This window comes from Pezoporus wallicus, unplaced genomic scaffold (genome assembly GCF_028554395.1).
Source record: "Pezoporus wallicus isolate ANWC-B61680 ecotype Strahan unplaced genomic scaffold, APGP_CSIRO_Pwel_v1 contig_9449, whole genome shotgun sequence".
In the NCBI taxonomy this organism is placed as follows: domain Eukaryota; kingdom Metazoa; phylum Chordata; class Aves; order Psittaciformes; family Psittacidae; genus Pezoporus; species Pezoporus wallicus.
In genome coordinates, this window is record NW_026641531.1 from 701,604 (window position 1) to 763,052 (window position 61,449).

At 42.1% G+C, this 61,449-nt stretch overlaps 4 protein-coding genes and 1 long non-coding RNA gene across 7 annotated transcripts; all 5 read right to left on the minus strand.

Moving 5' to 3' along the window:
• Positions 1 to 330: 330 nt before the first annotated feature.
• On the minus strand, positions 331 to 17,845 carry CHRNA5 (cholinergic receptor nicotinic alpha 5 subunit). Of its 2 annotated transcripts, none has more exons than XM_057424154.1 (6): positions 17,655 to 17,845; positions 7,889 to 8,040; positions 6,975 to 7,019; positions 5,441 to 5,550; positions 3,716 to 4,547; positions 331 to 1,801 (listed from the first exon to the last, which is right to left on the minus strand). In XM_057424154.1, the coding sequence occupies exons 1-6, from the start codon at positions 17,770 to 17,772 to the stop codon at positions 1,640 to 1,642; spliced, it is 1,419 nt and encodes a 472-aa protein (XP_057280137.1). In that variant the 5' UTR covers positions 17,773 to 17,845; the 3' UTR covers positions 331 to 1,639. The 2 variants fall into 2 exon arrangements, with proteins under 2 accessions (XP_057280137.1, XP_057280138.1); XM_057424155.1 differs by lacking the exon at positions 17,655 to 17,845 and adding an exon at positions 15,940 to 16,929.
• Positions 17,846 to 23,479: 5,634 nt separating this feature from the next.
• Positions 23,480 to 28,436, minus strand: PSMA4 (proteasome 20S subunit alpha 4). Its single transcript, XM_057424158.1, has 8 exons — positions 28,334 to 28,436; positions 28,040 to 28,082; positions 27,171 to 27,333; positions 25,803 to 25,880; positions 25,497 to 25,585; positions 24,506 to 24,636; positions 24,173 to 24,296; positions 23,480 to 23,882 (listed from the first exon to the last, which is right to left on the minus strand). The coding sequence occupies exons 1-8, from the start codon at positions 28,334 to 28,336 to the stop codon at positions 23,728 to 23,730; spliced, it is 786 nt and encodes a 261-aa protein (XP_057280141.1). The 5' UTR covers positions 28,337 to 28,436; the 3' UTR covers positions 23,480 to 23,727.
• A 562-nt stretch (positions 28,437 to 28,998) lies between these two features.
• Positions 28,999 to 33,894, minus strand: HYKK (hydroxylysine kinase). The gene is made up of 4 exons (XM_057424146.1): positions 33,552 to 33,894; positions 32,667 to 32,809; positions 30,197 to 30,380; positions 28,999 to 29,501 (listed from the first exon to the last, which is right to left on the minus strand). Exons 1-4 carry the CDS (start codon positions 33,892 to 33,894, stop codon positions 29,014 to 29,016), a joined length of 1,158 nt encoding a protein of 385 aa, XP_057280129.1. The 3' UTR covers positions 28,999 to 29,013.
• Positions 33,895 to 37,052: 3,158 nt separating this feature from the next.
• Positions 37,053 to 38,151, minus strand: LOC130607215 (uncharacterized). Its single transcript, XR_008974184.1, has 2 exons — positions 37,840 to 38,151; positions 37,053 to 37,177 (listed from the first exon to the last, which is right to left on the minus strand). It is a non-coding gene; the product is annotated as an uncharacterized LOC130607215 (long non-coding RNA).
• Positions 38,152 to 38,714: 563 nt separating this feature from the next.
• IREB2 (iron responsive element binding protein 2) lies at positions 38,715 to 54,020 on the minus strand. 2 transcript variants are annotated; one of them, XM_057424141.1, is made up of 17 exons: positions 53,997 to 54,020; positions 50,943 to 51,126; positions 50,246 to 50,385; positions 48,720 to 48,891; positions 47,296 to 47,396; positions 46,707 to 46,823; positions 45,298 to 45,457; positions 44,425 to 44,560; positions 43,644 to 43,728; positions 42,931 to 43,087; positions 42,516 to 42,640; positions 42,135 to 42,239; positions 41,711 to 41,853; positions 40,722 to 40,869; positions 40,511 to 40,633; positions 39,733 to 39,918; positions 38,715 to 39,128 (listed from the first exon to the last, which is right to left on the minus strand). In XM_057424141.1, the coding sequence occupies exons 2-17, from the start codon at positions 51,073 to 51,075 to the stop codon at positions 39,018 to 39,020; spliced, it is 2,142 nt and encodes a 713-aa protein (XP_057280124.1). In that variant the 5' UTR covers positions 51,076 to 51,126; positions 53,997 to 54,020; the 3' UTR covers positions 38,715 to 39,017. The 2 variants fall into 2 exon arrangements, with proteins under 2 accessions (XP_057280124.1, XP_057280125.1); XM_057424142.1 differs by lacking the exon at positions 53,997 to 54,020 and having other exon boundaries at positions 50,971 to 51,102.
• Positions 54,021 to 61,449: the final 7,429 nt, after the last annotated feature.

Consider the following 61,449-nt stretch of genomic DNA (forward strand, 5'->3'; position numbering starts at 1 on the left):
CAATGCTAGATGTAATTGTATAACTGAAGAGGAAGGAGGGACTCTTTATCATCAGAATTAATTATAAACTGGCATATTTTAAGAGCCTTTAAAAGCTACACAAACCCAAGAATGTCCTACACACAAAAAAACATTTGAAATAAATATTCAATAATCTATAAGTTATGACATAAGCAATCAGCATTATGATCAGTACAGTGCCAAATGGCACTATTCTTAAAGAGATGGGGGGAAATACTTATGCATTTTCCATATTCATAACTTAAATTATCCAAGATACCACAATTTACATTACATTTCTAATCTAAGCATGTTAATGTAGAAATCTAAGTAAACAAAAATAAAGACCTCCCAAGACTTGCTCCACCCTGGCATTACTGCACTAGCCCTGCAGGATGCAACACTACGAAGTGCACTGACAAAACTTTGGTGGTGGAGAACCCCCATCAATTTTAGTGTCTCTTCCAGAAATAAAGCTTTTAAGAAAGGTGGCATCATACTACATTTAAAATCAGTATTTAAAGAATGTATCTTAATGGATTAAAAATTACAAGTTAGTTTTCAGCACTTTCAGAAAAAAAGCATGGGAAGACACAAGTCCTCATTGTTTAGAGTTACATGTGGTTCTATAATGGAGAGAACCGATTAAAAGGTAAATTTCTAAGTCCAGTTTAACAACTGTGTGAAATATCAATCATTTCAATTTGGTTACACAGCATAGTAGTTTTCAACCCATTTCCTTCAGAAAGGCATTCCCCATATTCCTTCTAATTGTGCTTAAAAACTTAATTCTGAGAAACACACAAAGGCAGGAAATGATTAACCTGTTTTCAACTAACAGACTGTATCAAATCCTTCATCAAGAATAAATATATCTGAATGTTCTGGTCCATTAGAATACCTGTGCAACTTGGGAACTCATTTGTGTCTGTCTTCTTCTCCATAACTGACACAGAGATATCGATATACCTGTATCCTGCAGGCATTTTAATAAAGTTTACTCTATTAAATGTTTGTGTTAGTATAATAAAACTAAAAGGATTGAAATTTAGCTGCAAATTCCATTGAATTAATACAGGCAAAACACAGCCAGATTGCTACTTTTACTGATATGTTGGATATACAGGAATTTTTATTGGTATTATTATTATTTTGAATTTACTTCGTATAAACCTTATACTTTTACAACACATTCAAGAGAGCCACTAAAAGTTCTCTTTTGTGTACTATAGGAAATTGAAATAAGCAACTCTACTGTGTTAATATCTGCAAGTATTTAATATTCAATATAACAATTCCTACAATAATTTAACAATTGGACTCTAGCAATCATCACAAAAACATTCTAAATTCTTCGACCTTGCAGCAAGTGCCTGTGTATGGTTTTCAGACATATCATACATGCAAGGGCTTGAGAAGATCCTTCTAATTCTGACCTGATTTAAAGGTAACTTAGACTGGCAATAAGCAAATTGACTTCTATGTGTCCTAGGGATGCCATGCTTTAAATTAAACATAATTTTCTGGGTTTCGATTTCTTGTTACTCTATCAGAAACATGCCTACAAAGAACATACATGGAAATAGAGCTACTGCAAAACTCCTGAGCCATATTAGCAGGACCCAGATCCAAAACTATTTTATGCATTTGTACTGCCTATATTTGTAGGTACTATTATACTTGCCCATTTATGAATAACAGGAATAAATAACACAAGTGATCCAACTATTGAAACCAAAAGAAAAGTCCATAAGAACATTTGATCAAGCACCTGAGCAATAAATTTCCAGTCTTCAACAACCTAAAAAACAAAGAATATGAGAGTTGGGTCAGTATGTGCAAGTAAAAGATACAGTACCAAACCCTGCAATTCTTAATCACATTTTTCCAATCATGTTCATCGGTAACACATATTAATAACTTTTTATAACAACTCTATGGGCTAGAACAGGACCAAACTTCCATCTATGAAAATGGGTAAGCTATACAGACCACCACTAGATTTTAATGCAGAAACTGACCCTGACAAGCACTGAACATTCTCAGTTACAGAGAGATGAAACCAGTATGCAATTTTCTAGCATACTGCAGGATTTAGGATTCATGCCACAGCCTCATCATAAAGCAGAATTGCCAGGCAGGAGCTAGAAGCAAAAGTTGTATAAAAATACATAACCAACCAAACAAAACACACACACACACACACACAAAGCACACCTCCCAGACTTTCTGTACTCACTGTACTCTCAATTGTATTATTCATACCCATACACAGTTTTGCAAGTACAGCAGATACAATTGTGCAAGCAAATTTCAACCCTGCCAAACAATTGTATTTGACTTGAACTGGAGCTATCCGCATTTCCTAAGACTTCTGCTTCCCAAGAAGCAAGGCTACAACAGCACGAGACATGCAGGTTTTATTAACAACTTTTTCAATTAAGTCCTGCATTCTCTGGAGCCCAAATAATAAATTACAAGTGTATCCCCAGTTAGCTGTATATTAATTTTTGAGGTTTAGAGTCACAACATTTCACCTGAAAAACAAAACCACTTACCACCTCTTTGTCACTCACAAATAGTGTGAGTTCAGTAAGAAAAAGGAAACCCACTCTTACTTTACATTAAATTATATATTTAATATCAAACTATTCTATTTGCGTTGTTTATGCAATGCAGGGGTATTAAATGCTGTTTCAGCAGTACAGTAGATAGATTTATTCAAAATCTAGGCTGAATACCTTGTGATAATGTCAGAATTGAGTCCTGATAGGGTACATTAGAGGAGTTAGCTTATTATTAGGCTAGCATGTAAGAACATGTTCCTGGCAGCCAGCAATTTTGAAGACTGTCACTTCCATATAGATCGCAAGAATCTTCAGAAACAGATAGCATTATCATGAGACCACACAACAAATGTCTCTATTTCTACACAAGCCTGAAAATACCATTTGTCTCTGAGGTACCAACACTGCTAGCTTAAAAAACTCAGTACGAAAACAGATTTATAATGCTCTTACCCAAATGGTGTAAACATCCATTAAGGAGAGGTCAGAGTGCAAATGTACAGACTGAAAAAAAGCCTTTGACACCTTTTGATTTAATGTAGGGACAAATAATAAGGCTAGAAGAGAACACTCAAGAATTCATCTAGTCCATGTGTGATCTCAGCACAAAATGATCAATGTACAGTTGCAGCTTGTATTTAAACTGATACAAGCTAGGGCATTAAAAATTGGTTTTATCTGGAATTGAAAGCTGCCAAATAATGCTTTGCAATCTTTTAAAGCAAATACATTTTCAGATAGCCTTCAGGTACAACAGTACAATGGAAAATACCTACTTCTCTCATCACAAAAATATCCCGCAGCACCGCAGGTAACAGTTACGGTACCTGCTCTTGTAACAGACAGGTATCTCTGACAATGTGCAACTAACAACAAGAACTGCACAAGAAAGCAAAAAACCCTAAAGAACCCAAGGACTGTATTGTATCAGCCCAGTACCTATAAGAATTCTCAGGATTATACCATACTTCTACTTTTTGTACTTCCACACTTGCACTGTGTGGAAATAATTACACAACTTCCAGCGAAATACAAACACTGGGAATCCCGTAGCACACATTTAATATGCAACTTCATAGTAAACCATTACTTGCTTTTCTAATTTCCAGTTTAAAAAAAAAATGGAGTAATGTGACTAAAACACCCACCTCACGAACTTCATTCTCCTTCATAACATGTCTTCTAATATAGCGGATAGAATCTAGAGCTGCTTCCAAGGTGTTCCTAGATGGTTCTGATCCATTCATATTTCCTGTTTCCTCCTTCTGAGGAAAGTATCTATCCACATGACTTCTCATGCAAAGCAGCTTGGGAAGTCTGTGAAGAAATATCTTGCGAACCCAAGGTGCCATAGCGTTGTGTGTAGATGAAGAACGATGATGGATATTGATAGCAAATACAGTTATCACAATGGACAACGTCACAAATATCATCGTAAACACCAAGTATTCTCCTATAAGTGGAATAACTTTAGAAGATGACGGAATAATCTCTTCAATAACAAGAAGAAACACAGTTAAAGATACCAGTACTGAAGTGCAAAGTGAAATTTTTTCACCTTCATTTGAAGGAAGATAGAAGACAAGGACAGTCAGAAATGAAAGGCCAATACAAGGAATAATGAGAAACAATGTGTAAAAAAGTGGCAAACGTCTAATTATGAACGAATATGTAACAAAAGGATACCAGCAGCATCCATCAGTCCTATTTCCTTTGCTCCCTGTTGCAGTCACTATTTCCCATTCTCCGTTATCAAAAAAGTCTCTTTTGTCAACGTCATAATCTTCAAGAATTAGGTCAACTTGTGAACCATCGTAAGTCCAGGAGCCAAACTTCATAGAGCAGTTCTGGAGGTCGAAGGGGAAGAAGGTTACATCGATAGTACAAGAACTTTTGTAGTTTGCTGGTGGAGTCCAAGCAATGGTGCCATCATATTTCACCACCGTTTTTGTAGATGTTCCCTCAAAACGTCCATCTGCACTGAAAGAAGAGAGATAGATGCATGAAATTAGTGTGGGGAGGGTGTGTGGGGGGGGTGGTTTTAAATAAGAAAATATGTTTTGTTATTGTCATCTCAGCTGTTTCTCCCTTCTCCCTCTCCATAGCCAGCATTCTGTATGTGTAAATAGTTTACAAACAACCAACTTCAGGAGGGTGAAAAATGTTTTCAAGTCATGAAAAGATCTGTGCAACTTTCTGGGGTCCCAATGACTTATGAAAGGATTGTAAAAATCCTGATCTCTAATAGCATGACCAAACTCTGGTCTCTACTGGGAATACGGCACAAAGACTTCTCAATTTGGCCAAATGATAATTATTGAACAACAAAAAGTTCCCAGAACAGGCAAAATAACACGTGTGCCACCTCCAACTTGAATTTACAGCAACACAATCTCTGCAACAGCGTTTCCTCCTGCCTCACCAATCACGAAATATAAAAGCACAAAGATTCTAAAAATCTGTTAAGTCTCAAAGAAAAAAAAATAAACCCAAACCATTACAGCTGAGTGTACTTCATTCTAAATCCATCCTAAATATGACTTACAACAGCAGGAATTAGTTGCTTCCCTCCCACCACTCTACACTATTAGTTTGTACCCAGCACTGTGCAAGACATGGCTTTTCAATTAAAAAAAGAGTTTGCATGAAGAAATAGAAATAAACTTTTCAGAGAGACTAGATATTCCATACAGAAGCAAAGCAAAACATTTAACATTTAACATGACAATCAAATACATTTGCAGAGGCAAATTCTTCCACAGCTCTACTGAATACTTAGCTCTACCCTTATCTACCCAATGAACCTCCTAGAAGCAGCTTGGACAGTAAAGTTAGAAGAAAATGTATTTTATATGAAAAGATAAAAATCCTACTTGTCATACAACACAATATCTGGAATCCAAATAGAATCTGATGGGACACGAATAGACGTTATTCCAGCATAGTCTTCAGGATTCCACCTTAATCTTACATCTATCCATTCCTGTGGGTATAAGAGACATAACAATTATTATTTTGGGAAAGTTGGTTTAAGCAGGGCAGGACTGGATGAAGATACATACAAATGCAATTAAAACCAGATCAAACAGGCTTCTAAAATTTGCATAGCACAGTGAATTTGCTGAACAGACAGCTTTTTACTTCATCCACTGTCTTCTGTTGCAAGAGCCACTTGACAGTATTTCTGTACCAAACTGAGGAAATTAAAATCTTTATTTAAAGCATGTATACATAAATAAGAGCTATTATAATGCATAGACAATTAAATGTTGTCTATACAATATTTATAGACATAAATTCTGAATGAATAGCAGTGACTTTGGAAGCTGATCGGAAGTAACAAACATTTTCATCACAAAAAAAATCATGCTGCAACTCTCACATGACAGTTGTTCCTATTTCTACCAACAACACTGAAAATAGCCCCACTAAAAGCATAGTGGTACTTTGGGAATTTTATATTTGAACTAAAAGCTCAAGAGGAAAAATTCACATTGCTAAGAATTTACCATCGCATAGAATTTTAAATACATATTTAGGTCAGTTCTCCTCTTATTTGGACTGATTCAACTGCAATAAGTTCTGCAGAAACTCTTAAGAGGGCACAATGCGCTTTCGTTGACATGTTGCCATCTCATACTTGCTGAGCAGTCTCAAAGCTTTCCGGAAAAGAAAAACTTGCCCTAAAATTACGCTTACTTGTAAAGAAGGGAATGGGAAGCAACAGGGAGGAAAAAACCAAAGAAATAGCCCAACAAAAGTAATTCAGGAAGCCAGTAAGTATAATCAGGGTGTGCAGACATTCTTCTAAGTTAAATCAAGAATGATCTGTGGGCAGCATTTCCCAGGTTAAAGTGGCCGCTTAGTTTATCACTGGATTCTGACTAGTATAAAACCTGAGGCCTTTTCCTGCCCACACTTAAGAGGAAAAGGTAGTTCTATATAGCAAACATATAAAACTTTGAAAGTGAAATTCTTCAGTGATGTTTATCTGATCATCTCAAACACCACATACGAGAGAGATATTAAAAAACTGTTATACAAAAGACTACACAAACCCATCCTTTTTTAATAAAGAAAGAAAACTTATGTACTGAAGCAGTAACTTTCATGGTTGGATATACACACCTTGGAATATTAAATAGCCATGCGATGCCGTTATCAGATTTCTTCACATTGTAATTTTTTCTATATGTATCTTTTTTGTTTGGTTGGGTTTTTAAGAGTTTTTCTAACAAATAATCCTTTAAAGCATTTCTAGGGATTGTTTTTAAAGTAACTATGTAAAATAAAAATTCATGCTACAGATAAGGCTTTTCAAATATACAATGAATTAGAAAAGTTTCCTCCAACTTTTGACCTACACTTACAAAGCTTCACAATTTTCCATCTCTATTTGACACATACCTGCTTCAACCAGACATTTGTTGTCATCAATTGATTTTTCTCATCCTAGAAAAATAAAGTATATTTGATGTCAAAAATTTGCACAGTACATTCATAGTAACTAGTGCTAGCTCAGAGGTCTGTAACTTCAAATGCAAACCACACTTCTAAAAGCATTCCAGTCACTAGAATTATGACATTTGATTATTCAGCTGTTAACAGTGAGATATTTCCCCTTCTATGTCTCTTTCCTTCCTTCCATTTTTTTTCTTGGAGTGTATTTTATGCAGTCTTACTGGTTTTCTATGGAAACATAAAGGAACAGCCACCATGTGGAAGAAAAACTCCTCTTACAGTTATAAGTACTGAATTCAGTTTGTACAAAATATTCTGAAGTGGAAAAATAATCTGGTTGATCTCTTCTCCATCACAGGCTACATGTGATACATATCACATGTGTATCAATATCTACATCCAAGAGATAGTATTCCTTATTATGGAAGTGGTACATTTGAGGGATTAAGGGGTTTTTGCTGCTTAAAGGGGGAAAAAAAACAAGCAGTGTTTGCAAGTGTTCCTGAATTTTACAGACATTAGACTGATAAAAGGTTAAAATTATGAAGTTTTCCCACTGAATAAATAAATTAAAACACAACTAAATCCCTGGGCTTAAGAATTTCACTGACATTCTCCCCATCCAAAAAAACCAAACCACTAAACCTAAGAGCCGTTTGCCTTCCCAACCTCTGCCGTCACTTCTTTGTGCCCCATCTACAACGCATTTTTTATTATGCTGATAATAATTCTAGAGGTTTCATCTATTGTGTTTAAGCTAAAATATGCACAGTTACTTCATATGACATTATCTTGCAGGATTTTAAGAATGGGGAGAACAAACAAGCAATCAAAACTCCCAAATAATATACTAGACATACCACATCTACTAGCTGGGAGATTGCAAGGCCAAACTTGATTTTTATTGTGTCGTTCAAGCGTTCCACTGGACGAACCCATCTTTGATAGTCTTCAAATAAATGTTTAAACAAGCGATCTTCACTTTTAGCAATAAAAGAAGGTTCAGATATACCTATATAAAAAAATAAGAATTAATTAACCCTGCTTTAAATGAAGAGTGTGTATCTGCATTCCTGTGTTCAAAGACCTACAGCTATGTTTATGCAGAGTTAAATTTCTCATTCTAGCCCCATTCCTCTGGAAGCATGACACAGATGTTGGAAGTAGAATTTTATAGAATTATAGATACAAATCTGTATTATATATAGGTTTATATATAACACACACATACAGGTTTTATTAGCATCTTCATATCATTATCTCTTAAAACCAGTATCTCTTAAGTACACTAAGATAATTTTAGTAACAAAGGCAAAATGCACTTGTATCATTTACCCGGTGCTTCTATGGAACTTCACTAAAACTGAAAGCTTATCTATGAGGGAATGAAGTTCTATCATTGTACAACAAGGTGGTACTTTTTAAAGCTTCCATCCATACTCTACAGGTCTCTAGCATGTTGTTTAACTCTCACTCCAGCTTGAAACATCAGTCTCTTCATGTTTTGTACATTATTTCTTCAAAGTTTCGTCACATCTATGATGTATAAGCTTTGTAGTAGTTGCAGAACATTTCTCCCTACACTGGTGTCTTAAATACATGTGCCAACCCATTTACCAGTTTATCCTCCACCTATTCTAATGTTATATTGACTGTAAGGCACCTTTCTAGTTAAGTAAATGTATACATTCCGTTAATTCTTTTTCACTGTCCTCAAGGAGTCATTTCAGTGCCTGGAGGCTGCTGATGGAATGGAATGGTAAAAAAAAATCTTTGTATAGCTTACGAAGAAGTGGAAACCAAAGGTCTTCTTTTGTTTCCTGCAGGAATGGAATACAGGGCAGAGCTTTGGGGGGTGGAAGGGAAATGTACAAACTGCAGGCAGAGAGCAGCCCGGAGCCTATAAAAGAGATGCAAGTTGTCCTAAAGCACCCCAGTGAAGCAACCACTGGCCTTTATCTTGGAAATCCACAAAAAATGAGGGGTTTACCAATGTGGTTTCAGTGAAGTGCAACAGTAGATACCCTGCTACCCCCAAAAAAGGCAAAGCTTAAGAGAAACCATGGGAGAAAAAACACGAAAAACATATATATCCTAATACATAATCCTAAATAACAAAAGAAGGACAAACTTGGGGAAGATATGAAGAGGGGAGGCAAAAAAAAGCAAAACCAGTGTCTAGCTAGGTAACTTGAACAGCTTTCAAAGGCAGTGTGAAAGACCTGAAGAAGACCACTGCCTCAAGAAGCAGCACGAGCAACACACATTTGGCCTTTTGAAGGGCAAAGCTCCAAAAGGGTCTCCAGTCGCCAGACAGAAGTCAGAGCAACCACCAGAAGACATGAACATTTGCCCTGGACAAAAATTTTTGCTACTCACCAATGAAATTTAAACTGACTGAAAATACTGCTGAGAAAAGACCTAACTAGTTAGTTTTGGGAACAAAGTAAACCAAAGAAAGATACTCACAACCATCTCTTTTTAATGCAGATTTAAAATACTATACCATTACATAAATGTATGGCGTGACCTCTCTAGAAACAATGTGCTCACTAACAGCATCCATCTAAAAAAAGATATATCAGAAGCAGAAAAGCACTGGAGAATGTCATAAACAGATTAAAACCAGGGACAGTCATCCATGCAAGGAGAGATTTAAAAGATTAACATTATTTTGTTTGGAAAAGAGGTGAATTTACTGGACATAACAGAAGTAGATAAAGTGCTGAAAAATATACGCAGAAAACCCCCTGATGGCATTTAACCTTGCTCATAAAATAAGGTAAAGGAAACAAGAGCATCAATCAAAGGCAGTCTGAACAATTTCTATTTGGAGTTGTACCATTAACATTCAGCAAATCAGAGATTATTAGATACTGCAGAGGGCTAAAATTTCAGAGTTGCCTGGGATTACTAAACTGTCAGTTGTACCTGGGAGCATCATCACTGCACAGGGTACCAGTGCATGTTCCAACACAGCCTCCAGAATCCACCTCTGAATTGGATCAGGGGGTTGCTGCCTTGCATTTGGTGCAGAGGCTTGGCTAACACCATTTAAACCATTAATTTAGATGGACCTACTCCTGTGTGACTCCGACCACTGCAGCCCAGACAACTGAGACAGGCAGCTGAAGTCTTAAGTTCCCTCCCATTCTTCAAAGTGCTTTAGTGACAGCAGCCACTTTCTGCTGCGCTGCAAAGATCAGCAGATCCTTTGGGCAGAACATCCAAAGTGCTGCAAAGCCCAATCACAGGAGAATTCCCTGCCTTCTGCACTGCAGGTCTGGGGAAGTTAGTGTTACTTATTGTGAATACTAACTGGATTTTCTCTGAAATTTCATAGTAGGAACAAAAGCAAAATGTAGCTTCGGGAATAGAATCAGCAAAGTGGGAGCAACAAGACACCTTCTCCCTCCAAATCTTACCATACTGCTACTGAATGGTTGCTGTTGCAGGCCAGATCTACATTTGGATTTTAAGACAGTTCACCCTTCTGTTTCAAAACACAAATCTACACCTGTTTACAGTGTATTTCATTAATTCACAATCCTAGTGTTATTCAAGATGCATTATTTGTACATGCTCAACAACTTAACATCTTTCCTTTTTGAGGTTCTTGACAGGTGGGTTGTGTAACAGCAGAAAACTAATGAGCAACTTGCATTGTACAATTGGGCACACCTTAGATGGATACATGAAAACACACAGGACAGAAGAATTACTGCCAAAATGGAACCAGTAACAAGACGTTACACACACACACACATTACCTTCACAGTTATTAGGTTAAAATACGTTTATTTTTATTGATACCTTAGGTTCAGTGTATCCTTACTAGCCAAGGAATCTTTCTTACCTGTAACTATACATAGATTTGCCAAGTCCTACTTCTTACAGACATCCAAAACAACGTTTCCTGAAGACGCAACTTAATTTCTCTATTTCTATATCCCTATTTCCTGAATTATGGATGTTTTGTGAATATTTCAGCCTAATGTTTCAAAAATACTCGATTTTCGTATTAGCATTAATTACATTTCCCTTTTACGGTTACAATCTCAGCTGAGTTTTTTGTGCAATCTGAGCATGACTCTGCAGCTGGGTATTCTCTCGCCACTAATTGACCTTGAAGCAATGCAGAGGCAAAGTTGCACTTTCCCCAGTCCTGTGTTCCTGTAAGATGACCTTCTGTACAGAAACACAGCACCTTCAGGGTAGATGCTATTTCCAGATTAAGCTTCTCTTAAAACACAGCATCTTCCTAGTTACGTTGAATGGGAATATGTTCCTTTACCACTTTCAGATACTTATGGGAGGGGTTTCAAATATTCCATGCTTGCACCTACAGTATACTCACTGAGTAACAATACAGTTAAACTGTTTTGGTGGGTTTTTTTCTATCACAGAAATAGCCACACTTCTTCATATTTCTAATTTATTTTGTTATTTAATAAGCTGGGGCATAGTTGTCTATAAAAGGCAGCTTGTACAAAGGAATGCCCCATGAGGAGGCTGCAGTAACCAGGTATTAACAGTTGACAAAAGTAAAATCAATAACCACCCCTACATTTCCATATTTTATTCAGTAGGACCACTCAGCTCACTTGTTACACAGACCATATATCTTTGATTTCACTTGTCTGTGTGCTTTTAAGATTTTAATACTGGGGTATCAATCCCAACAAAAAAAAAGAAGAACTGGTGGTAAGCACAAAAACAAACAGAAGAGAGGAAAAGAGGTAAAATGCAGCTAGTGCCTAAAGGCTGCAGACTAGCTATGCTGGTTGGAGGAAATTAGAAAGTGGTTAGAACCTGTGACTAGCAAGATTAGCAACGAACTAACCTGCAGTACAAATCTCATACTAAATCAGAAGGTAAGGGATTATGGAAGCACTTCTCCCTGCTACTACCTCACTGTACTGAATAAAAATTAGATCTGTAGCAATTCTATGCATGCCTGTATTTGTGTGGCTTTATTTCTGTTGAGGTCAGGTAACTTCTCTAGTCTAAATCAAAGGTAGCTGTCTATATCGTTCAGTGATAAATTCTAACAATGTTTACTTTATAACTGACACCTGAAACTCTTCTCCGTTCACTCCCTCTCAGCATGATTCCATCAGCAGCAAAACCCCCTCAATCACATAAGAAAACATTGGATGGCAGAATTCTGAAAAAGGAGACAAACATCTATGCACAAAGCACACCAATGATTCAAATCCTTTCAACTTTGAACTAGTTGGAACACACTTCTGACAAATATTAAGTAGAAATTCTAATTACACAGCTGACCTCAGCACAATAGTATTTAAAAAACCAAATCTAACATTTCCTCCCAAAACATTTAATCAAAGTACTTTGAAAGAGCTACTTAGAAAAGAGAAGGAAGCATTACATGGGTTTCAGATGCATGACAGAACATGCACATGTCTATTCCTTTGGTTAACATCCTCAAGTAAAGGTTCCACCATTGCTGCTAATGGCAGGCTTTTCTGAATGCTTCAGTTAAATTACAGAAGTGCTATTCTTTTGTAAAATCCATCTTTTTACATTATTTCTTACTGTACCAATTACAGGATGAAATTTATTAGGATCTTCATATAATTTAGCAGCAGTATTCTTTTCATAGAATTGTCAGTGGAACTTTTACTGTTACAGCTATGCCTCATATCTTTTCATGTCATTTTGTTTGTTTGTTTTTTAATGAGAGTACATCACAGTCCATGTTTCTCAAAATAAACTTCCTTTGAACGCTATATCTCTCTGTGCTTCCTTATATAAAGGGTCTAAGAGCCACATCGGCATCGCACGTGCATCACTGGTCCTCTCACTTTAAATAGTTTGCTCAAAGCATTTTCTAATTGCTATAATTGAGTGTTACTGATTTCAGGTTTTTCTTTGGATCACTTCTGCCTGCATTTTCAAGAGCGATCACAGGAGCAGGGAAATGGTCACTTTTAGAAGCTGAATGTCCTAATGTTAAGATGTGGACTCAGAAGGAACGTATTTTTCTAATGCAGATTGATAATCGTATCCTAGTGTAATGAAAGAGAACACTATAAGGACAGTAAGCTTAGAAAAATATCCATACTTTGTAGTTAACATTCAATTTTTAACAGTGTGCTATCGTAACATATAAACTGTTATCCACAAATCTAACTATGACAAACTACAAGACAACTAATAGTTTGCCTACAAACTAGGAAGGTGAATGGATATATACAGTACACCTGCCTGCAGTACACACTAGTGTATTTGTTCAGATGATGCTGTGATTTATTTGTTTTTAAACTAACACATTTTACATGATTTATAACAATAGAAGCACTTTGAAGCCTAGAAGCACAATGGTAACTGTTTAAACCTGACTCTCAAACTGTTCAGTGGTCATTTTGAGAGGAAAGAAGAGTTTTCCACCTTTCTTACAAACTTGTCCTACAGCGGACATCAGAGCTTTTCCTCCTTTCAGTTTACAGCTGTTCCCCCAAAAATCTATTCACATCACAGTATTTGGTAGCTGGTGACAATTCTAACTACAAGTCACCTTTATATTGCAGCAGACAGGAAAAAGAACAAGATCATGCTGAGTATTAACAACACAGACCTCTCTGTCTGAGCCTCCCTTTACATTTTAAAGAATCTCCCACAACTACTTCATTAAGCAGAAAAGATATGTAACATATCAAATTAAGTATAGAATGGAAGTTCTATTTCTGTACTGATTCCCCGCTTCCTTTAAAAGGATGGTGAGTCATGCTTTCTACTTCTCCTTCTATGCTTTAGCAATTGCCAAGAATTCAACCGCTAAGAGTCAAACATTTGGTTAACAGTAATCATTTAGAGACATCGAAATCACTTTTACTAGAATGTCTGTGAGTCTAAGCAGGATTACAAACTCTGTTCAATTTACTGAACAAGAGTCAGAAAAGCCAGCTATTAAATTCTGTACTTCCTAGAAGTACCTTTTCTCCCCTGTTCAAACGTAAGGCCAAAGCCCATCACTACACCTACAAGCAGGAAAAGGTGGCTATTCTTGACCATTTCTTGGGTGGATTTTCTGCAAATCTGGGTTTAGTTCAGATTTGTCAGAGCTTGTCTTGTGATTTCTAAAGACAAATATTAAGTAGTCAGATTTAGTTCAGATTTAGTTCAGAGCTTGTCTTGTGATTTCTAAAGTTGAGAGTACAAAAGTGACAGCCTTGTATTTCAACCCCTGATGCCTGGCAGCTGCTAGCTGCTTCAGGGATTTTAAGGATTGTTCCATGGCTTTCAAGTTACTGGGAGGATTTCTGCCTTCTCTCTTACCCAGCACATCAGTCTCCTGCTGATCGGTAGCAAAATCAAATGGTGTACTGTGGACATGAACCTATCAAGGATAGGTTCTTGCAATACTGCTTAGCACTTACCAATACAAACAGAGGTACAAGAACTGCACATTGAAAGCAGGAAAGATGTTTCTTACACTCAAATTTAAAAGATTAAAATTTCTGGCTTGATAATGTCAAAGAATTAACTATTAACTATTCCCTAATAGCTGAATATCAAGGGATAATTATGGCCCATAATAATTAATGCATTTACAAGTTTGATTAATAATGGCATAATATACTGCCGTGTAGTTTGTAGCTAATCAAGAAATAGATACTATCAATTACACCGTTTAGATTAAGATCTAACTGGAGCACAAACCATTCCTTTTCAAATACCCGTGCTATGGAATCTACTGTAAACCACACTGCATGCCGAACAGCTTCCTGAACTCTACACTGAGGCTATTGCCACCAGCAGTATCCTGATTAACAGCCACCTACAGCACTAACATTACAGGCCCGTGGCATGGCACAGCATTTCCTCCTCAGTTCATCAACACTAACATGTTCCACTCAGCTTTGAGCAGACAGAACTGTAATCCCTTCCCACTGCCCAACAGCCAGAGCTCATGAAAAGGCTGCCTCACTTCAGGATGTCTCAGGGTAAAAATCCTGCTCGCTCTGAAGCCAGGGGGACTTTTATTGTAACAGATCCAGGATTTTGCCATCTCTCTTTAGACCGCTTTTAAGAATTGCATGGTTTTCACTGACTGTTGACCAGTCAATAGGGACTGAAGATGGACTATGAAGACTACATTGACGTATGCTGAATGCAAGCAGCAAAAGCATGCTTACAAGTGTGGAAAGCACAAGGAGTAAAAGGAAGAACAAGCACGTAGATTCTTAAAATTAGAACCATCGATTCATACTGATTTAGACGGGATGCATCATCAAAGTAAACACAAATCCAAAATTTATGTAAGCCAATGAGCTTCAGGCTTTGGGCTTCTCCCAAGTTGCCAGTGCAGTCCTGGGTGCTGCAGATGTTCTTCACTTGGCAGTAACTTCTGCCACAGAAGCATTTTGCTTGTACAGCTCAATTCCAGTCTTGGATACACTGGAACATACAAGCCTATGGCTAACAGAAATAAGATACCCTGTTCAGGAATCAGATGCAGAGTAGATGTCAGAATATACACTATCATACAAAAATCAGGTTTCACCATTCTGAAAAGTGGGAAACTGAGTACTTCCTTCTGCAGCTCCTACAAAATCAGCACAGGCATTTCTCCTCAAATCAATGCTCACATTTCTCTTACTAAGAATCTCTAAAGAAAGCCCAAAATATTTTAAAAGGAAAATCACAAGAAACCCCTACAAGAGGGAAGGTTTGCAGGCTCCTGTTTGCCAGGGAGAAGGATCCAATCTATTAAACTGAGTGGAGAAAGCTTGGGTGTATGAACTCTCAAGAAAACACTACCACAGGTCTGCAGCACAGCACAGCGGTACCGTATAGGTGCACACAGTATAGGTGGTGCTTCAACCAATTCAATTTGTGCATTTAAGTCTTGCCTATTAGATTAAGAGCAAAGAACAAAACTTACAACTTGTTTGTATTTTAAATGAGCATGAATTCTGTCTGGTCAAATCAGAGTTACCCAGGATAAAGGATTAGTTCACCTCTGGACTACTAACTGAAAGAAAAAACAAATTCATTTACAAGTACTCTTAAAGTATCAAAACCCAAGTCATGTCCACAAACCACGTTCACTCATTAAAATGATTACTGTACCACATGCAAACCAACACCTCTAAAATAATGGTAACCGTATGTACATGATAGTCTGATCTAGATTATTTCCATTGGCCCTGTATTTTAATAATAGAAAGTTGTAACATTTTGCATCTTCTTAACAGCAGATTTCATTTGATTTTAGACCAAGCAAAATGTGAAAAGAAAATCTGATCCTGTGACCAGTTCTCAATGAAATCAAAACTGTTGGCTAGTGCCAAAAGGCAAAATTTGGCTTAACCTGACTGCAGTTAACTCTAAACAGTCATACATACATCATACAATGCAATCATCTCCTACAGGACTACCTTCTCTCATGAGGAGAAACACCACTTCTCCAAATACCGAGACAAAGAATAATCTCTTAAACCACATTTAGCAAAACCAGGCTGCGGTTCCGTATGTGGAATTAAACCCAAGATGTCGATACAATTTGCTCTCTATAAACCATACTTACAATCTTTTTTTTTTTTTTCCCGGTTTTGAGCTAATATTAAAAAGGTCGGTTTTATTCTTCATTCATTTCCTTTCTGCTTGTGAGCACTGCAGTTATGACTCCGAGACATTCTGCAGAACTCCTCACAAAGTACCCGTAAATTACACAAAAGCAATGCTTTAAAGTAACTATTTCTAAATAGTTCTTTGAAAGAGCATCGATTTTGCTCCTTTAATCTCGGTGTAATTTTATAAGCACTTCAGCCTCATGTGCTACTTTACATCCTTCAACTCTGAAAGCAGCATCCTGACGGAAGAGGGGACCGGCTCTTCTGAAGTTAAAGAAACGATGCATAAGCAAACTAAAACCAATTCTGTTGTAAGTCATTCAGAGGAACATTGTGCAGCCCGATCCACAGGCGACGTTGCAATCGTTCCCATACATCGCGTCAATTTACCCCCAGCAGGGGCTAACACAAGTGCACGCACCACCAACCTGCACCTGCCGCTCTCCCGAGCGGGCGGGCAGCGCAAACGCCGACAGCCTCGGCACCCGCAGATCGCTATATACTCGTTTAGGAAGCGTTAACACCCGGGCGATGAAACGTGGCGCACCCCAAAAGCCGCCCCGTGGCACCGCGGCCTCCGCAGGGTCACGTCAGTGTTTGTAAACGCTCACCCGTCCCTCAGCACCCCTCGGGCACCGCCGCAACCCCGCTCCACCGGCCACCAGCCCCGGCAGCGGCCTCGCCTCCTCCTCCTCCGCCCAAAAGTTGCCCTCGCGGTGCGCGGCCGCCTCAGCCCCGGCAGCGCTCTCCCCTCACGCAGAGCCCGCCACGCTCCCCTCAGGGCACGCGCCCTCCTCCCGCCGCTGCCCACCGCGCTGCGGACCCAGGACCGGCACAGGCGGGGAGGCGGCGGCGGCGGCTCGGCAGACCCCTGGTCTCTGGCAGGCTTACGCGGACCCGGGGCTCAGAGGTGCCCTCCGACTCCGTCCCGGCTCCCCGCCGAAGCAGCCGCCCTCTCCTCCCTCCTCCCTGGCGGCCCCATCCCGGCGCCCCGCTGCCCTTCACCCGCCCTGAAGCGCCTTACCCGTGTGCGGGGCGCGAGCGGCGGGGCCGGCTCCGGGCTGGCCGAGAAAGGGCGCGAAGAAGCAGGTGAGGAGGAGCAGGGGGCGGCCGCAGCGCAGCCGGGCCCCGCACTCGGCCATGGCTGGGGCACGGCCCCCGCTGCTTCCCGGCCCCGCGCCGAGCACCGGGCGCAGCGGTGGGGGCAGCCGCGCCCCCGGTGCAGGGTTGGCCACGCCCCGCCGCGGAGCCGTGAGGGGGGGGCGGCGGCCTCGGCAAGGCCCCTTGGGGTGCTGTGGGGACGGCCCCGCTTCGGGCGGGAAGCGGCCCCCGCGGGGCAGGTACGGGCGGGGGGAGCCGCAGCGGTGCCCGGGGCGCCGCGCCCCCGCCAGTGCCACCGTTACTCACGCAGCTCCTCCCGCAGGTGCCTCAGCCAACCGCGGCGGCAGCGGTGTCCAGCGGGGCCGGCAGCCCTAAATCCACCCGGGGACAGGGGGCAGCCGCTGCCCCCTTTGAACCGTGGACCGGGAGGGTGCCACTGCGGGTGACAGCGAGGAGAAAAGCACGGCACCAAGGAACTTCAGACTTCCGCTGCACAGGAAACACCCCGCGGTTGGGTTTTTAAGTTTCTAAACCAGAATGTTTTGGAACTTCTAATCAAAAATAGATGAGCTGATGCAAGCTAAAAAGTACCCAGGATAGTTCCGTTTCTACGTACGTTATAGATACATAACATAAAATGGATGCTCTGTACAAAAACACACCTTTTTTTCTCTCTCAGCGAAACAAAACGCTGTTACGAAAGACGGCTTTAAATCCACCAACCGTGCAATGCAGCGAATTGTTTTCCCCTAAATCATCCCAATGGAAACACTCAGTGGATGTGTTGCCACACAGAACAGCAGCATCTGCCATTAATGAATTCTTTACATTTAAGGATCTTTACAGAGAGCACAGCTGTGGAAAGAAGGGCTAAATGGGTCTGCAGGGTGTTAATCAGCTGCTACGTGATAAATACGATTCCTCAGAAATAAAATGGACCCTGTTCAGCTCAAATAATTTTAGCAACTTTGAATTTTCTTACCATGAACATTACCCAAAGCAGCAATTTCAGAAAGAGCGTTGCCAGTTCTCAGAATGCTTTGATATCAAGTGCTCATTATATACAAGAACAGTGCATCTGTTTGTGTAAATCGTGAACCTTACAGATGACCAAAACAGAGCACTTGAGCATTTCAATCCCTTTCTTCATTTCAAACTTGTGGTGTTCTGTGTTACCTTACCCTGCACCCCATTTAGGATGTGAATGTCTGCGCAGTCTGCCCAAGCCCTCCAAAAAAAGGCTGCTTACACAGTGGTTTCTTCCAGCACACTTCCAGTGACATGCTGTATTGATCTGAATGCTCTGCAGTAAATATGGTCATTTTCTATATTGAGGATCCTTTTGTATCCTGCATGTCCTCCACATTCAAAGTATGGATGTGTTAAAGGCTGCAGCAGGACTGAAATGCTCTGTATATATGCAGTGTCAACCCAAAATTCTGGAGTAAATCAAAATCTATTTCAGCCCAAAGCATGGAACGAAGTCCCCCGTTTGATCCCTTTGTGTTACAGTGAAGTTGTGATGTTGCACATCTGAAACTGCAGATCCACAGTTTCTGGTGACGACTGGTCCACCACTGCACTGCACCTGAGGTAAGGTTATCACCTCCAAATTGGTACTTCTGTTAGCAGCCGATGTGCATTGCAGTAGATGCATTTTAGAGCCGTCATGTCTGGTTAACAGCGTTAAATATAGTTGCCACTGGAATATGCAGGGCACAGCAAACTGGTTTTATTACATAACTATGAATTTGTTTACAGCTGGGTCCTAGCTGGGCAAAACAGATGCTGTAATCCTGTAAAAGGATTAAACTGTCTGGGTTACATGGCCAACATTGTGCTAAATATTTGATGTAGCATCATCTGGCACACGTTATGTGGTATTATTATTGATAAAAAACAGTAGTTATAAATAAGAAGCTATTTTTTCTTGCTTCTTTGAACTTGGAGCAAAACATTCATAGTAACAGCAGCATGTTAAGCTTAATATTTATCATTAAGTGAAAGCCTAAAGAATTACCTGAGTAATGCCTGCTATCCTTCCTGGAGGGTCCCTCTCAGCAGGAGCTGACATTTGAAGGTCCCCACTAATGCATGTTCTGAGAATCTGCAGTGACTTGGCTGATGGCAGATTTTCCTGTGCACTGAGGAGTACTTGAACTGGAAAGCCAAACGCCAGATTAATCACAGATAAAAATAGAAAGCTGCTCACTTCTCTTCGCAAAAACCAGGAATACTCTAATTCGGTTTTTGTGTGTGAAGCGGAGTTTTGTCCAGATTAAAGCCAGGAGTTATGTAACCCACTAAGGGGACTCTCAGATCAAGTTATTTTAGTGGGTTTTCATACTGTAATAGAAAGAACTGCAATTAAAACTTGAAAATGAGGACAGATCTTACTACAGAAAATCTGTAATGGGAAATATTCCTTAAATAAACTGGGACACTTAAATATGTCCTAGAACCTCATCTAGTCTGCAACTACATCATTTCTCTCATGTATGAAGTACCTGAGTGCATTCACTTCTTAGACTCAGATGTCATCAGTTATGTTATCTATGTATCACATACAGTCCTGCGGCTTCTAAAACCATTAATTTGAATATCTTGTAATCATTAATACATTCGTTCTCCCAAAACAGTGGAGAAGCACTGTCCCTAATTTTAAGATTCTGAACAGAATGAATACAGAATTGCCTTGGGAATCTATTACAGAATAGAAGCAGCCAGCAAACTGAACATAAGAAGTACTTCGTTTATCATCTTATTTTGAGTGCTGACAATTAAAAGTATTTGGATGAATAGGGAGACATACCTAAAAGAATATTCTGCCTATGCACAACGTAGTAAGTGAGAGAAGAAGCAGTCTTGGAAGTTAACGTGCCTTTATTTGAACAGGATACAATCATCTAGAAAACAAGCTAACTCTTTATCTAAGCAAGAAACAGCACAGGTATTACTGGAGAAGCAGTAGTTCCATTATCTCTTAAAATTCCTTAGAATAACAAAACACATTACAGTTTATTAGGACACTCTATTAGTGAATACTTGCCCTAGCAAGCTTTGTCATGCACTCAAATGAGATATAAGCTACCCAATCTTTAAGTTTACTAACATCCTATTACGCAAACAGTTTCAATTAAGTACTTGTACCTAATGTGAAAAATCTGCCGCCTTCCACAGCACCACATGAAGTTCTGGTGTTGAACTAACAATCCACATCAATAGCTAGTTAGTTGAAATACTTGTGTAATACATTCTAAAGTCTACATAAACACCACATGCACAAAAAAAAAGTCCATACAAAGAACAGGAAGATCATTTTTCTGTTCTTTACTACTTATCCCCAAACCACTCCCAGTAAAGGCACAAAGCCAGAACCACACAAGAGGCCTTTGCAGGCAACTGCTGCTCTATTTCTAGGAAAAACAGGGTAAGAATATCTCCAGAAGACTCCTATCAGTAAAATATCCCCAGTATCTGCTTAATGTGCTAGGTTCACATGCAGAAAAGAATGAGAACTTAAATTTAGTGTAGCAGAACTTTGCTGTACGTCTTGGCTACAAGTGCCAGCTAGCTAGTCACTTGCCTATTCCAAGGCAGTACAGAGGTTCATCTCACAGTCAGCTGTTAATGGCACTGAGTAGAGATGGCATTTCTTAAATTAAATAGGTAATTATTGTTCAAAGATTATACTCAAAGTATTTGACAGTACTTTTACTTTGGATAAACAAAACCTTTAGATAAATAGGTCTTTTAAAACGTAGTGTAACTACACAACTTACCACAATGCTTCAATAATGGACTACAGATCAGAAACTTATCCCCACTTGATTATTACAGTATCTCTTTTATCAGCAAACGAAGCAGTGTTCGGCAATGAAATGCTATTGGTAACTCTTTAAATAAAGATGCAAATATATTTGTTATCCCCTTGTTGTTGTAAACAGAAGCATTTAAGAAAAAATGTTATAATAAATCTATATCCTAAGCTATCTAATATTACTTTACTAGTATACTAAACAAACTGCTTTGTGTGATTTATATACATTAATGAATCCAGACTCAACGCTGGAGTCGACCACGTTTTGTTTCAAGCAATCCTTGAGAAGTTACATTTTCACTGCTGCTTTTAAAGCATATTCAGGTACTTGTATAACCATTATCAGTGATCTAGAAACCTGCAAAAGATGATTATTTTGATGATACAGCATTCATGGTATCAAAAAATAAAGTTGAGCACTGAGCTTTCTACATAAAAATTGAACTTGAGGTATTAATACAACACTTAAAAATTGAGATTAAATCTTACCCATTGCATGTTGTCTGCAACTGTTCAGTACTTGTTACATGAGTATCGTTCCTATTTTGTTATTTGGAAGATCTACTGTTGTGCAAGGTACAAGTAAAAAGCTTTTATTAGCTATAAAATTTGAATACTGTCAAACTCCTGTCTTAAGTTCAGTACAAAAGACTAAAGCAATTGCCTAGCACTAAGGTTTAGAAAAGGAAGCATCAGGTCCTGCAGACCGCACAGAACACAACTCACTTTATACCATGCTCTGTACAGAGGTTGCCAAAGTGAGTGCAGTCCATCTGTGCGAGCTGCAGCACAGACACCTCAAGTCAAATTCCTTCCCTCTGTTCTCAACAGTGAATCTTACAGCAAATGAGCTCAAAAATGGGTTTTGTTGAGACTAAAGGCAATTTCTGGCCATGTTAACAAAGTACATTCCGTCAGTCAAAAGTGTCTGGGATGGGTAAATCACTGTCTGGACTCACACCATTTATTCAGATGGTCATCCTAAATCCTGTGAACTCTAGATATCCTTTAGGGTAAAACAAAAAGCTACTGATAAAGGCAACCCAGGGGCAGCATGGGCTGGGGCACCAGTGTCACAGTTTGAAATGTAGCAGACAAGTCCTCTCATTGAAGCATGTCACTTGAGTGAGCTTTTCAATTTGCTTTTGATAACCAAAAGGGTTCAAAATGATTTTCAGTAACTTTCATCTCTTCAGAACTACAAGAGACTCTTGTTAACCTGAAAAGCATTACTTTGCATTTAGTACAGAACAAAAATGATTCTGAATTCATCCACAAATACTTTGATTTCTCAAGTGGCTAACTTGTTAGTTTTCAACTGTTGATGTCAGAGAAGGGAACCTAGTTCTCTGGGGAAACATCACTAAACTAAACATACAACACAATTTCCTTTCAGGATAAAGTTTAAAAGAGTCAACATGGTCTAAAATCATGCACTATGTTATTCACCTACTGTATTTTGACAAGATAACTTCACATACCCACGTGGCCTTTGTGAAAAGTCTGGCTACTGTGTCCAAATATACCTAGCATTATATGAGTAATTTCTTAGCAAACACATGCACTCATGAAAGCCAGTGAGTTACTGAACACATTTGCTACAGGGCATGTTTCAAACACATCTGCTTTGCGAGACCATCAGTTTGACATAGCCTGCTGTAGAACAAAACAGACCAAAATGAAAGCTTGGCATGCCAGCACACTTTAATTCTGTATATGTGAAGTGTTTTTTCAAACTTAGGAGCCCTTTTCACTACTTTAAAAGGGAAACCCACACATACACACAAAATTCTAACAATTCTACCACCATATTAGTTCTTTACCAACTACCTACTAGCATATACCTTGGTTTAATGGTTTAAAGTTATTAAAACCCTTAAGATTGTGCATATACCAGGCATTACTTCAGAAATAAAGACACCCATCACTATTCTTCTTTAATTTTATTCCACAAAAAATAGAAAATGAAAGAAATAGAGTGTTCCAAGAATTAAAGCAACTATTGGTCAACATAAGGAGCATGAAACTAATTATCTGAATGATGATTAAGGACCTGGTTCACTAAAAGTAATTCTGGGCCCCTACAGCGTATTTGTAGGCTTCTACCAGCAGCAATACAGAATACCTTTTACTGAAGCAGGTCCTTTATTATCTACAGAACACTTCATTTCACGTTCTATTTCTCCTTCTCTTTTTGTTCTTTTTCCTTCTTTTCACGTTCAGCTTTTGCTTCCTCCTCCTCATGTTGTTTTATCAACTGTTCCACCTCCTTTTGCTTCAGAACCCTTATTAATGTCTTTCCGTTCTCTCTTGTCAGTGTTGCAATTTCAACTGAAACATATGGAACAGACAGAGGTGTTAAATTTTGTCCTTCAGACAGAGCAATCATCAGGAGGGTAAGATCTGTGGTTACAACTGACAGTGAAGCAGAAGGTTCTTCTCCTGCCTCTACAAAGCAGCCTGACTGGCAAGCCAGGGTAAGGCTGAGAGCTGCTGCATCTCCTAAAAGCATTTTTCACATGACAACTAAAAATCCAATAAAGCACATCAGGTCTCTATGTGTTCATTCTGTTTTCTGTTTTTAAGCAAATGGTGTTAGCCCATATTAGCAAACTGCTTACCTTTCTCTGCAGAGAGTTTGCTAACATCCATGGTTTTGTTTAGAACCTTAATGGCTAATGCCAGGGCAGTCTTTAAGGTCATTTCTCCTTCTTTGTAGTCTTGCTTCAGCATTGACACAGCTGCCTATAAATGTCACAGAAATCAGAACAATATCTTTAAGTCATCAACCAACAGTTACTTTTTACCAGACAGTGTCAATACATGAGCGTTTCGACAGTTATCTCTTTCTGCTCTGCGTTAGTAATCAGCAACTCAGTTTAATTAGCAGAGTGCAATTTGCTTTTTGCTTGATATTTTGAGAGGAAAACCAAAAAACCCAGACCAGAACTTACAGCACTGTTATTCCCAATGCACGTAGCCTTCCACCCTCCATAATTTCCACTCGGATCACTTTGATACAGCTGAAATCCATAATGCTTATCCCAGCCAATATAGAGCAATGAAACACCAAAAGGACGTTTTCCTGTTGAAAAGAAGGCTGTTAGCGATCTAAATTTAGTCACCAGATTGGTCACGAGCAGCAGTTATTATCTTGGATTTCTTTCTCAAACCTATTCCTTTGAACTGGGATTTAACAAGACTCTTCTGCACTTCTGCTGCTCGAGATAAGGATGCCAGCATTTCCTTCTCAGGCATGGGCTGCGGGCAGGCAGCACAGATTTAGTTCATTTAACCCTAAGAGCAGCTCATTTCTGTCCCCACAAATTGTAATTTATCATCCCAGAACTTTAAGTAAAGACTTTATATCTAAAGCATGCAGCTTAGCTGTTAAACCATGTAACTTAACAGGGTCAAAAGCCAGATACATAAAAAGGTCATTCTTTCACACTACATATGCGTAAAATACCGAAATCACCACTTCACCTACTGGGAAACTGTACTTGGGACATTATCTTCTAACACATTGCTTGATTCACAGAAATGGTACTTTTTTAAGTGTCACACCATTGCTACCCCTGCAGCTGGTCTTGAGATTCATTGTGCCATTATGCTGGATAGGCCCAAAATACTCGAAGGTTACATAGCAAACAATTCTCTGCTGGTCTTCTGCAGGCACTCACTTAGCCCAAGGGCACTCAAAGCACACTGTGCAGTGAGCTGGAATCCCAGCCATCATTTCTCACTCACTAAGAAGTAGCACCTTCAGCAGCGAAACAGTAACTGTGACCACCCACTCCCCTCTGAAATTTGGCTATTGTTTTTCCTTGGTTTAACTCGTGAAAGAAGTTCTTGGTAGAACTGCCCTGAGATTCAGATGCTCCAAATCATGTAAGAGAAACATTCCACAGACATTTAAAAGCACAAAGGTTCATCAGACTTCACCTCCAAACTGTGTGTAAGCCTGCTTGATATCACACAGGGCAGTGACCAGCTGTTCACAGGGAATGGGCTCTTGATACTGCAACAAGTACCTAACATGAAAGAGAAAAAGTCAAGTTTTCAAAGCTTGTTTTGCTGACAGTATCCTGCGTGGCATGTAACAAGTTCCTAAGTTAGAGCCTCTTTGATCTGGCAGTTTCATTTCAAACAATCTAATTCTGCTCTACTAAACACGTTCATTTAGATTTAATACACAGAGTATCTGGCAGCACAGGGAAGTTAAACCACATTCAGTATTATCAGACCTACCTCTGAGCAATCAGTCTCAGTTCGTTTGTTAGAACGTTGGCATCCGAAGTGATTCCAGCAACACTGCAAGCCATATCCCTGCAATCAAAGCATATAAATTAACTGACTTCCTGTCAATCTCCAGCAAATGCTCACATCCTCATGCAGCGGCTCAAGCAGAACACCTCTCTGATCTAAACTACAGAGCTGCCACAGAAAACACATTCATCAGCTCCTGCCTTTAGGGTACACCAGAAATATTGCATCACCACTCCATAAGAGCAGAGGTGGGCAGCAAAAAGTAAGCAAGTCAGTATGCTAGACATACAGTTGTGAGAAGAGGCTCCTGCCAAAGGTGGTTAAGTCCCAAGTATCTTTACAAGAGCCATTAGCTACACACAAGTGCGTTCAGCACTCTGCAATGCCAAGGGAGCCACAGAGACAGGAGAGGCCTTCAGTGGAAGATGCTGCTGACACATGGTGTTTGTGCAGCTGAAGCTTGGTGATCTTGATTTGATCTTAAGAAAAATAAGCTCTTCACATCCTGGTTTCATTATCTTTTAATTTAAGATCCCTTCTGCCCAATCTGAAATTCACCACGAAGAAAAGATGCAAGCAAAGTAATCCAGGTTATTTTGAACAAGTTCTTCTTCCAAAAGATGGCAGGGCTAGCCTAGGGGACTATTCCAGTGTGCCCCCTTGAAAACTCAGTGCTTCCCACAGCTCTAGCTGCTTTCAAGATCAACACAGGATGGGAGACTGACAGGATGAAAAGCTCTTTGTGCTTGATGTGCGCCTTCTGTCGACGATGGAGCTCCACCCCCCTTACAGGGGAGCGTAATCCTGAGCACTCTTTGTTCTGACACTGCAAATTTACCTTCCAGAGAGCTAAAAAGGAAGTCATAACAGGGAAACGTATCACCTCTGCTGCAATTACGGCAAAGAAGCCTACAGCATGTTTAACCCAGTTACCTTGTTCTCTTTGGATCACAAAGGAGAAAACAAAAACTTAAGGAGGATGCTGAGCTGAAACAGCATGGCAATTCTGGTGTGCATTCTTTATTCTGTGCCTCCAATGGTATTTTGTCAAACTGACAGTTCTGTTTCCTTACCTGCTACCATAATACCACCTTGTATGGGGTAACAACAAACAGGCTGTTCCACCTAGAACATTCTTCTAGAGGTTAAAAAACTAAAGGCAACATTTCTGTTCTAGAAGAACTACAGCAGTGAACAATGACAAGAACCACACCTGCCTGAAACACTGCACAAGAAGAACAGTCACACCTCAAATCAAAGCAAGCCAGGGTGAATGCTAAAACAGCCGAGTACCAGCACTGCTCTGATACTGGTAACGTCACTGCGCAGCCCATCACCAGTTCAACTTACTCGTTCAGCTTATATATTTTCTCGGAGAAGAACACTTCATCAAGAAGCTTGTGAATGTTGCGTCTCTCTGCTGCAAGCAGAACGCCATCGTTTGCCAGAATTCCCAAGCAAGTGCCTGCGTGTCCAATGGCTTCCATTGCGTACTCAACTTGGTACAAGCGACCTAGGAAAGGATTTCAATGAGTGGCACCAAAAGCAACACTGGATGAGACCAAGTACGCAAAGTGACTTCAGTTTGCAAGAGTCTGACAAATGCTCATTGCACGACCTGGTCTGTCTTCTGCAGTCTGTCACCAGTTAATAGTGACTGAAGTGGTTGAAAAGGAGAACAAGTCAGAGAAAGAAAATCCACAAATCTGGTAAGGTAATACAGGGCATCACTAATGTGGGAAGCAGAACTGTGCTGCAGTAGAGCTAAAATGGATTGCCAATAACGAAAACACTTGACACTAGACATTTCAAGTCCATCCCATCTAAACAACAGAGAGTAGGAGCTGTTAGTACTTGTTTCAGCACGTGCAAGAGTAACAAGGGGAGGTGTGATCACACCAGCAGAACATTATGCGCTCTGGGGTGTGCAGCAACAAACTCCACCATAGTCCAACAAAAGACGGCTGGTGAAGATTGCTCAAGTTATCCCAAATGTGGGGCAGGCGGCATCACTCGCTGATGGGGCACAGTGCTGTTAAATTAGAGCAAGTCTGCGGGGCTGCCACTTTAGACCCTGCATGTCATTACTTCTAGCAAGTAAATATGATTTCATGCGCCACATATAGCTGGAAACACGCTGCAGTCAAGCATCGCACAAGCTGTTTGTTACTTAGCTCTGAGAAGCTGGACAGAACAATGAGAGCGGGGTTAAAAAGTACCTTCAGGAGAAAATATGGTGGTTCTGGAGTCGTATCTTCGAGACTGCAAAAACCAACAGCTCGTTACATGTCCGCGTTCTCTCCCCACAAACCAGCACCCCACGGCCAGCGAGGCTCCGCGCCGCGCATCAAAGCGGTCCCGGCTGCCTCCGCCCAGGCCCCGCAGTGAGGCACCGCTTCCACCCACCCGCCCCGCCCCACCGCACCGCACCGCAGCAGGCCGAGCCGTGACTCGGCGCGCCTCGCGCCCCAGCCAAGCCGCGGGAGGGGAGCCCGGCGGCGGCTGCCACTCACCATCGTGCCGGAGCCGCGCTGCGAGCGCCGGGGACGCGGGCCTGCAAGGGAGCACAGCGCGCGTCAAGCACGGCCACACTGCACAGTCATCCTCACCGCGCCGCGGGCCGCGCCCCGCCAGCCCGCCCTTCACACCCGCCTTCCCCCCGTCCTCCCGTCCTCGCTCCCTCCCTCCCTCCCCGCACTCACTCGCGGCGGGCCGGAGCGGGCCGCTCGGCCAACGGGGTCAGGCGAGTCCGGTGCGGCCGCGAACAACCGGGCACCGACCGCCACCGCTGCGTCGGAAATGGCCGCCGCGCCTGCGCCGTGCGCCGGAGCTGGGCGGGGCCTACGGCGCCCTTCCCTCACGCCCCCCTGGGTGGGGCTGGCGAGAGTGCCCGTCCCCTCCCGCCGCAGCAGCCATAGCGCCCCCTGGCGGGAGGGCGGTGCGGAGCACGCCGAGCGCGGGAGCACGCCGAGCGCGGGAGCACGCCGAGCGCGGGAGCACGCCGAGCGCGGGAGCACGCCGAGCGCGGGAGCACGCCGAGCGCGGGAGCACGCCGAGCGCGGGAGCACGCCGAGCGCGGGAGCACGCCGAGCGCGGGAGCACGCCGAGCGCGGGAGCACGCCGAGCGCGGGAACAGCTCCGGCGCCCGCAGCGCCGCCTTTATTGCACGAGCCGGGTGTCACCTTGCCGGGACTCAGCGGTCACCCGCGGCCCCGCCGCTGGGCTCGGCCGCTGCCCGGTGCCCGTACGCTGCGGCAGTCTCAAACCACGTCTTCTCGACAGCTTCTTGGCCCACCTCGAACATGCTCATGAGGTGCCTCCAGCCGGTTCTGGCGGTGACCATGAGGTACTCCCTGTTGTCGGGGTACAGCAGCGCCGTGTGCGCGGCTATGACGAGGGACTGCGCGAACCTCCCGCTCACCAGCAGGAAGAGGGCGCCGCGCTCCGCCGCCGTGAGCGGAAGGACGCTCTCGAAGCCCGCCAGGACGTGTCCCCCGACGCGCAGAGGGTCGGAGCTCTCGATCATCATGTACATGATCGCTATGGCCACTTCGAACACGTAATACCCGTAACTCATGTCGCTGAAATCCAGGATGCCCGACACCCTGTACTGAGGAGGGTGCTCCAGGGAACTGGGCTCTACTAGAATGTTGTGGTCATTCAAATCACCATGATTGATACCTAAACGGGGAAGAAAGAGAAACCGTATGTAATAATTCTCAAACAGCAGAATGTATTCCCCCTCCACCCCCCATTTCTAAGTGAAACAGCTTTGAAAGGACACACAGAAGTTCAGACTGACACTTCAGCCACAACACTGAAGTTGTGCCAACACCAACTCCAGTCTCCTCCAGCACCAATACTGCACTTCTGGGCACCTCATCCCACTAAGAGGTGAACAGACAGCAAATAAGGACGGAACGTGACAGGAGCTTCTTCTGCTCTGGTACCACCCGTGACAAGGCTACGTGTGCTCCAAACACAGAACAGCAGTTTTCACATTAACAAACTGCCAAATCATCAACATCAATGGGAATCAAACTGCAGAAGTAGGATTAAATGGTTATTTGGGCCTCTCTGGAAGGAAGGGGTATACTCCAAGTGTTCTCATTAAGCTCATCTAGTAGCATGAGTATCATCACCTAAACAGGAAGCAACCTCATCAGAAACAGAAAGAACTGAACCTACCTCTGGACAGCACATTGCTCCCTGCTGATCCTGTGCTGTGTTTGCCCTGCACAATATCTGCACGTGTCTAACTAGGGATGAAGGATGCTGCTTTTTCACTTTTGCTTTTCCCCCTCCCAGACCCAAATGCCTGTAAGAAATGTCAGTGTCTCGCTTCAACACAACTACAATGAGAATGAAGTACTCACAGGCTCGGAAACTGCTGAGCTTGGGTACCACTTTCCCTTTGAACTGCTCAATGACTTGTTCCACAAGTTCACGGTATTTGTTCTGGCCCAAGGCATAAATGTACTGATCCAGCAGAGGAACGTTTGCCAGGTTCCAGATGAACTGACCTCGATGCAGACTTTTTACTGATGGATGATGGAATTTCTATGGAAAACACACAAGGTAGAATAGGCCATAAGTAAAAATCTTGGGTTTGTGATCAAAGGTCTTGATTCAAACCCCCTATTAACTTTTAACAGGTTTCTGATGAGACCCACTAAAAAGCACCGTGACTTTGACCACTGCTTCATAGCAAGTAAAAGTAAATACAAGTAAAAGAATAACCTGAAGAAGGGTTAAGGGAAGCATCTTAATATCTGCATACAACCTGAATGGGTTTTCTCCCATTTTTGAGGTACAAAGATTGTCTTAAGTCACTGGTCATTAATTTAACACTGATACTGACTTTCTGTAGTGCGACATTATGCAGTGACTGGGAGGCTTTGCCGAGTCCCACACTGGCAGAGCCTGGACCACACAGCCTGCAGGGAACAGGCACACTCTACATGCATTTAAACACGGCAGCTTCTAGGGACAAGCGTTAGGATCATCTGGTACGTGAAGAAATACTGAGGAAGGGAGTACTTTATGGAGGTGCTGGACAGAGCTTTATTGTTAAGAACATCTCCCGTGGTGCATCCAGGCAGCCTAAGTATTTTAAACAAGTAAGGTCTTTAACCTCTTTCTCACTAGCAATGAAAAAGGTGGTTTGGAAAGTGACATTCAGGGAGGAAACCTTTCTCTCCCACTGCATACATACTGTGCTTATCCTTGAATCCTCTAATGCTTGGCAAGGCAGTTTTAGGGCCAGATTCTACCAGTGCATAGGGCAAATAACAACCAAAAAACAAGAGTAGCTGGCTTCCTCCTAAATATAAGCCTATGCTTGTAATTAAGGCTCTTTAAGATAGCTAAACGATAGCCAAAACTGGAACTGTGTGAAAAAGTAAGGCACATGATCAAGCATAAGCCAAAAATCACCATGCAGGATCCCTGCAGCTGTATGAAGCACCACACTCGTAGGAGAACAGCAACCAGTGTGGTCTTCCCAGCACAAATCAGACATTCCAGCAAGCTTCCCTTGGGTTACCAGGGGTGCGAAGGGTAAGACAAAGTCGGGAGCCCTTGTTACTGTAAAGCCACAGGCAGTCACTTCACAGGCACAAACTTCTCTCCATTTAGAGGCTATGAGGCATATCCAAGCAAGGGAGACGCCAGCAGAGGAAGTGGTGGAATCTGTGCTGTGCACAAGACAACGCATGGCCCATGGCTGCGCCGGCAAGTTGGCCAAGTGGGTTAATGGGTAGAAAAGCCAGGCTGTATTTTCTGACCTGTCATCAGAAAACTTAACGCCTTAGGGGTTCTTGTTGGTGTCAATGATACTGTGAAGTTTTGACAGTGGTGATTGGAGTTTTCCTTCTTTTGAATGGAAAACCTTGGAGGGTGATAATCCATTTGTTAAGGGCCTCCGGAGCCTTTCCCATCAAAATTTGCTCTCTCATCAACTATTTCCTCCTCAGCAGGACAAGTCACAGGCATCCTTTGAGACTGGCTGGTCTATAAGAACTGTTTTAATCGCATTATAAGAGCATGCCCAGAGCATTAAGACAGCAATAGTACATTATCCTTCCCAACTGGAAATTGCCCCTGTAATTTCAGAATGTGGTTAGTAAAGCTGGCAGTTCACATTTCATAATTGTCTGGAGCTGGCAGCCAGAACATGAGAAGGAAAGGTTAATGAAAGGCAATAAATAATGAAAGAGTTCTTTTATGTATCAAACTTAATTACTGCCTGATTTATCAGCTTCATTATCTTGTATAATTACAGAGTAAAGAAAGAACTCACTTTGCATTAAGATTATTTGACTGGGAGTGGGGCAAATGAGATAAGTGTCACAAACCTCTGTTCACTGGCACTGGGAGGGAAGGAACCAACTGTTCCTGGTGTTAAATGGTCACGGTTCTACTGAGCAGGACAGCAAGCCAAAGTGAATTCAAAGCAACAGACCAGGCAGCTGTGCCCGATGTGCATGATACAGAAATGCTTTACATGCTTCTAGTTTGAGAACCCCAGGGCTCCCTATCCTCATTTGCCAGGTTTGCAACACCAAACAGGGGAGTTTTGCAGGAGTAAAGAGAAACCCTTCTCATCCTGCTCTCAGCACAAAGCTGCATTCCAAGAGGAGCACCAACACCCTGTCATAAGCACCAGCTGGTCATGTTACTTGGGGAAATGGTTTGGGCTCAGAGGCTGGCACCCAAAAGATGAATTAAGCTGACACCTCCATCCACCAACTTGACCTTCGCAGATGAGGAAAGCACACAGCGAGCACAAGAAGAAATAGAGAGGAGTTCATTGAGCAATGTGAGGCTGCAGGGATGACAACCCACCTCTGCGAGAGCTGTATCCAGGCTGGCAGCAAGCTTGCCAATCTCATAGAACACCTGAGGGGTTGTGGCCACCTTTGCTACCGGCGTGCCTGGCAGGTAAGTCAGCAGCCTGACCAGGTACTTCTTGTGCCCAGGGCCACCATCTAACAAGGGAAGAAAGACCCTGCCAGTCACTTTGATACACACTATCGAGGATTAGTTAATGCAAGAGGCAAAAAGGGTTTATCCCAGTGTAGAAGTCATCAGGGATAGCTGATGAAACAGATGTCATTCAAAGACCTGATTCACCAGAATGCTATAGGATGATGTGCAGACCTTCTGCACTGGACTTGGAGTCTTTGTGCTAGGGATTAACTCTGCATACAGCAGGTTCCCTCCTGTGCCAATGACCCCCTCTTACACAGTTGTGCAGCAGAACAGGTTGCCCTGGGACTCCCGGCTTTTGATGGGAAGTTACAGTCAAAGCAGAAGCAGAATGTCAATGCAGTATTTCTTCCAAGCACTGTTAGAACAGTTTTTTTGCCCCACAGTTGGGCTGGAACTGTGTTTTACCCCATTCTGTAGGGAAATAATTTGTAACATCACTTAGCCAGTGAGGCTTTCTTCCTTCTCTTCTGCTCAGAACAGGTCAGAGCAACGCTTTCTCCATTACACTGAGGTTGTTTCCTAAGTGTTTGCATAGTTAATTATTTTCTCTGAGTTGCTCTCCTGGCATTGTAAGTTTGGACTATTACGGCTGGACATACAGGTCACCTGATACATAACCCCCAGTATTTAGAAGTATCCCTAGAGTTCCACTTTAGCACGTGCATGGCATCCCATACAGCAAGCTCCTGCCAAGCTCAGGGTGGCAGTGGGGCAGTAAAGGTGCTCACAATCACTCACCTGACTCCAGAGACATGATGTCACCACCTTTTGTAAGATAAGGGGTAGCTGAAGGAAAGCCTTTGGCGCTGAGAAACATCATGGCCTGGGTCTGCACTTCAATGAGGTCTGGCTGCTGGCTGTCCTCCGAGTTGGTGATTTTGAGGACGTATTCGTCAGCACCTCCATCAGCACCTTCGCTTCTCGGGACACACACGTGGAAGTTCTGATCGTCATAGCTGGGGAGCGGCCTGACCCGAGACACCTTCAACCCAAACACCCTGTCCACCAGCGCAGGCACGTCTCCTTCACCAAGGGCTGGTTTGGTGAACGCCTGCAGGTGACGGTCGTTTCCAGAGGACATCCTGTCTCTAGAAGGGAAAGAGAAGCGGGACGCTCTCATCCATGTTCCGACACCAGAAGCAGCAATCACTGCAACAAAGCACATTCAGGGATGGGAGAAGAGCCTCCTGCCTTTATTAATCAAGCAAAGAGCACCCCCTAAGCCAGGCCAGGTTCCTTACATTGCAGTTTCTTGCCAGCTGCTTACTCTGTACCCCCCCCAAAGCCTTCCATGGGGATGCACTCAGTATGGTCAGACCAGGGAGATGTGAGGAGCTTATTAATCAGGACCCTTTCTACCCCAGCTAATTTGCAGTCGCAGCCTAATCCGGCACGCTGCGACCCAGGGATGGTTTCCCGAGAGCCAGAGCTGCCGAACCGCTGCCCGGAGCTCCTGGATCCGCACCTGCAGGAGACAAGCGCAGCTCAGGCCCCTCACAGCACACGGGCTCCTCCCGCCCGCGGCCTGCACAACGAACCCACGGGCGCTCGATCGCTCTCTGCCGCTCCTGCTCTGCCGCCTGCCCGGCTGCTGAGCTCCGAGCCCCGGCCCCGGCCTCGGCAGCGACCCTTGGACCGCGCGGGAGCCGCCCCAAGCTCTGCCCCGCCGGGGAGCCCCGGGGCCTGCGCGGCCTCCCCCCGCCCGCAGCGCCCCTCTCGGCCGAGCCGCCTCAGGCGGACGGGCCCATGGACCCTGCGGCCTGGCCCGCGGGAAGCGGCGGAGGAACCGGACACCCCTCGTAGCGGCCTGGTTCCAGGCAGCGGGAGAGGGAAGGCGCAGCGCCCGGGGAGGAGCGGGCTCCCGCTGCCACACACCCACGGGGATGATCCCGTTTAAATCCCTCCATGAGCGGAGGGGTCAAAGCACAAGGCCGGTGCTGAGCCCAGCCTTTAGCCTGTACCACAGTCCTCACTGGGAAGACCGGCCCAGGCCCGGAGAGCTTTACATCTCATTATGTGTACGTACAAACCCCACACTTCACATTAACTGTCCAGATGGATGCACAAATCTCTACCTTTAATTACTGCATATTTCTGAAATCTGCAATAATTGAGATCCGGCTAGGACAGAGTGAGGAATCTGAGGGTAAAAAGGGGAAAAACTCTTGGTTTTAAGTAAACCAGCCACAATTTCAGCAATACCTGCAATAACAAGGGTATTAAATTGAAAACCTTGCTTTATCCAATAGGGAATTTAGAAAAGGGAAGCAAATAAAGTTCCTTGGTTTCCTGTTCCCAGTGTCACAGCACATCACTGAAGGTGCGTGACCAACCAATACGTTTCACCACTTCACTCGCCCCTCACCCCCAGAAATCACACCGGTGTGTCTCAGGAATAAAGGAGCTCCAGTAAATATTAAGGCTCCTTCTCTCCATCCCCAAGGCTGGTGATGGTTTGCCTTACTGGAACAAAACGGACAGAGCAGGAAAGCGTTCTTGCTGTTACGGACTTGATACGTAGCACTTTACAGAACAAACTGAATACACTCCTGCTGCCTGTAAGCAACCCGTGGGTGCACGTGGCAGGCTGGTACCTCACTAGCCTTGCCTTTGTTGCCATCCAGGCAGTAGTGCCGAGATTCCGTACCTACAGGCTTCTGTGCTTCGGTGTTCCGGGGGGAAGCTCACTGCCCTTGCGAGGCAACAACACCCAGGACTGAGGCTGGACTTTGGCCCCTCGCCCTTAGCTGTAAGAAAGATCAGACTTGAGTAACTGAGCGTCTCACGTGCTAAAAGGCAGTCTTCAGAGGCGTGCCCAGATCACTTGTGGAGGTCTTGTCATAGCGGTGAGCTCCAAGTGCCGTAACCATACTCCTGCTCAGCAGCTGGCTTTAACACAGGATCTCATCTCGAGTCTAGATTAAAGTCCACATTTTCCTGAAGAACAAACAGGTTAATAAAAAATGCACCTGATATAGTTATAATAGACTGGTACCTGGGGCTCAGCCAACCTAGGACACATCTTCCTACAGCAACTAAACACCCTTTGGAAGCCCGTAAGACTCCTCAAGGAGAAAACACAACACAGTTATTCTCTTTTCCTTACCCACCCCACCTTTTCACACCACTTTAAGTGTATTTTATACAATGAAATCAAACCAGATGGTAACATACAAGAAGTGTGATACAATTTTCTTTATTAAAAATAATTTACAGCATCAGTAACATTTTATGCACAATTGTCATCAGTTGAACTTAAGATATATCTATACAATACTTAACTGAACTTAAAACACTGTTCTGCTGGCTTTAAACGGCAGACACTGATTTGCAGCTGCTTAAATATGATTAATATATATAGTTTCATGTCCTTATACTTAGGTGTAAAATGTATAAACATCAATGCTCTCCCAAAGCTTCGTCTGGGAGGGAGATGGAGGGAGAGGGGCACAAGGAGAGAAGACATTTAGAAAAGCAGGAACAGGTTCTTCCCCAAATCAAAATGGAGAGAAGCCAAGGTTAAATACACCCAACACACCAGTCGTACCCTCAGAAAGGGACATTTCCTCCTGTGCTGCCAGATACCATAGAGGTCTGGGGTTTTTGTGTGTGATCACAGCAACTGCTCTGACTGTACCATACCCTGACTGCCAGAAAGTAGGCATCACTCCTGCCCAGCTAAAGCTCACAGGTCCTCGTAGTGTGTCCAAAGTTAAACATCTCCCCTTGGCTGCAGGGCTGGTGGACAGTGCTCACGGGAAAGGGGACAGGCACACAAGTGTCACCTTTATGTGGGTGATGGGCACCTGCGAGGGGCTGCTCGTCACAGCACCCACACTTCAGGTGTGCAGGTCTGACAGGGGGGAGGCAGCGTGCACACCTGCCAAAGGTGCCACTCACTTGGGCATACGTAGGGCTGGACCCTCTGCAGCAACCACAGCAGGAGCCTGAGGCTGAACAGCAACTGTGCCAAAGCACAGCTCCAACGGGGTCCTTCACTGATTTTAAGACAGAGGAGTGCAGCAAAATTAAAGTAGTTGCTATGGTTATGAACCCCATTGTGTTTTTAAAAGATGACTAGCTTTATGGATAGTGACATCTCATGAAATTGCACTAAAATACACAAAACTGCTTTACCTCCACAGGGCTGCATCACTGCCTCCTCCTGAAGCAAGAGCATATCAGTGCACTAGAGAGGGCAGGGGCTGTGTTCCATTCCAGCATCAGCCACCACACGTGTTTCCAATGGCTTGTCATGGTTTTATTCATCATCTGCACGAAGCAACATTTTGTGCCAGCAACAAATTCCTATCTGCTCCCCAGTAACAAACAGACAGTTTCTTGAACTGAATCATACCTTTGAGCTGGGGAAAAGAATAGTGTTAGACACTGCTGTGCAAGAAATAAGATCTGCTCAATAACTCTGGATAAAATTAGCATGTGTACCACACAACAGAAACTCATTCAGCATCCATTTGAACACAGTATTCAAAAAGGCATTGATTCATCATCCGTATCAGTGGTAGGAGTCACTGGAATGTTTTTATCTGGACTAAAAGAAAACCACAGCAAAACTAGTGAAATACAGAAACAGACTATACAGAACTTGAAACTTCAGGGAACTCTGTCCAATAAAGTAAAAAAGGCGTATCACGGTTATGCCAGTGAAGTCAAAGTAATTTGTCATTTGAACTGCCACAAAACAATGTCTTGTGACCATGTAATTATGGCAGGGTCAGGTTTAAGGAATGTCAGAAACACACTATTTAAAGATTTGAATGGTGCATCTACTACCTTCATGTCTGGTTATAAACTGGAAGCAGAGGTAAGCTAAATACAGTCCTCTTGGAAGTTCTGATATTTAAGACCATGCTTATCAAGAACGACAGGTCTTAAAGCAAAACCTTGACACTTTCTAATCAAGTTACTGCAGCTTTGTCCTTCAAAAGAAATTAATCTCCGTAAATCCTAAGTGGTGGCATGAAGCTTTTCAAGATACAGGAACACAGAAACAGGGAAGACTCACTTGGGCAGATTAGAAGCTGTCAGTGCTTAGGTAACTGGTAAAACAAGCACTTGTGCAGACACTGTGCATCTTCTGTCAGTAGTCAATAAGGAACAGGGCTTTTATCATCAGTGTGCTGACCATTACATTTATGGAAGCTGCGATGGCACAAGAGCCAGGTTTGTTCAGTGGTCTGGGATTTCAGCAGGGGAACTTGATGCTTGTTTGGAAGAGCTGTAAACTAACAGCAGATGATAAAGCAGAATGGCTGCCTCGACTATAACTTATTAGACATGGGTCATCTTTAAAGCACAAGAATTTAAACAGTCCTAATGTTTTTAGAGGTACTTTGCCTAATGATATTGAAGACAGCACAGTAACAACTGGTGTGACAAAAGGACAAACCGCATCCCTTTAAGGAAATGGGACAAGCTTCAATCGGACACTGCAGCTTCCCAAAGGCCGGGGTGCTACACTTAACTGGTGTGAGCAAAGTAACCGTGAGCATGTTTTTGAATGCAGAGATGTTTGCCATACTTCTAGGCACACAGTATTTCATAGCATGAGCAGTTTTACATCTGCGTTCAGATGAAATATAATCCCATACTAAAGGTAAGGAAGTTCTGATCTGCAATACAGGATACCACAGGCCTCATGTGCACTGCGTTTTTGCACTCCCATAACCTATAGTGCAAGTTCAAAACTGAGGGTCTGCTTTAAGCTCTGGATGCAAAAATAAATAATAATGACAATAAAGTGATGTGTGGCCTTTACCATTCCATACCATCTGCTACCCTACAACCAACACACAGCAGTACACAGAGTTACAGGTGCAAGAACTGAGCGGAAACAACTGCACAAAGTCTCCTGACATAATAACCTTCGGCACGATCAGGTTCAGATTTTGCATCGTTTATTTACAAAATGGTCTGATAAAACATCCCCTCCATACTTACAGCTCTCTGCCACAACACACATGTTGATTTTAGCAATGTTTAATAGCACCATTAGAATATTATTTAAAATCAGGAAGGATCTTGTTGCAGTAACAATGATTCACAATCTTTTACATCCATGGACGAAGTAACTTTGAGCACACTAGGACTGTTTGCAGTTCCACAGTACAGATTCCTGGGTTCACACAAGGCAGTTTCAGCATTACCAGTTATGCAAGATACCCATATCAGTCAGTCAGTCTACTACAAGAATCTCCGAGCCACAAAGTTTAGACTTCCACCATACTTGTATAAAGTTATCTCCATGTCGTTTTCAAACAAGGCAACCACGCTGAATACTTTTCCAGTGCTTGTCTTCAAAAGAAAAGCAAAAAAAGAGAGATCAGTTAAGAGTTTGGCTTTTGCTTCCCTTGGCTCAGTTCTCAGTTCACATCCTAACCCCACATTTTGATGAACACAAGCAAATTCACCCTGCCTATCTGCCACTGCAGAGCCAAGACACTGCTGGGAACAGAATGAAGGCCCATTTTACTCCATAGTGCAGATCCAGCTGGGAGCATGCTACGTACCTGCTGTTGACAAAGAGAAAGCCATTTCCCTAAGAGAGTACAAAGCATGTTACTATGGGCATAGCATGTGTTACTACAGGTCTTCTTACACAGAATGGAAAGCTGAAGCCTCTCTCAAATACTCACACCCATGTCTTGAAAAGGGCACGAATGAGACACATGACTCCATTCTACCTTAACAGGGTTTGGTAAACAAGGCCCCAAAGAACAATCAATCATTTCACATTGCAGTACTTAGGGAAACTTCAATAACCACAGCAAATTACTATAAGCTTGCTTAAATTAGGTTTTGGTTTTTTATCTGGTTTTCCATCATCAGTTAACTTCTTTCTGTGCTTTCAATTGTCAGTACATTCAAAAGAGAAATAAAAGAAATCCTGCAAAGATACCTTAATATCCAAAGTCATTCCAGGTGACAGCTCTGGAGGGAACAATATAGAAAACTGCTCTCTGCCAGTGAGACCCAAAGTACTTGGATTTTCCCCAGGAAGAAACTGAAGTGGAGCTATGCCAATCCCAATCAACTGGCTTTTATGAACCTTCTCATAGCTTTCAGCCAGGACAGCTTTAACACCCTGCAAAAAACCCAAGTGATTTTGTATTTCAGTACAGTAGTCAGCAAAATGCAGAAGTAAGCTTCAAATACACATTATTTCCAACATCTTGCAATTCAAACTGAACAGTAAAGCAGTGCTTTCTTTTCAGCTGTACAGCTACATGAAAGCAAATGAACCAGAGCAGGCCCACAGAGCACAAGATGGAGCTCTAAGACAGTGACCATGCTGGGGTTAGCAGGTGGGGGGTTCCAGGCAAGATACAGTTGCTTCCATTACTCTACATGAATATTCTGAGTACTAGTGGAAATCAGTCTCCAATAGCTGGATGCATAGTACCCCAAGGAGACCAAAAAGAGGTCGACACTGGATAAAGAAATAATTTATCTCCAAGTCTGGAGTCTAAGACAGGAAGTTACTTAGGAAATTTAGATTTAGCGATTCTCTTCTATGAGGGTTCCAGCAAAGACATTACTGAGAAGTCTTAAAACCAAAATGTGATCTTATTGAGGACAGTTTCTGAACACATTTATGCCCAAAACTAAACAATGTGATTTTAGATATTTCCAGGTAACACAAAGACACTCCCCAAAGTCAAACAAACCAGCAGTACCAGTAAAAAAGGCCCTTTTGCAGCCCAGTCTCTTGAGCTACCCAGTCCATACTTCTTTCCTGCTAGAATAATTACAGGGATGCCTTCTTTCTGGTAGAGCTCCGCTGCTTCAAACACATCTAGCTGTGGAGTAAGCAAGTGAAACAGTGTGAGTGAGCTGTAAACCTGCTGCACGTGTTCAGAGTCACTCTGTAAACAAACACATCTTTACCGTTTGTCCTGATGGGAAGTGAACTGTTTTGGGAGCTGGCTTTCCTATGAACTTATTCAGAAGCTTAATATTTGCAAAGGTACCTCTTGTCATCACAGCATCATTACCTCTTCGAGCTCCGTAAGAGTTGAATTCACGAGGTGTGAGTCTAGAATAATAAGAACATTGAAAAGGGAATCAATTGAAGGTGATCTGGTTTACAATTATATTGTGATTTTTATAATAATTATTGCAGTATCTCCAAGTTTTCAATGCAAGACGTAAATAACTATTTCTCCAACAAATGCAATTATAAGAAATCATAAACCAAATGTGTAAACCATTACTACATTATCCATGAAGAAAACGGCAATTTTATGTTAATTTATGACATTTTTATGGAGTGCTACAAGCAAGATGGTACAAACTACATGAGAATTATGGGGAGACTGATCTAAGAAACAAGCCTGTTTACTAATCCTCTTAACTCTACCAGCGTATTTATTAACAAGCGTTGTACCAAAATGAGAGCTTTACTCCCAAATCAAATGACCATCCTGGGATTAGAGGCCCACTAAGTCTTCCTCTGTTGCTCATAATTCTACTCATTCAGATTGAATGCAGTAGTTACAGAGGAGTCCACACCACAGGCTATTATTTTGTCATGCTTCACTGATACTGCAATAATTACACACCTTTGCGATATAATGCAACAATATAATTTCCAAACCATTCAGCAGCAGCTCAGCACCGTGTTGTGTTCCGTGTCTTTGGGAATTCCAGCTGCAGGATGCTCACTGATGCAGAGGTGAGTTACAGCATCAGTCACATTCATTTAGAAAACCTGGCTTCACTCTTTTTAAAACTTACAGACACAAGCAACAGTTACTACTTCACTTATCCATGTGTAATCTCCACTTTAGGCAGTCAGCTAACAGTGCTGATCAATTATTTGGCATGGGAAGCAGTGCTCTGATATAATTAAAGCTGTTAATATGAGAAGTCCTTACCCTTTGTTGGTCAGATACTTCGCAGCAGCACTACTCCTTGCAATGCTTCCAGCAGGGGATATGTGATCTGTAGTTACTGAATCTCCCAGATAGAGCAAGACATGGGCATTTTCAACTGGCTGTGGTGGAACTGGTTCTTTGGCCTGAAAAGAGGGGCCAGGCAGGGAGGGAAGGACAGACAGACAATAGTAAAAATGTAAGAAACATTTTTCTTACAAAATCTTTACATGCATAAGCCATATCTGCAATATATGAAGGCAATGATGTACAGGCTCCACTTGTTCCAGAGATCCAAGCAGTATTTAAAGGCTGAGAAATTTTAATAACCAAATTAGTCACTCTAAGAGCGAAGCTTTACTGGAATAACTGTTCTGCTACTGAAGAGTAATACACATCATCTGGCAGAGAGATGCAGTGTACTTACAAGTTTATCAAAAAAGGAAGGACATCTGATGTAAGTAGATTTTAAATCCCAGGGAAACAGAGTTGACTCAGGTGCTTCCAGCAGGTTCCATCGTTTGTTTCCTTTCTACAAAAAAGTAACCAAAAAGAACAGAGAAACTGGTTTATCATTTTTACATTCTGAAACCAAAGACCTGCTGGTGGGTTTCTTTCTACCCTATACTGCAAGTTAACCTCAGTGGATATTACTTAAGAATCAGTATTTAATACAAGTACCCATCTCAGTTAAGTCCTCTTTTACAGTAAGGGAAAAAACTGACAAACCAATCTGATTCAGCTGGAAGAAACTACAAAGCTACATGAAATGCAATCTAAGTTATGGAGAACAAAAGACCATTCTTGCCTCCATTTTCTCTTTCAACTCCTTAAACATGGCTGATATCACACACTCCTCCTCCACAGTGTGAAGTTCTTTTCGGGTGGGCCAAATATCTCGTAAATAAATGTTTTCGCCATTGAAGCCAGTGCCTAAGGAAGATTTAACAGAACAGTAATTGTGCAGAATATTAGACTTCATATTTCTATTAGAATACGAATACGTCTCTATTCAGGTATTCAGAGATGGTACCAGACATGTGAAGAATTTTATCAGTTAAGTGGATGCTTTGCTTTAGCTATGAGCAACACCAAACACGACTGTGCTTACTCTTCATGCTGAAATGCATGTGAAGGAACCTCTTCTGCATATGCATTAGATGCAGAAACCTCTTCTACACATACATGAGATGCAGAAATAGAAGACGTATGGAAATACTTACCCAAAGGCTCAGTTTCAAAGTCTATTCTGACTGTGCCTGCAATAGCATAAGCAACTACTAGCGGTGGAGAAGCAAGGTAGTTGGCACGGACACAGTCACAGAGACGCCCTTCAAAGTTCTTTGTTCCAGACAACACTCCACAGGCAATTATATCCCCCTGAAAGGCAGAACCATGGCTGGTTTTCTATATGACTTTGCAGTACTTCAACAGCTTATGTTATTTTTTGTTGACTAAGTCAGATGTGCTTTTACCATTCCACTTCAACTATTTATTCTAACACTTCAATTGAAAGGCATTTTGCTCTCCCACCACCCTTCCTCCTTCCTTTTCACTCCTGACCCTCAGGTGTGTTCTCCAGTCACTTCATTGAACTCCTCCCCTCCTTTTATTTCCTGCATTCTTTTTTCCTTCTTCACAGCAGAAGGATGCTGCAGCTGTTCAGGTACTGCTGGTTAAAATCACTCACACACACAGATCTTTAAAACCCATTTACAAATTGCTTCCTCCATAACATTAATCCTATGCATTTATCTTGCAATTTACATCCGTATACTACAAATACTATTACATTTATTTTACATAGCAATGAATTGCCATGGTCTCTGACATGCAGATGTGCTAAAATGTCACACAAAGACCAAACCAACAATAAGGTACATTTTGCACTCAGTGAGAACTGCATTTCTGTACTCATCAAGCCTTAGAGCTTTACCTGCTTGATTGCATTCCTGATGGCTTCTGGTAAGGGGGCAGTGTTTCCAACACATGTCGAACACCCATAACCGACAACCTCAAACCTACGTTGGAAAAGAACAATCAAGTTGCACATTAAATGATTACAAGCAGTTTGTTAGCAAAGCAGCTGTTCTTTCATTAGCCATCATTAAGAAGATTTTTTTTCCTCTGACAGTTAAGACCTTTTAGGACGTGAGCAGCAGACACCACATCTCACTGATGCAAGCAGGAGAGTACAAGGCAACATTTTTGCAATCAATCAAGTCAAATAAAACATCTCAAGATGTTGTTCCATAAGTAACAGCAAAGCAAAGGCAGTAACAATCCCCACAGAACAGAGCCAGGCACCATTACAGAATTATGCACATACTCTAGTTACTGCTACAAAGCAATCAAAACCAGGCCAAGCAACCCACGACAGCAGCAGTGTTAAGAAAAGATTAATACAGATTGCCCCAATAAATTTACATCCAGGTTCCACTTTTAACATACAGCAATAAGTGCATCCTCTCCTGTAAGACAATTACAATTAAGTAGATCACTACTGAATAAACAGAGCTCAGAGGAGGTAGAGATCTACAGAGTCAATTGTAAGGTGGGAATAAAATACAACTTTAAGCCTGCTAGTAGTTAAAATGACAACCTAGTAAGTTCAGAATTAGCCACCCAAACGAACAACCATCATATTTATCAGCCTGTATAAGCCCCATGTGTGCTATTGTCCTGAAGTGACAAATGAAGTGGGAGTTAAAACTTACCCAAGCTTACTGAGGTATGGCAATACTCCACTTGAACTGAGGTAATGTGTAACCATTCCACTGCCTGGTGATAAACTTGTTCTTATGTAGGGCTTAACCACCAGGCCAGCTTCAACAGCTTTTTTTGCCAGAAGTCCTACAGAAAAAAAAGCACCTTATATTAGTATATCCCTTAAAAGAACATCTTTATGATGCTACCTTAAATTAAGCATACACCCCCAGAGGATTAGTAAACCTTCAGTTTGTTAGTCAAGCAACTACTTGCCTGAATAAAGTTTAACTCATAACAATGATTCAGGTTTTTGTTCCCATTCCTATAATGTCAATGCCCATTTTCTTTTCTGCAAGAAAAACATCTCTTTCCCATGTTCTAGTTGGCAATGTTAAATCCATTTATTATTCTTCTGATACAGGCCACACAGCCTCAAAGGGAAGCTTGCCTTGGCCCAGAGGGCCTCAGAATAAGCAAGCAGGGTCTGACAGAGGAGTAGCTGTTCTGGGACAGCTTGCAGAGGTATGGCACATACCCTTAACCTGTGACTACAGCACAGACCAACTGCTAGGCAGCTCCTGCATCAATTATTCATCCATCTGAAGACAGCCCTGACACTGGTGACCTGCTGAAATACTACCCAACATAAATATTTTGTCATTACTATCATTAACACTGGTTTAAGTCACAAATTCTGGGATTCTATTATTGAAAAGTAACTTTCATTACATAACCTCCAGAACATACAACAAGCGTAAAGCTGAAAGTTTAGTGTCAAACCTTTAGGTCAAGTCATTACAAAGAATCTGCACAATTGAAGGTAAAGACTGTGTAATCAGAGAGGCACCATTAGGATCCAGACAGTCACTAATTAAACATACCTGCAGCAAGCATGACAGATGGATTACAATTGTTTGTACAGCTGATTACTGCAGCAATGACAATGCAGCCATGAGATAGCTTGTATTCATTTCCTTCATACTGAACAGGTACAATGTCATTCTGTTTCTCAACTGCAATCTGAAAGCCTTTAACACCAGACTAGATGAAAAAACACACACATTAGCAATTACTACAGCACAGGAAGTACGATATTAGTGAGATCAAGTGAACCCTCACTTTAAGATAACACTCAGTTGTCCCACTAGGAACCACCTGAAGAGATTTTTAAAGCCACCCTCAGGTCATGCCTCTCTCCATCCAGACAGTGGTCTTATCCTTCTTAATTCATCACTGCTTTAACTTCGCAACAATTGCAAACAAATGCCAGTCAAAGCATGGCTGATCCCACACATTCCTTGCTCATCAGGAAAGAACAATCCCCGGCAAGTACATGTCTACTACACAACACTTGTTTCTGAATTAGAGGAATACCTGAGATTTTTACTGATGATAACTAAAAGTAGACTAGGTCAATAACACTGCACACCCTCAGCTCTTCAGCACACAGTCATGCTCCAAAGGTCCCTTTCCACCTCAACCACACTGTGATCTGTGATCCGTTACCATTTCTCTCCCTAGCACAACTGACCATTCTGTGTTACACATCTCCTTACAAGCCAGAAGTGCTCAAACCAACAGAAAGTATTTTTGCAGTCTCTAACAGTGTATGCTTCTAATACTGCTGTCAGTCTTCAAGTTCATGATAAACACTAGAAATGAAGAGGCTTTCCTGTGTTAGCTGCATTCTCAGCTACATATGCATATCCCTAACCAAAAATACCACCTTCAGAGTAAATATATTTCCTTGGGGAAGTCAAGTTGAGAGGAAAAATCATTTCCTAAGTTAAGAATTCAGAACACCTATTAGCTACAGACTGTGTCAGTCTTTAGGCATCACCTTTAAGCTATGATGACTTCTCTTTTCTTATGGCAATTGTTTTGGAATAAAAGTAAAATAAAGCCATTTTGAAAACTCTACAAATGAGTAAATGTTTCCTGAGCTTGTGCTATTTTTGCTATGAACCCCATGGCAGATGGGGTTATGGATGATCTTAAGGTCCTTTCCAACCCAAATCATTCTGATTTGATTTATCACTTAAAGGTTTATCCTCCTTAGCAATCTAAATAGTGAAATTAAGGATTTTTCCAAGTTCATGTTCCTGACAAACACACCTATGATTTACCAGCTACTATCCTCAGGACACTTGTCAAGCTAAAGAATATTACTGGATATGCTGTTTATCTACTTATCAGGACAGCTCAGCTGGTATGCAAGGAATTGAGTAACAAATACCATTCACGTAGGTCATAGGAAGTACCTTTTGAAGAATACATCAGTTGTACAAACCTTTTCATTTAAGCAGGCTTGGAAGTCACTTTTCATGTTATTAACGGCCACTCTATCTTGGGACCTCTTGGGGCCACTGACATACGGAATTATAGAACTTAAACTTATTTGCACTACCTAAAAAATTAGAAAGAGAACAAAAAAAAACAAAGAGAAAACATGCATCAATTCCAGCCCAACAGTACAGTGAAGGAGAGACACCTGGACCTCTTTTACTTTAAATTTGAGTGTTCCGAGACATGAAAACTCTGGGCTCCCCTTATCAAGCCCACCCACTGTAAAGGTCTACCCCTACTTACCCAAAATGTCTTAACACTACCCCTAACTTTTCTACCATCTGTAAGTTACCTCATCACTCAGCAGTGACAGGAGTTCTGTACCTGTTAGTTGCCATGAACTGTATTGTGCTTCCCTTCTTTCTCCCATCAGCTCTATATCCTGCAACATACTTTGCTTCTCAAACTTGTGACTATTATAAAAGCAGCTTTTATTAAAGCAATAAAAATTACAGAAGGAGACAAATCTGCTACGGCAGCAGTACTTACTTATTATGAGAACCACATATAAAACCAAGTCATTTCAAGCATACCTGGGAATACTCAGGTTCTCCGGAAGAACTCTCATCACTCCTAAATAACTTCACAGCTTTAAGATATGCTTCCATGACCTCAAGCTTGGCCTTGTCAAAACCTTGAGAAGGGTAATTCAAACATGAGAAAAGTCACATTACAAAATATAAATAAACCAACCAAGCAATTCTCAGAAAATCAGACTAAGCACAATCATCCCAAGTACTGTTTTCCAAGGACACCACTTCCACACCCACTGGCAAACCCCAGGAGCTAGTCAAGAATTATGCACAATTAGCTTAACTTTCCTTCTTATAGCAAGGACCGAAATATGCTGCTCCAACTCCAGCAGTTGTAGCTCTAAGTTTACAGATTTGCCCCTGATGTTCACAAAGCTTTTCTCCATTAAGATTTACTTGTTGAATACAGGTCATGTGCCTAGCTGGCAACAGGCAGTAGTATCGGCTAGCGTTAGAAAAGGATGCATTTGTGCTGCCCTGAGCAGACAAAATGTGTTTGCTGTGCAATTAAAAATGTGTAATTCCTATTTCCAAGTGACAGATTTCAGTTTCAGAAAAGCTCAATGTGAACGAGTTCTTTTTGACATCTGTTACCCTGCAGCTTTCTCCCTTTGCAGTAGTTTGGTAAGGAACTGACATCCTTCCAGTTTAGCTTGACAGGTCAGTGAAATAATGCTCTTGAAAGAGGGAAAGAAAAAGAATGTGGAAAAATGTGGCAATATGTTGTGACTGGCTTTTTTTTCCACTTAGTTCTCATAACCATTTTAGATTGTGATTTTGCAGGGACTCTCAGGTGGTTAAGGGATCCATTTCATAGTGAGAAGACTTCTATTCTATACACTTTCCAAAATATAAATAAGAATTTTCTTCCTATATGTAGCATATATTGTAATGAGAATTTCCTTTTGTTTTAAAGGCTTACATGTGCTTTTCAGAACAAAGACTCTGGATGTTGAAAAATGACATGGTGTTAGTAAACTGGCTGTCAGATAAATGAACCAGCCACAAACCTCACGTGCAGCCAGCTATGCCCAGGCCAGGGCTATACATACAAAAACCACAGCCCCACTTCAATACATGGGATTCACAGACAAAATAAGCCACATTAGAAAACATCTGCACTGATAAAGCAGGTACATAACTCGGACTCAAACACCATTGGCTAAGTGTGCCACAGAACTAGCCAGCAGTGAATCTGTATGGCACACAATTTGTGGTAGGTATTACTCAGATGCCTGAGATTCTACTGGGTAAGAGAATGAAACAGCCTGTTACTGTACAGCACGTTTTTAGACCACAAATCCACCTCAGAACTCTGTAGAAAATCCCTGTTTAAGAACTATGACGTTTCAAGCAAAAAAAAAATGCATTGCCACATATCTGAAACACGGAAACAATGAATCGCTGCTTTAAGGTCACCTTACCTGTATGCTTTAAGTGCTTCAGTGTCACATTATCAACAGGGAAAAAGCTCAGAATAGCACCATATTCAGGACACATATTTGCTATTGTGGTTCGGTCTGCTACAGAGAGCTGGGAAACTCCACTCCCAAAAAACTCCACAAATTTTCCAGCAACATCAGCTTGCTTAAGATGCTGTTTAAGAGAGGACACAACGATATTTGTTACGGGAAGAGCTACAGTGCAAGCAGTGCTCATTGCAACAATTTGCAACTAGCTAGTCATGAACATTTAAAACTAAATGGTGGACTTTAAGGCTCAGTCTCCAACAAAACCCAAGCCCCTTTAACATACTGGGTTCTAAACATCTACCCCACACCTCCATCCGCAAGCAAGTTCTGCAGATTTCCTAGTGGAGAGCAGATACACCCTTCCTCAGGCATCATGCCAGCGCAAGGAGAATGGAGTTTTCAAAGCATTCACTGCTCTTCAGTGCTTTGATGCTCTTCACCTACCACAACAGCAGCAGCCTGCACTGCCCTGGAAAAAAACCCATCTTCACAAAACAGGTTCTGGAGTTGCACCAGCTCACAGTCACAGACAGGACTTGTGTCTTGCAGGAATATTTTGGAATGAAAAGGGTATCCAGGGAAAGTTTTTAAGCTAGGGAAGAAGCCAGCAGGAGAAAAAGGGAAAGCAGGGCTTCTCTTCCCTGCCCCTACCCTGCACATGTACTTAATATATTCTTTTAGTGAAAGAGGGCCTGTAAATAAACCACTGGGGGGGGGGAACACCAACCCCTAAACACACTACTCTGGAGGACTAGTAAATTGTCGTGGGTTCAGCAGTAGCAGTCATGTTTCTCCTTCTTGGTAGCTGGTGCAGTGCAGTGTTTTGACTTTCGGCCTGGGAACAGAGCTAATAGCGATGTTTTGGTTTGGCCAAGGACTTTGTGAGCCTCATGCTCTGCCAGGGAGGAGGGGAAGCCAGGAGGAAGCAGAGACAGGACACCTGACCCAAACTGACCAAAGAGGTATTCCATACCACAGCACGTCATGGCCAGGATGTAACTGGGAGTTGGCCGGAAGGGCTGGGAGACTGCAGGGTTGGAGGAGGTATCGGTCGGAGCTTGGTCGGGCTTGGGGGCGAGTTATCGGTCAGCTGGTGCTGAGGTGTTGTATTCTCTTCCCTTGTTATTTCCTTTATCATTATTATCATTGGTGGTAGCAGTAGTGATCTGTGTTATACCTTAGTTACTAAACTGTTCTTATCTCAACCCGTGGGAGTTGCATTCTTTTCGATTCTCCTCTCCGTCCCTCCAGGAGTAGGGGGAGGGAAAGAAGGGGGGGGGGGGTGAGTGAACAAGTTACCTGACTGGGTTTAAACCACGACATAAATAAAAATGGTTGGAGATTATTTGTATCTGTCTGCACCTCCATAATTAAAGATATACTAAAAAAATACCCCCAGCATTTAATTAAGTTCTCAGACAGCAATGGCAGAATTGGCAACAAGCTTTGCTTTGTTTGAAAAGGCATCAAACTCTTACCTTTGTAATGCTCACAACAATATCTATGGATGTAGCAAGCGGGCTGGCTGTGCCTGTCAGTTCACACCCAACAACCTCGGGCAAAGTTAGAGTAAGTGGCATCCCCAGCATCACTGCTTCTGTTTCAATGCCCCCAACACCTGGAAGGGGAACACTGGTTACTTAACTAATGAAAAGCAGCCTGACACTAAATATGTTGAGGTCCTAAAACTCTAATAAACATCTTCCTATTAATCCTAAGGGCTTGCAACAATAAACACTGCTGCTTCTCTGAGTCAAGTGCATCATTCTATCTGCAACCAGGCTATAGCAAGAAATGCACAAGTTCTAGCCAATGTTTATACATTAAAAATAAAACAAAGCAAGACTACTGCTGAAGTTAGACTTCACACTCAACCAGAGAATACTTTATGTCTAAAAGTAACTTTCCAAGGGAAACCATACAGAATTTTTACTGCATGTACTAACAGCACTTACTTATCAATTGGATTTTGGCTATTTTCTCTTTAAATTGACAACGAGCAGTTTTTTAATGGAAAAAATGTTAGCTGGGATTCCTTTTAGACAACAAGCATTCTGAACAACAATTCAAGACAGTTTGTTATGTCTGAGATAGAGGCATCCAGTAGGAAGAACACTCTCTCAGTAATACGTATGACACTTCAAAGGGCTACCAAGTTACTCTTAGCATACTTACCCCAGCCCAAGATACCCAAGCCATTTACCATGGTTGTATGAGAATCTGTGCCAACCACGCTATCAGGATATAGAAAGTCTTTAACTTCAAAAACAACTCTGGACAAATATTCCAAGTTAACTTGGTGCGCCATTCCAGTCTCAGGTGGGATTATGGAAACGTTCTTGAAAACCTTGGAACTCCACTGTAGTTTTTCCAAATTAGAGGGAAAAAAAAAAAGAAGAAAAAAAAGAAAGGAATTCCATTATTCCAAAGGTATATTCAATTCTTAGAACATAACTAAAAAGACAAGACTAATACACAAGAACACAGTACTTCCTATTTATGCAAGTGCCTTTTGCTCATTTGTCAAACAGAGGTACATGATCCCCTGTGACTTGGAAATTCTTAATCACCTAAAGCAAGCATTCTTTTCCCCCTGAAGACTAAATCAATAATTCATACCTACTGTTCAAAAGCTGGGCTGCATGAATGTCTTACCATCCAGTTCACACAACTGATCGCCAGCCCAGCTAAGACCAGTATTTCAACAGAACATAAGCACTTCTATTTATTGCAGGATTTGGTTTAGGTTTTACATTCCTGGATGAGACTGAAGATGCAAACTAGGAAAGTGCCTTGAACTCAGGAGCTCGATTAAAAAAAGCTAACATGGAAAAGTAGAACAAGATTCAGTGTGGCAGTTTCCCTCTTTAATAACGGAGAAGAAACCTCCCAGTCTACCCATATGAAAAGGTCATTTCACTGGATCCCTAAACCATGTGAAACCGGAGGATGAGGATCAAATGCTCATGTTGCAGACCCCTGGCTAGCAACAAAGAAGCAAATGTTCACAATACAAGATCCGCATCAAAAGCAAGTTTACTGGCACTGCTGCCCCCTCAGAGGGGCAATGTCTCAACATGGCCTCTGCTCAACATCTCCAACCCCAGTAAGATTTGTAACAGAAGTACAGATGGGATCTAAGGCATGGAGCTCATGAAAAAGCATTAAAAAGATTAATGCTTCATAAACACCTACTTTGTCCACTTCATTAACACTGCTAAGAGCCAAATCAGTGCAAAACTTTTTCAAGTTAGAATTATGAAAGATTATTTCTCCTTTAAAAGACACCTTGCTTTAGAGCTGCTGCTGCATAATGGTTTTTAGATTCAAAGTCACAAGCCATGTTATCAGCCAATCTTCTGTTCCCTTACTAAATTCAGATTTGAGTGTCTGACATTTCCAAATTACCACATTTATCATCTAAATATGAACATTGGTAGACAAATGAAGCAAGCTCTTCAGACAACCACAACACAATACAAGGCCCACAGGTACACACATACCTTAAAAAACTGAAGCCTCTCTCTGTTTCTGCCAAATTCCATCTCTTGATTTTTCAATACTGTCTCAGGCCTAGGAAGGTATCAAATTTACAAGCACTGTCATAATTTATTTTAAATTACAGACAAACAAGGTGTTGGTTTTGCTTGTTTGATGAAAGACTTACATAAGCCTGCAGCACAATTTGAAGTCATTTATTAGAACAAAGAAAATTCCTTCCTTGCAGCAAGCTTTCTCTGAACAGTGAAGAATAATCGATTTCATTTGCGCTGTCCTTGAGAACATGTTTACTCTGGGTATAGTTTGCTTATAGTATCTGATCTCAAAAATACTCATTTTAAGAGATCTCTATCAAGCATACACTTCAGTGCACAGAAGCTTTTCTTTTTTTCCCCAATCAGAAGTCTTAGAGGTTGTAAATTCAAAATTCAGTAAAGAACCAAGATGGTCACTAGCTCATGTAAAAACACACTCTGCATTCAGTACTGGCCCTTTAGCAACTGAGCAGAGCACCAGGGCAACTGTAACTATCCTCCATTCACATATTTCTGGCCTCCACATAATTTTTTTCTTCATAAGTACTCATCAGCACAGTCTCACAAAATGAGCTGTCTTTTCTTAGTTAAGTGTTATTTACTACAATACTGATACTCATAAAGGAGCAATCCACAATTTAAGAGGAATAACCTCTGCTTGAAGAGGGTGGACAAGGAAGGAAATACACTTGGTTTGTGCTAGGAAGGAAGCCCTCAATTTTTTAGAGGTGTATTTTACATCATGTCCCTTCCCTCTCTGCAGTGACAGAAGGTTAGTGGCTATCCTGCTTTGCAAAGCCCTGAGGGACAGTCATCAATCACACTGCAGCTTAATTAATACCACTGCTGCTCTGCTGCCAGAATCATCAATATTGCTGAAGAGATTCTAATACTGCATTCCCACACCTGTACTGAGCAGGAGTATTTGCATATCTATAAAACCACCAAGACAATCAGCATCCTATCACTGTGGGATACAGATTTGATCAGTTTTTAAATGCAACACCTGTCCAGCACAGGAAGATAGGGATCTGAGCAGGCCAGCAGACAAAAGAGGCGCAGCTGAAAGAGGAGGATGATGACATGTAATTGTCATAGATGGAATTGTACATAATGACCTGTTAATAGTATTGGAAACCTGAAGAAGGCAGATAGATGAAGTTCCCCTGGGGCATTACATACAGGCAGGATACTCACTGACTTTCACCTCAAGGGCAGATGGACTGTAGAAGCTGGGGGATGATGCACAGGCTAGTTCTAGCTCTTAGGTCTTCCTTAACAGCCAGAGGCTTTTGAAAAGGTCTCACAGAACAATTTAAAAATTACCTTTAGAAATAAATCAATGCTTATTCACTGACGTTTACTTTGTAAGAGCCAGAGGATTGCCCCAATGCTTTGCTGTCCCTATAAAGAAACGAGGGAAGGCTCCAAATTCAATTTACAGATCACAGCCATGAGCCACAGAGCTGTCCATCTGCACCAGGTTTAGTAAAGCCCTATTTGAAAAATACAGAAGATAACGATTGCAGACAAATCTGCTACATCAGACCTGCTTCTAGATGCTGAAACCTGTCTACCGCACGCATGAAGAGAGTGCAGGAGGGTGTTCAGAAGCCAATCCCACCTCTGAACTGTCACAGGCAGTGGTTACCACCACAGAAGGGTACAAATAATTACAAGGAAGGTGTCGTACTCAGGCACGGGCTGGAGATGGAAGGGACACAGGATCGGCGTGTTCTCGATCTGTCCCGGGCTGCGAGCGGCCTCCCCAGAGCCACAGGGCCCCCTGCAGCCGGCCTGACCCCTGCAGGGCACCTTCCGAGGCTGCACCTTCAGCAGGGACAGCTTCGCCACTGGCTTCTGCGCGTCGCCACCTCCAGGGTTCGGAGCGTTCTGGATAGCACTGCAACAGCAAACATAGGAGCCGTTCAGACGTCAGGCTTTTTTCTCCTTTTCCTTCTTTGTTTCTTTGTCTTTTGCAAAGCCTCCCAACACAACATACAATCTGACAAAGTTGTTATTTTACAACAACCCTGTTGCAAAGTTAACTACATGGGATAAACTCAGTTAAATAACAGTCTGGTAATAAGTGAACAGAACCAGATTGCCTGAAAGATTAACACCAGATTAACTCCTTCACAGCACACCAGAGATCTTTGCAAGCAAGTTTTAACCTTTTAAGGTAGGTATAGCCTCATCCAAGTAGTGGATTTCAGTACTGAACATGTTTCTTTTTAAGATAGTGCTGTACATGCTCTGTTAAATCCACAGAGGAATGACTGCAAACAAAGCTTTCTCAAGGAAAGAAAAGGAACTTCATTATTTAATTAGGCTTTTCACACAAATTCCCAAAGGCTCAGATAAATTTCATGCACTGTTCAAGTCAGAAGATAGCAAAGTTGTTGGGGTTTAACAATTCAAGTCCAAATAGCATGCTACCCTCTCTTTGTACAATATTCAGTCTTTGCATGAGAGCAAAGAAAGCTTGTTGTGAAACATTGATGACTTTTTACCTCTCAATATTCACCAATTCAAGGATTCAGAATTAAAGCTCCTGCTTTAGTATCAAGAAAAAGATACTTAGTTATCCAATTGCAGGATATTACATGGCCTTGTCTAAATCCTAGCCTAGTCTGACAGCCTCCCCTGACCAACAGGACATGGAAGCCACATAAAAGCAGCACAAACCAGCCTGTAGCAAAGGGTTTCTTATCACAGACCAGCAGCTGCCAAGATCCTGCATGCCTTCCAACACGGAAACTACAGAGGCTGGATTTATCATTACGAAGCAGCATGTTGAGACCTTTTGCCAGCACTTAGTCCTTCTGAGAATTTTAGGCAAGCCTAATTGCAATCAAATCAGCTGTCCCTCCAGACACAAGGGTGGACAGAGCATGCAACAAAGACAACACATAGGCAATGCAACAGCGAGCTGCAGCTTCTTGCTCTTCACTCTTCCAATACTGACCAAACTGAAATCCTCTGTGCTTGGAAGGTCTACACAAACTACTCACACACCCATGTCCACTTGGCCACAGGCTTTTTCCCACTTTCAGAATTCCCAAAGAGCTTGTGCAATTTATACAATTCTGCATGAGTCTGAAAGGCTCCACAACGGAGGGGAGCTGCATTATTTACTTAGTGTTTGCTTCAGCACTGAGCAGAACTCAAGTTTTTCCTCTTCTGCAGTATCATGCTTCCAGCAAAGGGCAGCCCTGGGCTGTTTTCATCACATTACTGCCTGTCAGAACAATGAAAACCACGTTTCCAGTCCCGATACTTTTCCAGGCTCCTACAATTACACAACTGCAACTATCTGCAGCCTTTTTTTAATCTGTGGTAAAATGCAGGCCCATAAGAAAAGTTAAATTAGTCCTAAGCTATGGGCTGAAATGACAGCCTTTCAGTATGTCCGACAGGATTATGAGCCATTCTCTGGAGCTGTGACAAGGCAGTCACAAGGCAGAAGGATTTAACATAAACAGTAAAAACAGGGTAAAGCAAAATGACAAACTCCCTCTGCCTCATTCTCTTCAGCCATATTTTCTGGAAACCATGACAGAAACAGTTATTTTAGCCCAGAATTTGGGTTGTCAAACAGCTTCAGTGCCAAGCCAAAACCTTCCTCTCCTTCAGGAGTGTTACTTCATCCATTTTCATCCAGCCCTCTTTCAGACACCATCAGGTATAGCATCAAGCATCCACACAGGAGAAAGGATTTGATGGGATAGTACCAAGACCAGAGTGACTCTGTACTTCAGTACCACACAGACACATATAGTCCATCCAAAAACATGCGCTATGTTACCATTTGCTGAAATCAATCTGCAGAGAGTGGTCAACAGTGAGATCAGTTGGGCAGGCAGGATTGACTTTCGCAGGATCTCCTCCAGCATTTCTCACAGCTTCTCTCATGGCAGCAAAATCCACCATTGCTGGAATTCCACTTAAGAGATGGAAAAACCAAATAGTATAACAACACAGGACATCAACTCACTAAAATACACTAGCTTTTTTCCACTTCAAGTCCACATCTACCCAAGTTCTACTGCAGTAATAACCCCTACTATTCTAATCTCTAAATTCAAAGGAACTTGAAACATTTAGGTTAAGAGTTGGTACTTGTTCACAAAAACCAACAGCAGGTTTGAATATAACATACCCAACAAGAGTACAGGAACACCTCAGAGGATTACACTCCTCTCGTCTTGCTATGCTTCTTAAGTGTGATGGTACTTTAACACAGAACTGATTTTTAGATCTTTACTACCTTTTCAACAGAACCTTGCTATGCAAACAATGAGCATGTGGGACATTTAACACCTTCCTTACAAAGCCATTTATGACGCTCATAGTACTGGATGGAAATACTCTTGCTCCTATCAAATAAAGTGTATCTGAAGTAGAAAACTGAGGACATGTTTATATACCACAGTACTATATAAATGTTCCTGACTTTCCTTGCTAAGCAGAGGTTACCTAATTTTCAGTAATACCACAGTTCCTTTTTTAATTATCTCACTTCTGGATAAATATATGAGGAGTCAGCAATATTTAATCTGCAGTTATCTCATTTATTTTGGAGAACTGTCAGCCATCTGGCTGCAGCCAAAATGTCACCACTTTGATTTGTGTTTTGGCTCTTATCCTACCCAGTGGTCCTTGTCGGCCAACAGCTTCAGCCTCACCAACCTGTGCTGAAACCAGGATACCCTGTGGAACTCCTACACTTACATCACATGGCATTAGCATGAGGAGCCTACCGGGTAACACAGGCAGTGCACAGGTTTCTACTGATGCTTCAGTACTATTTATTGTCAAGCCAAGGAACTGTATGCACAACTCATTGAGGCTGCAGGGATTGAGTCAGTGGTTCCAGCATGCACACACTTACGTAAAGTCTTGAAGAACAACTCTGGCGGGACAGAAGGGCACTTCAACATTATTCTGTTTTGTCTTCCAGTCCAAGATGTTCATAGCATCTGTTTCTTTAACTAAGAAGCCATCGCAGTTACGGACACTGGATTCAAACAGCACTCGTATGGAATAAGGCAGAGTATCTAGGGCAAAGCAAAGGAGCTCTGTTAGTGCAACACCTTCAGCTTCAGGAGTTCTTTAAAAATTACAATCCCAGTGTTCTAAAGGATTCCACTTTGCTAGGGACTGGAAGGATGAGAGCTCCAGGAGCCTGCTCTTCCAGTTGCCTTGGGGCTTGATCTTCATTGCACAATATGGAACATACATTGTGGAAACTGAGTTATCATATGGGATTGGAATGGAAGATACCAATGGCTTGACCGCACTGTGTTAAGGCAGTGACATTTAAGAAGGTATGCTATGCTGGCAGGAGAAGGATGAAAGGAACCTAGAGCTGGGATTACTGATCAGAGGGGGAGGGAAAGCAACAACAGTTAGATTATTAAGAAATATTTTTTCAATTCTATATTTCACCTTTTTGTTACTTGAGACAAAGCCAAAAGCATCCCATGACAGATTATGTTTTTAAATAATTGACCAGAAACTATTCTGCCACATGCCTTAAAATTAAATCCATTTCTTAAAATATAAAGAATGACATTTAACCAAATACAACTTCATTTCGTTACTGATCTGGATTAAGGTATTGACTAGAAACAGCTTTCTGCACAAAAAATATTAGGGAACTGGAAATGAGAATCAAAGAAGTGGGAGGAGAAAAAAGCAGCAATGTTATTACTCACTGCAAACAACTATAAAAAAAAAAAATCAATAGTAATTTCTCCCCAAATCCCATTATTTTCCACAGCACCGTGCAAGCAGACAAATGACCTTGAGAACAGTGAGAAATCCTAAAAACTAGTTGTAAGACAGTGAAACAATTCAGTTCAGGCTTTAGCAAGAAAGTTAAGATTTGGTGGTCTCAACCTAACCCACAGGTTTGACCACAAACTGTTAATACAGTATTTACTGACCCTGTTCTCTTTGGGTCTCTTTCTCAGATATTGCCCATTGTTGTCTCATTAGACAAATCACCCAAAACAATGGAAGAATGTTATCAAAATCACATCTAATCAGCTCTAATGCCACCACTCACTTGATTTAAAAACCAAGATACTAGGAGAAAATTATTCTGCCTTTTCTTGGATTATAAATAATATGCAGTGCATCCTTCGAGTGATAAACCTAAGCGTCCAAAGGGCTGCTTAGCAGCCATGGAGAAGCAACTATCTCTCTCCATTAGGCACTAGCAAGCTCACGTCTGCAATGCTGTGCCTAGTTTTGGGCCTCTCTGGATGCAGATCTCAAGTAACCAGATCACATCCAGTGAAGGGTCTTCTGGGACTGCAGTACCTGACAGAGGAGCAGCTGGGAGAACTAGATTTGCTCACCCAGAGAGAAAGCTGTAGTGCACTAACTGTAGTCACCCACAACCCAACAGGAACTGCAGAGAAGGGGAGGCCTGACCTGGCATCTCAGAAGTACAAAGTGAAAGGACAAAACTAAAGTCAGAAGGTGCGGGAAGGGACACTGTGACTGGACACAAGCAAAAAGAAGTTCACAGAGAAGGTGGTTAAGCACAGGATTAGGAAAGGGAATTGAATCTCCATCCATGCAGATTTGCAGAGCTCAGTTGAGAAAGGCTCTTCAAGTTCACTCAAGTCCCAGCAAGCAGCTGGACTAGTTCTACAGATGCCCCCTCTGCCCTAAATCATTCTGAGTTTGTTCTAGCTACCATTTTCCCCATAACTGAATACTATTTTCAAGATTAGAAGATGAGATGCTCCCTATTAAACAGGCAAGTAAATCAATTACCTTTTACATTCAGAATCTGATAAATTTAAGCAGGCTCTTATTGTCAGATTACAGTCAGAAGCCTCAAGGCAAAGGACAAAGAGGTAAAATCCCAAATTATTATTCCAGCAACAAATGCAATAAGTAATTCCAGATGCTGGATTTGCCATCAGTGCTGTTCCACACAGTATCTATGTTTTATTTAACATCTTGCTAACTGCAGTTAATATGAGGCTTCCAACTTCTGCACACAAGTTTCTATTGGAAGGCAAAGACGCTCTATTACATTCCTTAAGCTCCTTCTCCAAACCTCTTCAGAAATATCTCCTGCTGCTCCAAGCTGTATGGCATGCCTTTGCACAAAGTTCCATTTTCTCTATACATTTCCACTCCTGTCACAGGGCTGTTCAAAAAGCTGCTGTAGAACAGACTGGTCCTGTTACCACCACACTACTGCTTCTTCCTGGGCAAAGCCACCTGCATGATTATTGGAAAGATTAACTTTGTTTTTGCAAGCAGTAGAACTGTGAAAGAACACATGGCTGTCACACAGAAGTTCCAGCAGAAGTTCTCCTCTCTCTTCCCTTCAAACAACAGAGAAGCGCTTACTGCTGTCAAATAAAAGTTTCAAGTATAATTTTTTAATTAAGAAATGTCTCACAAATTCTGTGAACACAGAAGAGGAATTCAGACCTTACAAAACTGAAAAAAAAAGTCCCAAATAGCTTTAATATATACCTCAATAAGTACTTCAGGAGTTTAACATGAAGGCAAAGGGAGAGAACAATGAAAGTATGTTCCGATTACCAGCAGCAGTAAGGCTGTTCCAGCTGACAGTGATCTATAGCTGTCTCAATGTACAGTCGTCCCCATTACACAAGAACATACTCTGTATTTTTCAACAGGGACCCAGACACACAGACCCAAAGTCTTTTTGGCACGTACCACTCCATGTTATTACGTATTAATGACACGCTGAGATGAAGCAACTGTATAAACACCACAAAACCTCATCTTTTCTGCAGCAACTGCACTAGAAGCTATGTTCAAGTAAACACACAGTTACCGATTACCTGAAATTGCTGGTGAGGTGAAACCCAGAAGCAGTACAAAATGATGGCAAAACCTGTATTTAGGTTTCAAGTACTGTCTCTTCCTTTTTTTCCAAAAGATAAATAATTCTGGAGTACTGCTGACAACTCCAGCAGCACCTCTACATTCTCCCTTACTGAGAAAAGGCTATAAATATTGCCCCCTACCAACTTCCTGAAGCAGTAGGACCAGAAAATGAGCAGCTTTCAGATACACCAATTAACAAGTCACATAATGGTGGTAGCATCTCCTACTATTTCACAGCAGTATGTGATGCGTGTTTACTGCTGGTACCATCCCAACTACAAACAGACAGAAAGCATCATTACCATACTTGGCGTCTCCCAGCTTTGAGACATTGTAGAACTTCTTCTGTGGATAGTTTTCTAATGCTTCAATTACGGGCTGGTAAGGGCTTCCTGAGGGGGAAAACAAGAAAGTTACAGCCATAAAAGAATGGAAGGGTTGATCACTAGTAGAGGACTCATAACAACAGCTTTTTATCCTGGATTTTAACAATAAAAAACATGCCCCTAGGGCTGTAAGGGAACTGGAACATGGAAAGGTTTCTAAACGGATTGAAACACCTAATGATATAGATGGGTGACTAAGATGAAATGTAAAAGTATCTGTAATACCAGGTATACACAGGTCATGCAGGCAATCAACACAGTCACACGCCTGAATACATTTGACCTTTATTGTCTTAGTTTACCATCTCCAAAACAAGATAAATGCACCTCACCAACTGAGATAAGAGGTACAGGTTTTAATACAGTAGGAAACATCAGGCAGCAAGCACCAGGCTAATGACAAGCTAACGAGAGACAAAAATAAACCTCATAATAGCTACTAGGTGGAGAGAATAAATTACTTCTTGAGAGGAGCTGTTCACAAAAAGAACGCTTTAATTCAGTCGCTGGCAAGCTAAAGGGGCAGTGCCAATGATGGACTCCCTCAGGCCTAAAGAGCTTCATACAGTAAAAGTTTAAGAAAATTAGCCATAGATTACAAACAGTGGGGAAAATGGTGTTGGCTCTGACATCACCGAGCAAAGCCAGCAAACGCTGGATCTGCAGCACACTTGCCCTTTGTTTGCTTTGATCTTAACGCACTACAGTTACACTTCCATCGCAAAGCCTACGCTCCATCAGCGGCAGCTGACAGACAACTGCGTCATCCACACGCCGACCCCGGTCCAGTGGGTACCGACGAAGCCTCTCCCCACGAGCCGGCACTGCGGGCATGCCACCCCTCGCTCGCCACAGCGTTCGCGGCGGCCG

Bases quoted from the DNA above. Each gene is read 5' to 3' on its own strand.
- CHRNA5 (XM_057424154.1), bottom strand. From the start codon at position 17,772: ATGGCCGAGTGCGGGGCCCGGCTGCGCTGCGGCCGCCCCCTGCTCCTC. The intron at 8,041-17,654 runs GTAAGGCGCTTC...TTTTTTATATAG, and splicing joins CGCTCGCGCCCCGCACACGG to GTATATCTGAACCTTCTTTT. The intron at 1,802-3,715 runs GTGGGTGTTTTA...TTTGTTTTTTAG, and splicing joins AGGAGAATGAAGTTCGTGAG to GTTGTTGAAGACTGGAAATT.
- PSMA4 (XM_057424158.1), bottom strand. The intron at 27,334-28,039 runs GTACTTTTTAAC...ATCCTTTCCTAG, and splicing joins CACCATATTTTCTCCTGAAG to GTCGCTTGTACCAAGTTGAG. The intron at 25,586-25,802 runs GTAGGTCTGATA...CTTTCATGTTAG, and splicing joins CTGAGACTGATTGCTCAGAG to GTACTTGTTGCAGTATCAAG.
- HYKK (XM_057424146.1), bottom strand. From the start codon at position 33,894: ATGTCCTCTGGAAACGACCGTCACCTGCAGGCGTTCACCAAACCAGCC. The intron at 32,810-33,551 runs GTGAGTGATTGT...TTCCCTTGTTAG, and splicing joins CATCATGTCTCTGGAGTCAG to ATGGTGGCCCTGGGCACAAG. The intron at 29,502-30,196 runs GTGAGTACTTCA...TTCCCCGTTTAG, and splicing joins GCTCAGCAGTTTCCGAGCCT to GTATCAATCATGGTGATTTG.
- IREB2 (XM_057424141.1), bottom strand. From the start codon at position 51,075: ATGGCGCACCAAGTTAACTTGGAATATTTGTCCAGAGTTGTTTTTGAA. The intron at 43,729-44,424 runs GTAAGTTTTAAC...TTTCCAACGTAG, and splicing joins CCATACCTCAGTAAGCTTGG to GTTTGAGGTTGTCGGTTATG. The intron at 42,240-42,515 runs GCAAGAATGGTC...ACTTTTTTGTAG, and splicing joins AGTTGAAAGAGAAAATGGAG to AAAGGAAACAAACGATGGAA.